At 51.7% G+C, this 69,599-nt stretch overlaps 1 protein-coding gene across 1 annotated transcript; it reads left to right on the top strand.

The window, feature by feature from the left end:
* Positions 1-4,653: 4,653 nt before the first annotated feature.
* On the top strand, positions 4,654-54,836 carry KDR (kinase insert domain receptor). Its single transcript, XM_054163406.1, has 30 exons — positions 4,654-4,780; positions 6,040-6,130; positions 7,043-7,239; positions 9,451-9,575; positions 10,429-10,597; positions 12,001-12,140; positions 12,826-12,994; positions 15,988-16,099; positions 16,209-16,372; positions 17,596-17,752; positions 20,048-20,168; positions 21,656-21,764; positions 24,346-24,690; positions 25,562-25,708; positions 26,604-26,735; positions 29,430-29,536; positions 30,008-30,143; positions 31,898-32,002; positions 33,965-34,078; positions 35,623-35,711; positions 39,171-39,327; positions 41,175-41,275; positions 43,650-43,772; positions 43,922-44,033; positions 45,274-45,373; positions 45,477-45,582; positions 46,533-46,684; positions 51,336-51,432; positions 52,103-52,191; positions 54,536-54,836. The coding sequence occupies exons 1-30, from the start codon at positions 4,729-4,731 to the stop codon at positions 54,756-54,758; spliced, it is 4,041 nt and encodes a 1,346-aa protein (XP_054019381.1). The 5' UTR covers positions 4,654-4,728; the 3' UTR covers positions 54,759-54,836.
* The last annotated feature ends 14,763 nt before the right edge of the window (positions 54,837-69,599 follow it).

The raw sequence follows: 69,599 nt of genomic DNA on the forward strand, positions 1-69,599 counted from the left end.
AGAAACTCTTCCCAGGGACCATCCATGGACACAGAGCTTGCCCTGTGTGGAGGCTGCAAGTGAAAGAGGCTGCAGGGAAGGACAAAAATAGCCCCAGGGGCTGGGAACACACTGATTTCAGGATAGGAGCTACTCTCCAAGGGGCTCTGGGAGATGCTGGGTGCAGAGGATGTCAATCAAGTGATGCACATGGGCTGATTGCAGCCTGTCTGTTGGCTCTCCTGCAGATCTCCAGCACAGGTCCTGCACTGGTCTGAGGTCTACTGAGTGTAGCAGGAGGGCTGAACATTTATGGGTTGTCTTCCAGCCTCTCATTTCTTTACTGGTATTGCCTGGGCAAGGCAGGGACAGACTTTTCTGAACTGACCCAGAACTGCAATGTCTTGATGGGATTGCCTTCTTTAAGGCGAGTGAGGCTGCTGATACAGAGGATGGGGGAGCTTCAGAAGCCACTGCATGCTGGTTTGGGGATCCCAGGAAGTTTCCTAGATTGAAACTCTCTCTGGAGAAGGGAGAAATCCCACCCTCACTCAATAGCATGAAAATATTTGGCTTCTCTCCCTAGCTCCCCATGGTCTAGCACTCTGGTGCAAGTCTAAAGGATGACACAAAGGCTGTGCAGAGACTGCAGCCTCTGAGGCTGGGTAAGGAAGCTGCCATCACTTGAGTCACTGGGGGGGTTAGTTTTGTAACCAGATATCTGCTGTCCTACAGCTCTCATGGTAGCAGTGTCTTTAGAGAAGTCATTCACTTGAGCTTTAGGTGACTGCCTTTCTTCTGTGCCCAAGCTGATGTTCTCTCACAGGTTCCTTGTGGCATCTTCCAGTGACAACTGACTTTTAAAAGCACCATCAAAGGTCACAGGCTCACAGGATGTCAGGGGTTGGAAGAGACCTCCAAAGATCATCCAGTCCAACCCCCTGCCTGAGCAGGACCCTAGAATCCAGCACAGGTCACACAGGAACACATCCAGATGGGGCTGGAAAGGCTCCAGAGAAGGAGACTCCACAACCTCTCTGGGCAGCCTGCTCCAGGGCTCTGGGACCCTCACAGTGAAGAAGTTCCTCCTCATGTTGAGCTGGAACCTCCTGTGCTGGAGTTTCTATCCATTGCCCCTTGTCCTATCCCAGGGTGCAACTGAGCAGAGGCTGTCCCTGTCCCTCCCTCCTGACCCCCAGCCCTCAGATATTGACAGACATTGATCAGATCCTCTCTCAGTCTTCTCTCCAGACTGCACAGCCCCAGGGCTCTCAGCCTCTGCTCCCCAGGCAGTGCTGCAGTCCCTTCAGCATCCTTGTAGCCCTCCCTTGGACTCTCTCCAGCAGATCCTTGTCCTTCCTGAACTGGGGAGCCAAACCAGAGAACTCGGTGCAGCAATGCACACATGGTAGCAGACATCCTGTGCTGCTAAAGTCCCCTCACATCTTTCCTGTTACTCACTTTCTGCACTTGTCCAACACCTCTCCAGAGTATTGGTTCTTGTGTTTAAATGGCTGCAGGGTCTGGGCCACATTCAAGCATCTGAAGCTGCACACTGGTACCACAAATGTCCCCAGCACTACACCAATGGCAACTCATGCCGTGAAGCAGCAGCTCCTGCAGCATGCTTCTGCTTAACAAGATTAAACTGACAGCCAGGCAAAGCACTGAGGGATTGTGTGCCCTTTAAGAAGCAAGGTGTCAAGAGAGAGATCTCCCCAGGATAACTCAGGGAGATAAAAACCCCCAACCACTTTGTGCTTTTGAAATGTGCACTTCCCTGTGGATGCTCAACATTCACCACAGGAAAGCTCCTTGCTGCCTGCTGTTGAGTTCCATGCCTGCTCTGATGGGGTTTGTGACTTTGAGGGGTCAGCCCCACCCGTTCCTTCCTTTCCTCAGGAGACTGCAGGGCAGGGTGAGGGAGGCAAGGGGACATGGCAAATGCCAAAGTGCCTGGGGAGGGCTAGCACTCATCTCTCTTTACATAGATATGCTTGGGGCAAACAGGAGGTGTTTGTTCCCACGAAGCTCAGGCACCAAAATGATTTTCAGCCAGGAAACCAGCCAAGCCCCTCCAAACCACTCAGTCAGCAGCAAGGACTGTCCAGGGAAACAGAGCCTGAGTGGCACTGCAGTAAGAGGTAGCTGCATGCCATCTGCTTGTGTTGCAGGAGAGTCACAGATGCAGTGGCACCTTGGGGTTTTTGCAGACTGCATTTGTGGAAGCTCCTAGAGGAATGCAGAGAGCAAATTGTTCTCTTTGTAGTCACACTCCACCAAACCAGCATCAGCACCACAAACCCCATGCAGTGCTACAGGCTGGGGTTGGAGTGGCTGGAGAGTAGCCAGGCAGAAAGGGACCTGGGGAGACTGGTGGACAGCAGCTGAACAGGAGCTAGCAGTGTGCCCAGGTGGACAAGAAGGCATCCTGGCCTGCATCAGGAACAGTGTGGCCAGAAGGAGCAGGGAAGTCATTCTGCCCTGTGCTCAGCACTGGTTAAGTCACACCTTGAGTCCTGTGTCCAGTTCTGGGCTCCTCAATTTAAGAAGGACATTGAGAGACTTCAATGTGTCCAGAGAAGGGCAACAAAGCTGGGGAGGGGTCTGGAGCACAGCCCTATGAGGAGAGGCTGAGGGCCTCAGCTAGACTCAGCTGCTCAAGTCCAACTTATCACCCAACACCATCTCACCAACTCAACCGTGGCACCAAGGCACTCATCCAGGCTCTTCCTAAACACCTCCAGGGATGGTGACTCCACCACCTCCCTGGGCAGCACATTCCAAAGGCCAATCTCTCTTTCTGGGAAGAACGTCTTCCTAACATCCAGCCTAAACCTCCCCTGGCACAGCTTGGGACTGTGTCCTCTAAGTTCATCAAGCCCAGCCGTCAGCCTGACACCACCATGTGCATTAAACCATTTCCCCAGCTGACATGTCTGCATGGTTTTTGAACCCCTCCAGGGATGGTGACTCCACCACCTCCCTGGGCACCTGTTCCAATCTCTGACCACTCTTTCCACAAAGAAATGTTTCCTAATCTCCAATTTAAACCTCTCCCAGTGCAATTCCAGGCCCTTCCCTCAAACCCAGTTGGATGAAGTCACTGTCAGAGGAAGATGGCTGTGTCCCACTGCATGTGCCCAGTGGGGCTGCTCTTTGGGGTCATTTCATAGAATAGAATTGGTTGGGTTGGGAAGGACCTTATAGATCACCCAGATCCAACCCACTGCCATGGGCAGGGACACCTCCCACCAGCCCAGGTTCATAGTATCAGTCAGGGTTGGAAGGGACCACAAGGATCAGCTAGTTCCAACCCCCCTGCCATGGGCAGGGACACCCCACACTAGATCAGGCTGGCCAGAGCCTCATCCAGCCTGGGCTTAAACACCTCCAGGGATGGGGCCCCAAACACCTCCCTGGACAACCCATTCCAGAGCTTCACCACTCTCATGGGGAAGAACTTCCTCCTCACCTCCAGCCTGAATCTCCCCACCTCCAGCTTCATTCCATTCCCCCTAGTCCTATCACTACCTGAGATGCTGAGAAGTCCCTCCCCAGCCTTCTTCTAGCCCTCTTCAGATACTGGAAGGCCACAATTAGGTCACCTGGGAGCCTTCTCTTCTCCAGACTGAACAGCCCCAACTCCTTCAGTCTGTCCTCATAGGAGAGGTGCTCCAGCCCTCTGCTCATCCTTGTGGCCCTTCTCTGGACACCTTCCAGCACCTCCAGATCCCTCTTGTAATAGGGGCTCCAGAACTGGAGGCAGTACTCCAGGTGTGGTCTCAGCAGAGCCGAGCAGAGGGGGAGAATCACCTCCCTTGACCTGCTGGCCACACTTCTCTTGATGCAGCCCAGGATCTGATTGGCTTTCCAGGCTTCAAGTGCACACTGAGAGCTCCTGTTGAGCTTCTCGGCTTCTCTCAGGCTGCTCAAGGCCTCATCCAGCCTGGCCTTAAACACCTCCAGGGAGGGGACATCCCCAACCTCCCCGGGGCAACCTGTTCCAGTGTCTCCCCATCCTCACTGCAGAGAATTTCTTCCTCACCTCCAGTCTCAATTCCCTCTTCCAGCTCAAAGCCATTGCCCCTTGTCCCATCCAAATTGCACAGGACACAACCCCAAGGGAGCATACACGTGGCACCAGCCCCTGGCTGGTTCTGCCAGCGTGGGGTTTTGTAGTGGGGCATCACCATGCCATGGGGATGCAGGCAGTTGTGGGGTGCGGGAGTTCACTGCTTGCTGAAAGAGGACCAAGGCAGCTCTGCTGTGGGTTTCCAGCCCAGTCGGGGGGGGATTTTAAGAAACCCCAAAGGCACGGGGTGAAGCCCAGCTGACGCTGAGTTTCAGCACTGATGGTCACTGCACCTGGGGACCCCCGCCGGCTGGGCAGGGAGGAGAGCTGCCGGAGGTGCTCCCCACGAGCAGCGCTCTGCCGAGGGCTCAGCCGCCGGACCCTGGGGCGGGGCCGCGGGACAAGCCCCGCCTGGGGGCACTCTCGGGGCGGTGCCGCCCGCCGGGGTCCCGCATCCCTGCCGGGCGGTGCGGCGCGGCTCGCTTCAGCTCGGCTGGGCTCAGTACGACTTAGCTCGGCTCGGTTCAGCTCGGCTTGGCTCGCTTCAGCTCGGCTCGGTTCAGCTCGGCTCGGTTCAGCTCGGCTTGGCTCGCTTCAGCTCGGCTCGGCTGCCGGCCTGCCGGCACCGTCAGGCAGCGTCTGGTTCGCGCCCCGCAGAGCCGGGAGGCGGTGGGATGGAGCTCGGTGCGGCGCGGCTGCTGGCGGTCCTGCTGTGCCTGGCTCCCGGTAAGCCCTCGGGGAACCCCAGGTGCCCTGCGTCCGGCCCGTCGGGGAGCTGCCGGGACTCGGCAGCCTCACGGGGCCCCGGGGAGAAGGGGCGCGGGGATGAGCGGGTGCCGTGAACGGCGCGGGCGTGGGGTCGCCTTGGGGTCGTCCGGGCTGGTAGAGAGGGTGGGACGGGGCAAGCCCCGCCGTGGAACGGGACGCCTAGCGCTGCGGGTTTGCTGTCCGCTCCTCTCCTGTCCTGTCCTCTTCTCCTCTGCTGCCCGGGCGGCTGGTGCTGGCCGTCGGAAAGGGCTGCCTGCCGTGACACAGCGTCCTGCTCGCTTGGCTCTAGCATCAGCTGTCGTTTCCGAGAGCAGAATGTCCCTGGAGCCAAATGCGGGAAAGCCGTCATCAGCGGAGAACCTGCTCGGGATGCCAGCTACGAAGGGATGGGGAAATACCGGGGAAACAGGGAAGGTCCCGGTCTCGCCGCACTTTCTTCTTGCCCGCCCTAGCTGGCCGAGCTGTCTCGGCTGGGGCTGCTGGCTCGCCCCGGTGAGGTAGCAGGATTCCTGGTGGAGATGGGAGCAGCTAGGGCGGGCAGAAACTCTGTGGTACTTGCAAATGTTGTGCAGCGAACAGTTGCCTCAGGCCAAGCACTGGCATCGCTGCCCAGACCACAAGAGTGGGTGGCTCAGGGTGGGCACAACGCAAGCCCTCGCAGGAGTAAAGCTTGGTAGTGATAGTGTTTAGCCTAACTGCTTAGGAGGAAAGAGATAACCTCAGAAAAGCCATGCTTTAGATCAAATGAATTCGTGGGATCCTGAATTCCTGACAAAGTGTACAATGGTTTCCTCGTGCAACCCATTGATCAGCAGCAGATTCAGTTTATTATAAGAAAAGCTGGCAATCCCTTCCCCCAGGGAGTGAGATCATCAGATGGAGGTTCACTCCGTTTCAATGTCCCACATCCTCTTGTTAGACCTTGAAGTTGGCAAGGCAAGAAAACAGGAACTCCACCCTGGCTGGCTGAATTGTAGTGCTCTGCAGCTAGCTCCTGACCATCTGCCTTTGCTTCCTGTTATGACAGAGTTTCTGAACTTTCTGGGATGTGTGAAAAGTCATCATTTACCCTGAGCTGCTAAGTGGCTGATGTGAAATAAGCCTCCTTAAAAACTTCTTCATGTGCTTCCACAGAATGTTTCGCTTTTCCAACTGAGTAGCACTTTACTGTGGGTTTTTGGATTGATTGCAAGGGGGGGTTATCTGTGTTTCCACAGGTTTATTTATGTCTCTGGATCAGCCAACCCTTAGCATCCAAAAAGATGTCCTCACAATAACTGCCAATGACACTCTAAACATTACTTGCAGGTAAGGGCAAATGTGTCCAGCATGATTTGGATGGCATTCACTCATGTACTGATTGATTTATTTCCATCACCACTCCTCTATCTCCCTGCTCCTTTTGTGCTCCCCACCTTGCTTTTCCATGGCAGACTTCAGAAGCTATCTTAGGAGGGTTACAGCAAAGGGAGGCTGGGGACAGCAGGGTGGCTGGGAGGAGGAATTGTCAGCCAGATTCTCATGGAGCCCAGTGCTGAGCTCTTTTTTGGGTGCTGTGTTACTTAGAAGCTACCTATGGTTTATGTTCTGGTGCATCTTTCTAAGTGGATTCCTGTGGATGTATCCCAAGCAGCTTCTGTCTTAGTGGATTTCTGTGGATGTATCCCAAGCAGCTTCTGTCTTAGTGGATTTCTGTGGATGTATCCCAAGTAGCTTCTTCCTAAGTGGATTTCTGTGGATGTATCCCAAGTAGCTTCTGTCTTAGTGGATTCCTGTGGATGTATCCCAAGTAGCTCCTTCCTAAGTGGATTTCTGTGGATGTATCCCAAGTAGCTTCTGTCTTAGTGGATTCCTGTGGATGTATCCCAAGTAGCTCCTTCCTAAGTGGATTTCTGTGGATGTATCCCAAGTAGCTTCTGTCTTAGTGGATTTCTGTGGATGTATCCCAAGTAGCTTCTTCCTAAGTGGATTCCTGTGGATGTATCCCAAGTAGCTTCTTTCTTAGTGGATTTCTGTGGATGTATCCCAGGCAGCTTCTTTCCAGGTGGATTTCTGTGAGTTTATCCTACATGGATTGATGCTCCATGGAATGGGAGGAAGCCCATTCCTTTCTGCAGCCATAGGGAGTGGTGGCACTGGGGTTTACCACCTTGGCATCACCCCAGCTGCTCCTCCCCTGCTCCTTACCTGCTCATGCCTCTCTAATGTTTTCTTCCCCAGTGGTCAGAGGCCAGTGGAGTGGTACTGGCCCAGCAACCAGAGCAGTGCTGAGAAGCGTGTCTCTGTGACAGCCTGCAGCGAAGGCCCCTACTGCAAGACACTCACCCTCCTCAGAGTCATTGGCAATGACACAGGGGACTACAGGTGCCTCTACAGGGACAGCCAGGCAGCTACCACCATTTATGTCTATGTTCAAGGTAAGTGCTTGCATAGCTCTTCTCCTAGCCTCAAGAGAGAGGAAGACAAAAAAAAGGGATATCAAGTTATCTCAAACCAGATTTGACATTAGGATATATTAATCCTAGGATTTTTTGATCCTGTGAAGCTACAAACTCTTCTTTTTCTTGTTGTCACATTGGGTGTTTACATGCCAGGATGCTAACTGCCACCAGCAGAGAAACTTTGGGACCTGCAATTCTGAAGTGACTTGCTGCATGCAGTACTTGGTCTGCTGTTCTCCTCTGCCCAGAACTTGCCATACATAGCTTGGCTGTGCTCTCAGCCTGCCCTCATGCATGCAGAGCCATCACTGACCTCAGCAGGAGTCTGAGTTTGGTATGAGGGAGGATCACAGAGGTTGTTTATTTTTTACAAACCACAGATCTCATCCCTTTTACAGTTTCATAGAATCCTGGAACAGCTCAGGTTGGAAGGGAGCTCAGAGCTCATCTCCTCCAAGCTCCCCACCATGCCCAGGGACACCTCCCAGCTAGACTCAGCTGCTGAAGGCCTCATCCAGCCTGGCCTTCAGCACCCCCAGGGAGGAGGTAGCCACAGCCTCCCTGGGCAGCCTGTGCCAGAGTCTCACCACCCTCCTGCTGAGGAACTTCTTCCTCAGCTCCACTCTAACCCTGCTCTGCCTCAGCTCCAAACCATTCCCCCTTGGCCTGCCTCCAGACACCCTGATGCAAAGTCCCTCTGCAGCCTTCCTGCAGGATCCCTTCAGGTCCTGGCAGGCAGCTCTGAGGTCCCCCTGGAGCTTTCTCTTCTCCAGGCTGGACAACTCCAGCTCCCTCAGCCTGTGCTCATGACAGAGGTACTATCTGATACCATTAAAAAGTCACCAAACCAAAAACCCCCAAAACTTCCTTACATTTGCTGATCATGATGGTAAAATCTGTTCAGGCAGGAAGAGATTTCAAAGGTTGGTAGCCACACAGCTGAGTGCTGAAGACAGAGGAAAGCCTCCAGTCCTATGCTCAGCTCACACTCACTGAGGCATCTGCCTTTTTGCACTGGTGGCTTCATGCTCATTTTCTTGTGCTCCCTTATGTTTCCTTTTTGTTGTGGACTTATAGCTACCAGTTTGAAACCTGAGTTGTTGTTGTTGTGCGCAGGAGTTAGCTTGTTTTACTTTACTTTGAGAAGGATGCTGCCACTGGGGGAACCAAGGTAGGATGTCACTGCTTTTAACTGCTGCTTCCTGTAGTACTCATGCAAAGGAAAGTCACACTAGGGGAAATCAGGCTTTGGTCAGCACAAAGACTGCAGGGGCAGGAAGCTCTTCTCCAAAGGGTACTCTGCTGCTGGTAACTGTATGGAGAATAATAGCATTGCAAGTCTGGGGGGAAGTGCCTCTGGAAATATGTGCCCCCCTGTTTAGTCTCATCACTTCAGTGTTGTACCACACAGAAAAGAGTAAAACTGATCTGAGAAGAAAAAGACAGGGGAGGAACAATGCTGGAAACTTTTCCTCTGTAATCACAGAGTCACAGAATTGTTTTGGTTGGAGAACACCTCCAGGGTCAGGAAGGACCTCAGGGAACTGCTTGCAAGAGTTCAGCGCAGAGCCACAAAAATGATGAAGGCAGTGGAACATCTTCCCTATGAGGAGAGCCTGAGGGAGCTGAGGGCTCTGGAGCTTGGAGATGAAGAGCCTGAGGGTGACCTCATTGCTGTTGATAAAGCTGTGCAGGGTGATGCCCAGAGGCTGGAGCCAGGCTCTGCTGGGTGATGCCCAATGCCAGCACAAGGGGCAGTGGTGGAAGATGAGGCACAGGAAGTTCCATGGAAACAGAAGAAAGAATTATTTCTCTATGAGGGTGACAGAGCCCTGGATCAGGCTGCCCAGGGGGGGTTGTGGAGTCTCCCTCTCTGGAGATATTCAAACCCCACCTGGATGTGTTCCTGTGTGATCTGCTCTGGGTGGTCCTGCTCTGGCAGAGGCATTGGACTGGATGATCTCTGGAGGTCCCTCCCAGCCCCTCACATTCTGTGATTGTGTGACTTCACCCATCAACCCAACACCACCATGGCCATTAACCCACATCCCAGACTGCCATGCCCACTCATTTTTTGAACACCTCCAGGGACGGTGACTCTGCCACCTCCTTGGGTAACCTCTTCCAATGCCTGACCACTCTTGCAGGAAAGACTTTTTTTTCTCCTAATGTCCAATCTTCTTCTAGATTACAGATCTCCATTTGTGACTTCAGTTAGTGACCAGCTTGGCATTGTGTACATCACTAAGAACAAAACCGTGGTGGTGCCGTGCCTGGGAACTGTGTCCAACCTCAACGTGTCCCTCCACGCGGTAAGGAAAGAGCTCACTCTTATTTGCTGAGATCACTGTCACAGAAACACTTTGCTTGAAGCATCAGTACCTTCTCCTTAAGGCTTTCCCCATCCTTGGGAGTTTTACAGCCTGTGATGGAGTGCTGTGTGCAGGTCTGGAGCCCTCAATACAGGAAGGACATGGACCTGATGGAACAGGTCCAGAGGAGAGCCATGAAAATGATCAGGGGTTGGAGCACCTCTGGCACAGGACAGGCTGAGGGAGCTGGGGGTGTTCAGCCTGGAAAAGAGAAGGCTCCAGGGAGACCTAATAGCAGCCTGCCAGTACCTGAAGGGGGCTACAGGAAGGATGGAGAGAGACTGTTTGCAAAGGCCTGCAGTGACAGGACCAGAGACAATGGCTTCAAAGTAGAGCAGAGCAGATTTAGATTGGATGTGAGGAACAAGTTCTGCACCATGAGGGTGGTGGAACACTGGAACAGGTTGCCCAGGGAGGTGGTTGAGGCTCCATCCCTGGAAATATTCAAGTTGAGGCTGGTCAGGGCTCTGGGCAGCCTGATCTAGTTGAGGATATCTCTGCTGACTGCAGAGGGGCTTGGACTGGATGACCTTTGGAGGTCCCTTCCAGCCTGGACCATTCTATGATTCTAAGATTCCATAACAAGTTGAGTGCTGTAGCTGCACTCATCCTATGCTTTCAGGAGAGGGAGACTGCTTGAGCTGGCATGCTCAAAGTGGGACCCTGCAGTTGTGGGAAATGTTGGGCTTGAAAAGTCAATGTTCCTTGATTTATTTTTTATCTATCTATCTTTCTATCTATCTATTTATTTATGTTTAAATCTGGCCCTGTCTTTTACCAATGTTTCAAACAGAAATATCCGGAGAAGATCTTTGTTCCCGACGGGAAATCCATTTCCTGGGATAATAAAAAGGGCTTCACTATACCCAGCCATTTAATCAACTATGCAGGCATGGTCTTCTGTGAAGCTAAAATAGATGCTGAAAGCTACCAGTCTGTGATATACATCGTGGCAGTTGTAGGTAAGCCAAAGAGAGGTTGGTTGCTTCTTCCCTCTGTGGTCAAATGCTCTTTTGCTTGCTGCGACATACTGAACCAATTACCTGTGCCTGGGCTCTGGGCTGTGCAGGGCTGACAGTGCAGCTAATGCCCAATGGATGTTGTGGTATGGATTACTCTTCTCTTAAATGTGATGTATTGTGTGCTTTCTGGTTCATCACAGGGATAAGTGCTTCTATTTTTAGGCTTTTACACAGAGAGCAGGGATTTTGACTCGGTTTTATTCCCTGACAAGGCAAGCCTTTTGCCTCAAATCACTCCAGTCTGCACTTTATTCACTTATTCAGGATCCAAATCAGAGTTGAAGGCAACTAGAGGCAGGCATCCAGCAGCAGCAGATGGAGAGGAATTGCTCTGAGGGGCTACCAAGGGAATAGGGATCTCAAGCTCACAATAAGAGGTTGTCTTGTTTCCTTCAGAGTTCTATCCTGAGCCTCTCACAGGGGTTTATGCTCCTTCAGACCTCTATCCTGAGCCTCTCACAGGGGTTTATGCTCCTTCAGACCTCTATCCTGAGCCTCTCACAGGGGTTTATGCTCCTTCAGACCTCTATCCTGAGCCTCTCACAGGGGTTTATGCTCCTTCAGACCTCTATCCTGAGCCTCTCACAGGGGTTTATGCTCCTTCAGACCTCTATCCTGAGCCTCTCACAGGGGTTTACACTGTCCTGGCAAGTTTTGCCAATTGTTCATCCAATCCCAGAGCTAAACATGATGATGCTGTGGAAGCTCCTTTGGCTGAGGACACAGTGATCACTTCAGGTGACCACTTCAAGTGGCCAGATGGCACCAAGGCAGTCTCTCCTTGCTTGGCTGGAAGGTGTGGAAGCCTTCCACCCTTTCCTCTGTGCAGCAGAGCCTTGCTTCTCCACCAGATGAATGAGTCTTCATTGTGGTGATGTGGAGCAGAATGTCTGCATTCAGAACATTCCAGTTTGGGATATGTTTTAGTGTTTTGTTGCACAAAGTAAACTTAGAGTCATTTTGCCAGTGCCAAGCTGTTATTAACAAAGTTCCTGCTTGCTGCTGGGGAGGTGGTGGGGTTGTATCTCTCCCCTTTGGTTTCAGGTCTCACAAGGGTAAGAAGAAAGTGTCTAAGGCAGAGGAACTGTGTGGCTCACTACCTCCTGCCTAGTCCCACTGACCTGGGGGCCTCTGAGCAAGTCTGATGTGGCTCTCAGATGGGGAACACTCAGGGTAGGGACATCCCTTCCCTCCAAGCTTCCTTGTATGCCCATCATCATGCTGCACTGGGGCACTGAGGGACCTCTTTGTCGCTGGGGTTACTGTGAGTTCACCTGGGAAACTTGGCACTGAACCCTCTTCTTATTCCCCTGTTTGGTGTCTGCCTTTTGTCCCTCCTCCAGGATACCGAATTTACGACCTGACAATGAACCCACACTACCAAGTAGAGCTGGCAGTGGGAGAAAAACTTGTCCTCAATTGCACTGTAAGGACAGAGCTGAATGTAGGAATTGATTTTAAATGGGACTACCCTTCCATCAAGGTAAATCCATAAGGAATTCAAGGTGCCAGCATCACCAGGAAATTTGATTTTTGGTATAATGTTGCTCCCCTTTTCATGATCTAGTCAGAGCAAGTGATGACACATCTGTGTGTTATCAGGTGTGCAAAGAGGGAAAACCACAGGGGGTTCTCCTCCTCCTCTACTCTGCCCTGGGGAGGCTACACCTGGAATATTGCATTCAGTTCTGGGCTCCCCAGTTCAAGAGGGACAGGGATCTGCTGGAGAGAGTCCAAGGGAGGGCTACAAGGATGCTGAAGGGTCTGCAGCACTGTCTGGGAAGGAGAGCCTGAGAGGGATCTGATCAATGTCTATCAATATGTGAGGGGTAGGCATCAGGAAGGAAGGGACAGGGACAGCCTCTGCTCAGTTGCGTTGAGAGCACAAGGAGCAATGGATAGAAACGCCAGCACAGGAGGTTCCACCTCAACATGAGGAGGAACTTCTTCACTGTGAGGGTCACAGAGAACTGGAACAGGCTGCCCAGAGAGGTTGTGGAGTCTCCTTCTCTGGATCCTTTCCAGCCCTGTCTGGATGTGTTCCTGTGTGACCTGTGCTGGATTCTATGGTGCTGCTGTGGCAGAGGGATTGGACTAGATGATCTCTGGAGGTCCCCTCCAACCCCTAACATGATCCTGTGGTCATCTCCTCTCTCTATCTACTCCAGGAAAAACGTGCCACCATAAGGGATTTAAAGACCACTGCAGGAGAAGTGAAGAAGTTTGTGAGCACTCTGACCATCGAGAGCGTGGCCTTGAGCGACAGGGGTCGGTACACCTGCGCGGCATCCAGCGGCCGCATGAACATGAAGAACAGCAGCTACTTCGTTATCCATGGTATGCCACCTTCCCCTGCACTATGCCCAGCTGCTGCAGCCTTGGGAATGAGTCCTGGGATGCAGAAAGCATCTTGGCCAGCAGTAGAATGACAGAAGTGAACCAAACTGCAGCTTGCAGCTGCTCTTGGATTGGTTTTATACCACACGTTCAGCTAATGATGAGGTTTTAACAGGCTCACAGGATGTTAGGGGTTGAAAGGGACCTCTGGAGGTCTTTCAGTCCAACCCCCCTGCCACAGCAAGACCACAGAATCCAGCACAGGTCCAGATGGGGCTGGAAAGTCTCCAGAGAAGGAGATTCCACTCTCTGGGCAGCCTGGTCCAGGGCTCTGTGACACTTACAGTAAAGAAGTTCCTCCTCATGTTGAGATGGAACCTCCTGTGCTGGAGTTTCTATCCATTGTCCCTTGTCCTATCCCAGGGTGCAACTGAGCAGAGCCTGTCCCTGTCCCTCCCTCCTGACCCCCAGCCCTCAAATATTGATAGACATTGATCAGATCCTCTCTCAGTCTTCTCCTCTCCAGACTGCACAGCCCCAGGGCTCTCAGTCTCTGCTCCCCAGGCAGTGCTGCAGTCCCTTCAACATCCTTATAGCCCTCCCTTGGACTCTCTCCAGCAGATCCTTGTCCTTCCTGAACTGGGAAGCCAAACCACTTACATCCCTTGCCCCTTGTCCTATCCCAGGGTGCTGGAAGTCAATGGAAGCTGTAGAACCCCACAGCAAAATGGGCTGAAGCAAACCTCACTCTGCAGAAGAGAAGGCTATGAGGAGACCTAATTGTGGCCTTCCAGTATCTGAAGGGGGCTACAAGAAAGCTGGGGAGGGACTTCTGAGGATGTCAGGGAGTGATAGGACTGGGGGGATGGAGCAAAACTAGAAATGGGGAGATTCAGATTGGATGTTAGGAAGAAGTTGTTCCCCATGAAGGTGGTGAGAGACTGGCACAGGTTGCCCAGGGAGGTGGTGGCAGCCTCACACCTGGAGGTTTTTGCAGCCAGGCTGGATGTGGCTGTGAGCAACCTGCTGTAGTGTGAGGTGTCCCTGCCCATGGCAGGGGGGTTGGAACTGGCTGATCCTTGAGGTCCCTTCCAACCCTGACAATTCTATGATTGTATGATCCTCTCCTGTGCTGAGTTCTTTGAGGTCCTGTCAAGCTGCCTGTGTGGAGCTGACTTTGTGTAAGGGCTGCCTGCTCTTGGTCCAGGTGAACTCAGGCTGGGTTCTGGTGGTTCTGCTGGCCTTGAGTCTGGATCATGATGAATGAAGCTAAGAAGAGAAAACTTCTTAGTGTTTACTTTAGTGCCAGATGAATCAGTTGGAGTTTTGGTTGGAAGGAAATGATCCAAAGGAAACAACTCTGGCTAAGTGCACAGATAAGTAGGAGGCTACATCCTCCAGCCTGTTCTCAAGCCCCTCTTGGGCCCAGCCCCAGTGGCTCCACTGCCTTACGACCAGAACAAAAACTTGCCAGCATGAGAATGTCCCACTTTTAACAGCTGAGGCAGACAAAGGGGTTTGTATTTTGCAGGAGCCTGGTTTTCCTCAGGTCTCATTTCAGGGGCCAGAATATCAATGGCTTTTTGTTGGGGTTTTTTTGTGGTCTTCCTTATTTTAACATTCAAAATTATTTATGTGGCACATTGACTCAGGAGAGACTCAGTTTTCTCCTGGGTTCTTTCTGTGTCTCTTCAGAAGGCAAACCAAGATGATCTGCTATAGATAGTGAGGGTAACAGATACTAAGTCCATATCATCCTAAATCATACTGAAAAGTCTTAGTCTTTGCAATGTATAACTGATAGCAAGTAAATCATTTAGGAGTATCTGTGGCTGTAGTGGTTCAGATACACACTTGAGTGGTGGTGTAGTCTTGGCCCTTGTGGCCAAGAGAGCCAATGGGATCCTGGGGTGCATCAAGGATAGTGTGGTCAGCAGGGGTAGGGAGGTTCTGCTCCCACTCTGTTCTGCCTTGCTGAGACCACAGCTGCAATCCTGTGTCCAGTTCTGGGCTCCCCAGTTCAAGAGAGACAGAGACCTGCTGGAGAGAGCCCAACAGAGAGCCAGGAGGATGCTTAGGGCACTTGAGCATTTCCCCTGTGAAGAGAGACTGAGAGCCCTGGGGCTCTTTAGTCTGGAGAAGAGAAGGCTGAGAGGGATCTGATCAATGTCTATCAATAGCTGAGGGCTGGGGGGCAAGTGGAGGGGGCCAAGCTCTTTTCAGTAGTGCACACTAATGAGACAAGGAACAACAGGTTCCAGCTTGAACATAGAAGGTTTCAGCTCAACGTGAAGAGAAACTTCTTTAGAGTGAGGGTGGCAGAGCCCTGGAGCAGGCTGCCCAGAGAGGTTGTGGAATCTCCTTCTCTGGAGCCTTTCCAACCCCACCTGGATACATTCCTGTGCAGACTGCCTGGGTGATGCTGCTCTGGCAGAGGGGTTGGACTGGATGATCTCTGGAGGTCCCTTCCACCATCTAATGTACTGTGATACCATCCTACTATTAGTTTCTGGACTAATTACAGTCAGTTTTACCTGTGTGTACATATACATTTATGTCTGACCCTAGGGCTGGCAGTTGCCACACCATCCTGAAAGCTTTCCAGAACTCCTTGGTGAGGGAGCTGGCTTGTTCCTCTGTGTGAGGGAAAGGGCTGGGATTTCATGGTGGGTTCATCACTACAGAGCCCAGCTTGGAGCCAGCTGTGCTTTACAAATGGCATCCTGCCACTCACCCCTCTTTGTCATCTGCTTATTGAGTGCTAACCCAAATGGAGAGCAGTTACACTTCTGTCCATATGGAAAGACCTTTAAATTTATCTCTCTTCTCCCTTCTGCCTCTCTTCTTCTTCTTCTTCCTTCTGCCTCTCTTCTTCTTCTTCTCCCTTCTGCCTCTCTTCTTCTTCTTCTTTCTTCTGCCTCTCTTCTTCTTCTTCTCCCTTCTGCCTCTCTTCTTCTTCTTCTTCTTTCTTCTGCCTCTCTCTTTATTTTCAGAAAGTCCTTTCATTCATCTGGAGAGAATGGAGAATGTGGTTGAGACAAGACTGGGTGATACAGTCAAAATCCCTGTCAAGTTCAAAGGATATCCTCCACCAGAGGTGAAATGGTAAGAGCTGGGACAAGTTTGGGAAGCTGAGACCTCCTTAGTCAAGGCAAACCTCTGCAGTATTCTGTGTGGATTGAAGGGATTCAAAGCAACTCTGTGTTTTCTTCAGGTACAAAAATGGGAAAGCCCTCAATGCCAATCACACAGTGAAACTTGGCTACACCTTAGTGATCTCTGAAGCAACTGAAAAAGATGCTGGGAATTACACTGCTGTCCTTACCAACCCTACTAACAAGATGCAGAAGAGACACACCTTTGCTCTGCTTGTGAATGGTAAGTGACCTACCCCAGGGGTGCCCTTCTTCCACCTGTGGGGTGCTGTGGGATTAAAGCCACCCTGTGGGGTGCTCCCATCTTTGGGATTAAATCCAGCCCAGAGTGATGTAGATTTAAGTGGGGGTGGTGGCTGTGAAGAGAATACTTGAAGCTCAGGAGAGCAGAGGTGACCTATGTCTCCTGGTTCCAGAGGCTGCAGGCTCCTGGGGTTCTTGTGACGATGCTTTGTGTGTGTTGTGGTGGGTTGGTTTTTTTTCTGTTAGTTATTACTTTGCCTCTGCACCCTGCTCTTTTCCTGCCCCCCTTGCTGGCTGAGCTGCAAGAGTCCTCCCCCACCCGCTCCACCCTAGCCCTGTCACGCCTCACCCATCCTTCCTGCCTCACGCAGGCTGTCCCTCTTCTGCCCTGCCCTGTGCAACCCTCCTTCTCCTCTTCCTCCTCCTCCTCTTCCTCCCCCTCTCAGCTCCCCAGGAAACAGCCTAGCCTCGATGCTTTGAAGACAGCAGCTCTTCCAAAGGGCAGCAAGGCCACATGCAGTGGGATCAGGGCTGGGGAGCAGTCTGCATTTAAAGGCTGGGCATGGTGCAAGGGCTGTGTTTTAAACCAGGGCTAACCAAGAGACGTTTTAGCGAAGCATTGCACCTCGAGGAGCTGGTCCTCAAGGTTCACATCCTTGGAGATGCTCTGCACTGCACTCAGATGTGGAGCACCTCTCCTATGAGGACAGGCTGAGAGACTTGGGATTGTTTGGTCTGGAGAAGGGAGAGCTCTGAGGAGACCCAGTTACGGTCTTCCAGTGTCTGTGGGAGGCCTGCAGGAAAGCTGGGGAGGGACTTTTTTAGGGTGTCAGGGAGTGATAAGAATAGGGGGAATAGATCTGGGCTAGAGGAGGGGACATTTAAGTTGGATGTTGAAGGAAGCTTCTTCCCCAGGAGGGTGGTGAGGCACTAGCACAGGTTGGCCAGGGAGGGTGGAAGCCTCATCCCTGGAGGTTTTTGCAGCCAGGCTGGATGTGGCTGTGAGCAACCTGCTGTAGTGTGAGGTGTCCCTGCCCATAGCAGGGGGGTTGGAGCTGGATGATCTTTGAGGTCCCTTCCAACCCTGACAATTCTGTCATTCTGTGCTGGGGAACTGTGTGAAGTGATTGCTGTGTCTGTGTGCAGGCAGTGCTGTGGGGGGAGCCGTTGGCAGGAGGTGTAACCTGCTGCTCTCTCTCCTAGTGCCCCCCCAGATCGGCGAGAACGCGCTGCTGGCTCCCGTGGACTCCTACAAGTATGGCTCAACACAGGCCCTCACCTGCACCATCTATGCTGTCCCACCACCCACCACCATCCTCTGGCACTGGCAGCTGGAGGAGGAGTGCACCTTCAGCCCCCAGTGAGTGCCAAGCCCTTGCCATCTTCTGTAGCTCTTGAGGCATGTTGGATTCTCGAGGGGTGTTAGATTGGGTTGGGTATTTTGGGGGGGCATCCCTTGCCCAGACTGCAAATCCCAAGGGCAGTGAAGAAAAGATTGCTGTATTTAGTGGCAGATTGTGGCAGGCAGGCTATGCCAGGGTCATTGTTGTCAGCAGAGGCAAGGGCCACCCACAGTGAGGAGCCAGCAGTGTTGCTTTCATAGAATCAACAAAGTTGGAAAAGACCTCAGAGATCATCAAGTCCAATCTGTCACCCAACACCTACTGACAACTAAATCATGGCTTCAAGTGCCACATCCAAGCCTTTTTTGAACACCTCCAGTGATGGTGACTCCACCACCTCCCTGGGCAGCACATTCCAGTGGCCAATCTCTCTTACTGGGAAGAACTTTCTCCTCACATCCAGCCCAAACATCCCCTGGTACAGCTTGAGACTGTGTCCTCTTGTTCTGGTGCTGGTTGCCTGGGAGAAGAGACCAACCCCCACCTGGATACAACCTCCCTTCAGGGAGTTGTAGACAGCAAGAAGGTCTCTCCTGAGCCTCCTCTTCTCCAGGGTTCTCCTCTTCTCCTCTTTTCATGCTTTCTTGAAGGGCATCTTGGCTTGGGTGAGGTTTCAAACCTCTGTGCCCTCCCCTCAGGTCTCCCCGTGGACAGCAAGCCCCAAGCTCTGTCCCAAACAGAGGGAATTTGCTGTTTATGCTAATTACAGGTCCTTGTGGTGGATTGTTTTCTTCCCTTACACTCCAGTGCTGAGTGTGGTGGTGCTCTTTATCTGTGTGAAAGTGTATCTTGGGGCAGGAAGTGCACTGATTGATGTTGGGGAATGATAGAGAGAGTGCCTGACTGAGATTCACGCAGCTTCCCTTATCTGGGACTGCCATATGCCCAGATTTCCTTTAAAGAAAGAAACAACAACAACAACAAAAAGCAGCATTCTTCTTTCCTGTTGTTGTTTTTCAAATGATTTCCACTAGTTGCTTCCTTTGGTGCCTGGCTGCTTCCTACACAATGGCTACTGTCCTCAAGAAATCCTTGTAGGGAGCTCGGCGATTTCTCTGTCTCTCTGCCTTCCTTTGAACTAAATTAACTTGAATCATCCATTTATGAATGGAGGTTTGTTCCCAGAATAGCTGCTTCCCCCCAAGCATCCTGACTGAGCTGACACAGGCAGATTCATTAGGAAAGTCACCTTTAAGGCTTAGGGGGTGCCTTGCTTTCCAGAGCACAAAGTGCTCAAACGGTTATAGGGAGGGATTTAATGGCAGTGTTGCCAGAAGCACAGTTTTCCCTCCCAGATGCAGTGATGGCATCTGGCTTCCAGAGAAATATCTGCACACTATGAAGAGCAGAGTCCTGAAGGGTGGCTCTTCATCTGATCTAATGCAGAGTCCAGTCACCATCCCTGGAGTGTTTAAAAAGAGACTGGATGAGGCACTCAGTGCCATGGTTTAGTTGCTTAGCCTGGAGAAGAGGAAGCTCAGGGGAAGCCTGGAGAAGAGGAACCTCATTGTTCTCTACAACTACCTGAAGGGAGAATAGAATAGAATAGAATAGAATAGAATAGAATAGAATAGAATAGAATAGAATAGAGTAGACCAGGTTGGAAGAGACCTTCAAGATCATCACGTCCAACCCATCAACCAATCCAACCCACCTAAACAACTAACCCATGGCACCAAGCACCCCATCAAGTCTCCTTCTGAACACCTCCAATGATGGTGACTCCACCACCTCCCTGGGCAGCCCATTCCAATGGGCAATCACTCTCTCTGTATAGAACTTCTTCCTAACATCCAGCCTTCCTAACATCCAGAGGTTGTAGCCAGGTGGGGGTTGGTCTCTTCTCCCAGGCACCCAGCACCAGAACAAGGGGACACAGCCTCAAGCTGTGCCAGGGGAGGTTTAGGCTGGAGGTGAGGAAGAAACTCTTCCCAGCAAGAGAGATTTGCCATTGGCATGTGCTGCTCAGGGAGGTGATAGAGTCACTGTCCCTGGAGATCTTCAAGAAAAGCCTGGATGAGGCACTTGGTGCCATGGTCTGGTTGATTGGATAGGGCTGGGTGATAGGTTGGACTGGATGACCTTGGAGGACTCTTCCAGCCTGGTTGATTCTATTCTGATTAGATGGTGTTGGATGACAGGTTGGACTTGATGATCTCAAAGGTCCTTTCCAGCCTGGTTAATTTTGTATGGATTTTGAATTCACTTTGAATTCATTCTGTATTCATTCTGTACCTCTACTTCCATCTCAGGAAGGTTCGCTCAGGAGCCAACCCCTATGCGTGCAGGAAGTGGAAAGTGATCTCGGAGAGGAGAGGTGGCAACCAGGTTGAGATCAAGCACAGAGTTGTGACTATTGCTGGGAAAACAAAGGTGAGCAGGATTTTTCCTTTCTCTTGGCTGGGGATGATTAGCCCTGTTCAGACCCTATCTGGAGACACATCACTGTGGTGGGTTGGGATTAGGCCCCCCCAAACAAAATTGGCCAGAGCAGCTGGAAGCTAAGGAGGCTCTATTGCCAAGAACAACTACAATCTAGGAACATGGAATGCAAGGAATATGTACAAAATGTACAACATTTACATGGTTTATAATTTATAAACAACCCAAGAACCCCCCTGGACAAAACCAGGGGGCTACTGAGAGCTTCCCCCACCCTATACAAGGTAAAAGAGAAAGAGACAGAGAAGAGCAGAGGGTAACTTGTCAGTACTGGGATTGGATGTGGTACTTGAGGCCATGGTTTAGTTAGTCATGAGGTGCTGGGTGACAGGTTGGACTTGATGATCTTGGAGGTCTTTTCCAACCTTATTGATTCTATGGTTCTACTTGGCCACAACAAAGAATGCAGCCAAGGTCAGCCACAGCTAAGGAAAAGCCATCAGAAGCAAGCAGCTGGTATCTGCTAGGGAGAAAGAACCAGAATGATTAGGGTTGGAAAGGACCCCAAGGATCATCTAGTTCCAACCCCCCTGCCTCACAGTAGAAGCTGAAAAGAGAGAGAGGTAGTTTCCACAACTAACTTTATGCTAGTAATCAGGCCAAGGGGATTACTTACACCTTATCGTTTTTTCCCCTTTTTACATCCACTGGTGATTTATTTACATCCTACCCCTTTTCTACTCAAATCTGTGGAAAATTTCCTTAGGCATCAGCCTAAACCTGTGGATAGGATAGGATAGGATAGGATAGGATAGGATAGGATAGGATAGGATAGGATAGGATAGGATAAACCAGGTTGGAAAAGACCTTGGAGATCATCAAGTCCAACCTATCACCCAGCACCATCTCATCAACTAAACCATGACACCAAGTGCCTCATCCAGGCTCTTCCTAAACACCTCCAGTGATGGTGACTCCACCACCTCCCTGGGCAGCACATTCCCATGGCCCATCTCTCTTTCTGGAGTGCCACAATCACTTAGGGTGAGGCTCTTGTTCCCAGTCATTAAACCTGGGAATCTACGGAGAGCTGCACTCATCCAAGTCCCTTAGACACTGACACAAAGTGAGCCTCCCACCGAGGAGAGCAACTCGCTTAGATTTCAGTGCTTGCCTTTCAGCAGCCTGAGGTTAACCCTACCAATGAACTGCAGCGAGGAGAATCTGGAGAGGCTGAAGCACAGAAGAAGTTGTAGGTGCAGCATTTATTAACACAGACACCAAAGCCTGCCTGCTGGCAGAGCTGCTTTCTCTTCTTTGGCCTTAAAGACAGAATGTAAATGTCAGGGGTGGGGGGCGGTGGTTCTCCTGCTGTGCCAGGGATGCGGAAGGGCTTTTTGTTGTGCAGATCACTTTGCGGAGGTGTTGGGGCGGTCAGGCTCAAGCACTGACCAGGCTGTGAAATCGTTCTTTTGCAGACTGTGAGCACCCTGACGATCCAAGCAGCCAACGTGTCTGCTTTGTACAGATGTATGGCTACCAACAGAGCTGGCTCCAGCGAGAGGGTCATCTCCTTTCATGTGACCAGTAAGTGCATCCTGTTCAGTGATTGATGGTGCCTCTGGTTTGCTCTGATAGCTGCTTGAAAGCTGTTGGCTGATTCGTGCCCTTTATAAAACCCTTTAAGCCTCTAGGGTTTTAGCTTCACCTAAAGTCTTTGAAGTCACCAAGCTGACTTCAGCCAACTTCTGGAGGAGTGGGTCGAGTTAAAATGATGCAGGTGGACACCGCTGTCCCATGAGTGGCTGCTGTTGGGTTTTGCAGTCACTTAAAAGAGCCTAGTGTCACAGAATCACAGCAATACTCAGGTTGGAGCAGACCCTCAGGATCACCAGGGCCAGCCATTAACCCTACTCTACAAGGCTTACCCCTGAACCATAGCCCCAAGCACCAAATCCCACACCACCTTGAAACACAGCCAGGCTTGGGGACTCCACCACCTCCCTGGGCAGCACATTCCACAATGAGTGACAGTGTGTTGTAAAAGATGAGACTAACGTTCTTGAAACCAGTGACAAATAGCTTCTCTCTCTCCTTGAAACCCAATCCCCACATCTGCATCCTGAAATGTTATTTTTCACACAGGATCACAGAATGTTAGGGGTTGGGAGGCACCTCCAGAGGTCCTCAGGTCCAACCCTCCCCTGCCACAGCAGGATGGCATAAGGCAGGCCACACAGGAACACATCCAGTTTGGCTTTGAGGGTCTCCAGAGAAGGAGACTGAAAATGAGCTACAAGATAATTGTAACAATAATCCTCTGTTGCTGTGAGTTCCTACAGGAGGAGGAGCTGTCTTCATTACACAGGGCTGCCTTTCAGCCATTTTGCTTTTAATAAGTTGCTACTCTTTAGAGGATTGATTGAATGATTATTTTTTCCCAAGAGTTGGTTTTGTTTGGTGGTTGTTGAGTTTTTTACCTCATTTACTGCTGGATAATCACAAAATCACAGATTCACAGAGTTTGAACAGGTTGCCCAGGGAGGTGGTTGGGTTCCCATCCCTGGAGATATTCAAGGTGAGGCTCAGCGGAGCTCTGGGCAACCTGATCTAGTTGAGGATGCCCCTGCTGACTGCAGGGGGGTTGGACTGGATGAGCTTTGGAGGTCTCTTCCAAGCCAGACCATTCTGTGATTCTATGAATATATCTGTTTGGAAGAGCCCTTCGAGATCATCCAGTCCAGCCTTTGGCCCAGCACTGAAGGGTCAACCCCAAAGCATGACCACAGGTAAGACGAGGATAAGGCTGTGTTTGTAAAATGGCTTCTGCAGATGAATGCTGGCAACGGAATGTGCAACCTAATAGGAATGATTTCATGTTAGTTAGTTATTATCTAGTTATTTAATTTTTCTCTCCCCCCCTCTTTTTCCCCCCTTTTTTCTCCTCTCCCCCCCCTTTTTCTCCCCCCCCTTTTTCTCCCCCCCCTTTTTCTCCCCCCCCTTTTTCTCCCCCCCTTTTTCTCCCCCCCCTTTTTCTCCCCCCCCCTTTTTCTCCCCCCCCCTTTTTCTCCCCCCCCTTTTGCTCCCCCCCCTTTTTCTCCCCCCCCTTTTTCTCCTCCCCTTTTTCTCCTCCCCTTTTTCTCCTCCCATTTTTCTCCTCCCCTTTTTCTCCCCCCCCTTTTTCTCCCCCCCCCTTTTTCTCCCCCCCCCTTTTTCTCCCCCCCCTTTTTTCTCCTCTCCCCCTTTTTTCTCACCCCTTTTTTCTCACCCCTCCTTTTCTCCCCCTCTTTTTTCTCCCCCTTTCCCCCTCTTTTTTCTCCCCCCTCTTTTTTCTCCCCCCTTTTTTCTCACCCCCCCTTTTCTCCCCCTCTTTTCTCTCCCCTTTCCCCCTCTTTTCTCTCCCCCTTTCCCCCTCTTTTCTCTCCCCCTTTCCCCCTCTTTTCTCTCCCCCTTTCCCCCTCTTTTCTCTCCCCCTTTCCCCCTCTTTTTTCTCCCCCCCCCTTTTTCTCCCCCCCCTTTTTCTCCCCCCCCTTTTTCTCCCCCCCCTTTTTCTCCCCCCCTTCTTTCTCCCCCCCTTCTTTCTCCCCCCCTTCTTTCTCCCCCCCTTCTTTCTACCCCCCCCCTTTTTCCCCCCCTTCTTTCTCCCCCCCTTCTTTCTCCCCCCCTTCTTTCTCCCCCCCCTTCTTTCTCCCCCCCCTTCTTTCTCCCCCCCCTTCTTTCTCCCCCCCTTCTTTCTCCCCCCCTTCTTTCCCCCCCCCCTCTTTCTCCCCCCATTCTCCCCCCCCCCCTTTTTCCCCCCCCCCCTCTTACCCCCCCCCTTCTTTCTCCCCCCCTTCTTTCTCCCCCCCCTTCTTTCTCCCCCCCCTTCTTTCTCCCCCCCCTTCTTTCTCCCCCCCCTTCTTTCTCCCCCCCCTTCTTTCTCCCCCCCCCTTTTTTCTCACCCCCCCTTCTTTCGCCCCCCCCACTTCTTTCTCCCCCCCCTTCTTTCTCCACCCCTTCTTTCTCCCCCCCCCTTCTTTCTCCCCCCCTTTTTTCTCACCCCACCTTCTTTCTCCCCCCCTCTTTTTTCTCCCCCCCTCTTTTTTCTCCCCCCCCCCTCTTTCCCCCTCCTCCCCCCCCCCCCTTTTTTCTCTCTCTCCCCCCTCTCTTTCCTTATTGAAACTTGCAGGGGGTCTTGAAATCAATCTACAGCCTCGAAGTCAGCTGACAGAGAAGGACAACATGTCCCTGCAGTGCACCGCAGACAAATTCACCTTTGAGAAGCTGTCGTGGTACAAACTGAGCGCCCAGGCCTCCCAGACTCCCTTTGGAGGGCTGCCCATGCCCGTCTGCAAGAACCTCAACGCTCTGCAGAAGCTGAACGCCACAGCCTCCAACACCAACGGGGAAAACGTCACCTTGGAGCTCATCCTGCGCAACATCTCCCTGCAGGACAGTGGGGACTACGTCTGCATTGCTCAGGACAAGAAGGCTAAAACACAGCACTGCCTGGTGAAGCACCTCACTGTGCAAGGTACAGAGCGCTTACTGGTGACCAAAAGGGGCGGGCTGTGTGTGCCATCCTGGCCTGCATCAGGAGCGGTGTGGCCAGCAGGAGCAGGGAGGTCATTGTGCCCTGTGCTCAGCACTGGTTAGGCCACACCTGGAGTCCTCTGTCCAGTTCTGGGCTCCTCAGTTTAGGAAAGATGTTGAATCACAGAATAGCCTGGACTGGAAGGGACCTCCAAATATCATCCAGTCCAACCCTCTCTGCGGTAAGCAGGGGCATCCTCAACTAGATCAGGTTGTGCAGAGGCTGGGCAGGGGCCTCAACTACCTCCCTGGGCAACCTGTTTCAGTGTTCCACTACCCTCATGGTTGAGATGCTGGAAGGTGTCCAGAGAAGGGCAACAAAGCTGGGGAGGGGTCTGCAACACAGCCCTGTGAGGAGAGGCTGAGGGAGCTGGGGTTGCTTAGCCTGCAGAAGAGGAGGCTCAGGGGAGACCTTCTTGCTGTCTCCAATTCCCTGAAGGGAGGTTGTAGCCAGGTGGGGGTTGGTCTCTTCTCCCAGGCAAGCAACACCAGAACAAGAGGACATAGTCTCAAGCTGTGCCAGGGGAGGTTTAGGCTGGAGGTGAGGATGAAGTTCTTCCCAGCAAGAGAGATTGGCCATTGGAATGTGCTGGGCAGGGAGGTGGTGGAGTCCCCAAGCCTGGCTGTGTTTGAAGGTGGTTTGGATGTGGTGCTTGGGGCTATGGTTTAGGGGTGACCCTTGCAGAGTAGGGTTAATAGGTAGACTTGGTGCTCCTGAGGGTCTGTTCCAACCTGAGTGTTTCTGTGATTACTGCAAAAATGGATGTTTTTGTTTAGTGGGCAGTAATTTTGCTGTCTTTTTGGCCCAACAGAGCCCATGGCACCCACTCTGGCAGGAAATCTGGAAAATCAGACAACAAATGTTGGTGAAACCATAGAAGTGTCCTGCACAGCCCATGGCATTCCCCCTCCACACATCATGTGGTTTAAAAACAATGAAACCCTGGTGGAAGACTCAGGTGAGCTATGAGGTTTCATTGCTCCTTTGCTATGCATTTCCTGTGACTTCAGGGCTGCCTTTCTTGGGACTAACTGCAGCTTTGCACCACAAAACAAAATTGCATTCTGAAATTTGGACACAAAATGGCAAAACCTGGGCAGGAAGAATAAACTGCAGCAGGACAGGTTGGGAGGTGGTCTGCTGGAGAGCAGCCCCAAGGAGAAGGACCTGGGAGTGCTGCTGGGCAGCAAGTTGTGCATGGGACAGCAATGTGCCCCTGGTGGCCAAGAAGGACAATGGGATCCTGGGGTGCATTCAGAGGAGTGTGTCCAGCAGAGCCAGGGAGGTTCTCCTCCCCCTCTGCTCTGCCCTGCTGAGACCTCACCTGGAATATTGCATCCAGTTCTGGGCTCCCCAGTTCAGGAGGGACAGGGATCTGCTGGAGAGGGTCCAAGGGAGGGCTACAAGGATGCTGAAGGGACTGCAGCACTGCCTGGGGAGGAGAGGCTGAGAGCCCTGGGGCTGTTCAGAGGGATCTGATCAATGTCTATCAATACCTGAGGTCTGGGGGTCAGGAGGGAGGGGACAGGCTCTGCTCACTTGCACCCTGGGATAGGATAAGGGGCAGTGGATGGAAATTCCAACACAGGAGGTTCCACCTCAACAGGAAGAGGAACTTCTTCCCTGTGAGGGTCACAGAACCTTGGAACATGCTGCCCAGAGAGGTTGTGGAGTCTCCTTCTCTGGAACCTTGCCATCCATGTCTGGATGTGTTCCTGTGTGACCTGCCCTAGGTGATCCTGCTCTGGCAGGGGGGTTGGACTGGGTGATCTCCAGAGGCCACTTCCAACCTCTCCAATCCTGTGAGCCTGTGACAAAGCCAGCAGGACTAAGAGCCATGGTTTGTATTGCAGGGATTGTTTTGAAAGACGGAAACAAAACTCTGACCATCCGCCGCGTGAGGAAAGAAGATGGAGGGCTCTACACCTGCCTGGCCTGCAATGCCCTGGGCTGCACAACAGCAGTGGCTCATTTTTCAGTGGAAGGTTGGTGTCAGCTTCCTTCCAGGCTGTTCATGAAATCTTTGTCACCCCTGAAATCCACAGGGTATCCTCAGGGGAGATCTGAGAATGCACTGGGAGATGTGCTGCGAGTCCTGGCACTTCCCAGCAGGCTCACCCTGGGTAGTCTCAAAGCCACCCTGGCTGTTGGGATGGACTCTTCCCTCCCCACACTGCTTGGGTAGTGCTTTGCAGCAAGAGCTGACCCTGTCTTACTTGTGGTTGCAAAGGAAACTCTTCCAGTCTACATGACATGCAAAACTCTACAGCAGAGCCCAACTAAACGCCCAGGCATCAGGGGCCACCTCTCTTATCTTGGCCACTTACTTTCCATGCTGTGTTCTGGAACTTGCTGAGCTGTGTCATCACTGTAACAGCATCCAAGAAAAAGCAGAGTGAAGGCTTTGTGCAGTCTGTTGTGATTGCTGTGCTGTTTCCAGGTCTGGTGTCCCCAGCAGAAGGAGGACACAGAGCTGCTGAATTGAGCCCACAGGAGGCCACAAAGATGATCCAAGGGCTGGAGCAGCTCTGCTGTGAGGACAGGCTGAGGGAGCTGGGGGTGTTCAGCCTGGAGAAGACTCTGGGGGGACCTCAGAGCTGCCTTCCAGTACCTGAAGGGATTCTGCAGGAAGGCTGCAGAGGGACTTCTCATCAGGGTGTCTGGAGACAGGCCAAGGGGGAATGGTTTGAAGCTGAGGCAGAGCAGGGTTAGAATGGAGCTGAGGAAGAAGTTCTTCAGTAGGAGGGTGCTGAGACTCTGGCACAGGCTGCCCAGGGAGGCTGTGGCTGCCTCCTGCCTGGGGGTGTTTCAGGTCAGGTTGGATGAGGCCTTGAGCAGCTGAGTGTAGTTGAGAGGTGTCCCTGGGCATGGTGGGGAGGTTGGAGGAGCTCTGAGCTCCCTTCCAACCTGAGCCAGTCCAGGATTCTATGAACAGGTAGTGGGTTTAGATTAGGATACTCCAGACATAGCCCAGCTAGCTCTGAAAGAAGCACTTTTGAGCCCTCTCATTGCTCCAGTCCTGTTGTGACACATTGCAATGAAATTCACACTGATAGACAAGAAATCCTTGCCAGAGGTCAGCCTGCAGTCTGAGTAGCTGGAACCATGATGGACTTTCCACCAGGAGCTGCAATGAGAATCCTCAAACTAACAGCTCCTTGCCCTGGGCATGAGCGCATTTGCACAGTGCAGGCACTGAATCCTTTACAAACCTCTGTCTTGCAGGTCAGGGTGATGGTCCCATGTGTTCTGTGATGATGATGAAGGCAGCATCCTGTTATTCTTATAGGTCCCCTTAGGAATTTAAGGTGTTGAGCAGTATTTTCACATGGGGTGAAAATGATCTGCAGCTGACAAGGCAGGTTTCAGCTGCTGCTGGAAACGTGGCTGGGGTATAGCTGCAGAAGTTGGAAACCTGGGTAGGAGATAAAGCTTCACTCCCCAGAAATGCAGTGTGCAGCTGGCTGGGGTCCTGCAATGGAGTGTGTGTGTGGGGGTGGAAAATCTGTGTGCTGCAAGGGATGAACCACAGGAGTGTGGTGTGGGGAATGAGAGCTGAAAAAGAAAGCTGCTCCTGTGTAGGTCACAGACTCCCAGAATGTTAGGGGTTGGAAGGGACCTCCAGAGATCACCCAGTCCAACCCCCTGCCAGAGCAGCATCACCCAGGGCAGGGCACACAGAACACATCCAGGTGGGGTTGGAAAGGCTCCAGAGCAGGAGATTCCACAACCTCTCTGAGCAGCCTGCTCCAGGGCTCTGTCATCCTCACAAGGACAAAGTTTTCCCTTCTGTTCCCCTGGCACCTCCTCTGCTCCAGCTTGCCCCCAATGCCCCTTGTGCTGTGCTTGGACATCCCTGAGCAGAGCCTGGCTCCAGCCCTGCACATCTTTATCCCCAGCACTGAGGGCAGCCCTCAGGCTCCTCTGCTCCAAGCCCCAGCTCCCTCAGCCTGTGCTCACAGGGAGATGTTCCACTGCCTGCAGCAGCTCTGTGCCTCTGGGATGGACTGTCTCAAGCAGTTCCCTGAGGTCCTTCTTGAGCTGAGGGGCCCAGAACTGGACACAACATTCCAGATGTGGCCTCAGCAGGGCCAGGTTCAAGTGGCATCTGCTGGATGCTGTTTTCCTGGCAGGGGAAGGTTGTAAGCAGGGTTTTGTTTTCCTGTGTTCCAGCAGGACCACGTTTGCCATGCCCCAGTTGAAGCATGCAGAGAGACAAGAGAGAGATTGTTCTCAGAGTCATTCTCACAGCTCTTTATTTACTATCTAATGAGGTTGGTTTGTTTTCTGGGGAGACACAGAGAGAGTCTTTCAGTTTGAGCTTTCTAAAGCAATGTTTTCCTTTCCTTCTTGTTGTTGTTTTCATGTCAAATGTGAGATTTTACTATTTTTTTCCCCTTTGATGAAGGTCCAGATACTGTTCTTGGAACAAGACTGAAGCTAAGAAATGGGCTGGGGTGTAAACCAGCACGAAATCTAAGCATCATATTCCAACACAAACCAACCCCCCCACACCCACCCCCAAGCTTTTGGCTTCGTTTTGCTTTCGTTTCCTTCACTCCGTGTTGCACTTTTAAAACGAACCTTCCCAACCAGCGCCTCCATTCTCCGCTCTTAATGAACGAACAGCACCGATGTGCTCCCAACTATCACTCAGAGATTCATTCATTTCTTCCCAGGCGCTGAAGAGAAAACAAACCTGGAGCTCATTATCCTGGTTGGCACGGCGGTGATTGCCATGTTCTTCTGGCTGCTGCTGGTAATCATCCTCCGGACCGTTAAAAGGGTAAACGAAACAACCTCTCCTCCTGTCCTATCGGCCCTGCTCTTGCATGACAAATGAGAGCTGACTCGAGGCCCTTTTGTGTTGTTTCTTTCCATTGTTCTTAAATCAACAGGCAATTCCCCCCCTTTCCCCCCCCCACCTTCCTCCTCACCATGCCACAACATTCTTGCCTGGAACCCAGGGCACAGAAATTTGTTCTTAATTGAGCAGGCCCTTGATAAAAAAAAGACCAAAAAAACCCACCCCAAACCAAACAAGTGTCCCAACTGTTGGTTGGGGTATTTTAATTATTCTTATTAAACAATAATAAAACCCAATGCAAGTAATTAACGATGCTCACACTCGTGGCGCCACGGTGCAGGGAAGTGGTAGCCTGGCCTCTCTGGGGCCCGGGGGGCACGCTGCAGAGTGAGAAAATGGCACTTGGCCTGCAGAAAAACCCGTGCAACTACAGCTCATCCCGTTTTCCAGGCCAATGGAGGGGACATGAAGACTGGCTACCTGTCAATCATCATGGATCCTGATGAAGTCCCCCTAGATGAGCACTGCGAACGGCTCCCCTACGATGCCAGCAAGTGGGAATTTCCCAGGGACCGCCTAAAGCTGGGTAGGTGTGCAGGGCAGAGGTGCTGCTGGCTGGGGAGGTGCTGCAGGGCAGAGGTGCTTCAGGGCAGAGGTGCTACTGGGCAGAGGTGATGCTGGCTAAGGGGTGTGCAGGACAGAGATGCTTCAGGGCAGAGGTGCTACTGGGCAGAGGTGCTGCTGGCTGGGTAGGTGTTGCAGGGCAGAGGTGCTGCTGGCTGGGGGTGTACAGGGCAGAGGTGCTGCTGGCTGGGGGTGTGCAGGGCAGAGGTGCTGCTGGACAGAGGTGCTGCTGGCTGGGGGTGTGCAGGGCAGAGGTGCTGCTGCACAGAGGTGCTGCAGGGCAGAGGTGCTGCTGGCTGGGGGTGTGCAGGGCAGAGGTGCTGCAGGGCAGAGGTGCTGCTGGCTGGGGGTGTGCAGGGCAGAGGTGCTGCTGGACAGAGGTGCTGCAGGGCAGAGGTGCTGCTGGACAGAGGTGCTGCTGGCTGGGGGTGTGCAGGGCAGGGGCCATGTAGAGATGCTGCTGGGAATGCCTGCAGCTGGTGAAGGGCCTGGAGAGTAAATCGTAGGAGGTTTGACTGAAGGAGCTGGGGATGGTTAGTGTGAAACAGAGGAGGCTGAGGGGAGACCTGGCTGTCTACAGCTCCCTGAAAGGAGGTTGTGGAGAGGCTGCTGCTGGTCTCTTCTCACAGGTAATTAGTGACAGAAGAAGAGGGAATGGCCTCAAGCTGTGAGTGGGTAGGTTTGGACTGGACAGCAGGAAACATTTTTCCCAGCAAGAGTGGTCAGGGATTGGAATGTGCTGGGCAGGGAGGTGGTAGAGTCCCCAAGCCTGGATGTGTTTGAAGGTAGTTTGGATGTGGTGCTTGTGGCTATGGTTTAGGAGTGACCCTTGTAGAGTAGGGTTGATGGTGGGACTTGGTGCTCCTGAGGGTCTTTTCCAACCTGAATGTTTCTGGGATTCAATGCAGGAGTCATTCAGAGATGCTGTTGGGTATGTCTGAAGTGCATGAGCCATTCAGTAATGCTGCAGCCAGCCCAGTGCTGAGAGATGGTTCAGGTCCTCATTTGCCATGGATGTGCCTTGGGGCATCATCTCCAGATGTGCCCTGTGGTCCCATGGGATATACTGCCCATGGAGGGCCTGGAGCACATAGCTTGTGAAGATTCTCTGAGGGAGCTGGGAGTGTTCAGGCTGGAGAAGAGGAGGCTGAGGGGAGACCTCATTGCAGCTCCTCTGTAGGGAGGTTGGAGTGAGCAGGGGGCAGCCTCTTCTAGGTGGCAAGATGCAGGACCAGAGGAAGTGGTTCCAAGCTGCCCCAGGGGAGGTTCAGGATGCTAGGAGATTATTCTCAGCCATTGGAAAGTTCTGCCCAGGGCAGTGCTGGAGTCACCATCCCTGGGGGGGTTCAAGCAGAGTGTGGAGCTGGTGCTTAGGGACATGGTTTGGTGTTGAGCCTGCAGTGCTGAGATGAGGGTTGGACTGGATGAGCTTGGAGGTCCCTTCCAACCAGAGGCATTCTGTGAGTCAGTCTCAGTTCCTTGCAGGGTTTATCATGAGGCCAGCAGCCAGGAGTGCTTAAGGTGCTGGTGCTGATGTGCTCTCCTCTCCCTCACTGCACTCTGGAATTCTGCCTTTTAAGTTTCATCCTCTCCCCATTATCCACTTGTTGTGAATTTCTGCTGCACAAGCCCAGTGCAGAGCTGCTGTTTGTCCTGCACCTTTTGCCCACTGTGCCAGGCAGCTAAAGCAGTGTGTGTTCATCTTCTCCCTTGCAGGCAAACCCCTTGGGCGTGGAGCGTTCGGCCAGGTCATAGAGGCAGACGCCTTCGGGATCGACAAAACTGCCACCTGCAAAACAGTGGCAGTCAAAATGCTGAAAGGTAAAGATGCTGACTGAAACTCCACCTGGCATGCACAACACAGGGATGGCATAAGGATAACGCTGCAACCAGGAGAGAGGAAAAAGCCAACTGCCTGTACCGGTGGTGCACACCCCCTCCCGTGCCCTGTGCTGCCCAGAGCCGCTGAGGAAGGATCACTGTTAGAATAGGATAGAAGTAACCAGGTTGGAAAAGACCTCAGAGCTCAGTGAGTCCAACCTACCACCCAGCACCATCTAATCAACTAAACCATGGCACCAAGTGCCTCATCCAGGCTCTTCCTAAACACCTCCAGTGATGGTGACTCCACCAACTCCCTGGGCAGCACATTCCAATGGCCAATCTCTCTTGCTGGGAAGAACTTCCTAACATCCAGCCTAAACCTCCCCTGGCACAGCTTGAGACTGTGTCCTCTTGTTCTGGTGCTGCTTGCCTGGGAGAAGAGACCAACCCCCACCTGGCTACAACCTCCCTTCAGGGAGTTGTAGAGGGCAATAAGGTCTCCCCTGAGCCTCCTCTTCTGCAGGCTAAGCAACCCCAGCTCCCTCAGCCTCTCCTCACAGGGCTGTGCTCCAGACCCCTCCCCAGCTTTGTTGCCCCTCTCTGGACACCTTCCAGCATCTCAACATCTTTCCTAAACTGAAGGGCCCAGAACTGGACACAGGACTCAAGGTGTGGCCTAACCAGTGCTGAGTACAGGGCAGAATGACCTCCCTGCTCCTGCTGGCCACACTGCTCCTGATGCAGGCCAGGATGCCATTGGACACACTGCTGGCTCATGCTCAGCCTACTATGAACCAGTATCCCCAGGTCCCTTTCTGCCTGGCTGCTCTCCAGCCGCTCTGACCCCAGCCTGTAGCACTGCACAGGGTTGGTCTGGCCAATGTGTTGGTGTCTGACACCTCTGAGGGCTGTCTCTGTCTCAGGAGGGAAGGGAGCTTGTTTGTCCTGCTGCTGAAGGAAGCGCTGGGGTCATGCCTGCCTTGGGATCACAGCGTGAGCTCTGTGAGAGTCAGAGCAAAGCTGCCCAAGCCCGCTGACAGGCAGATGAAGGCATCTGATGGGATCAGAGCTTCTGCAAAGCCAGCTGAGCTGGAAGGGGCAGGCAGCTGTGGGAGGCTGTACCAGCATCCCAATGCAGATACTCCTTTCTTGGTGTCATCTGTGCCTCTCTTGACAGTTTTTTCTACTCTCTCTGAAGCTAATGGGCAGCAAAGCATCTGCTTTGTACAGGGCCAAGCAGAGGACATCTGCTCTCCCTTCTTGCCTAGTCACCCTTCCTTGGTTGAAGGTGCCCTGGGGCTTTCCAAGTTACTATTTTAGCAGTGTGCTTCTCTCCATGCGTTTGCTAGATGTAGAGCAAATGCATCTTGCCTGTGTCTGCACTGCACTTTTTAAATGCACTCCTAGTTTTGCTCCATTCCCCCCAGTCCTATCCCTCCCTGACACCCTCAAAAGTCCCTCCCCAGCTTTCTTGTAGCTCCCTTCAGATACAGGAAGGCCACAATGAGGCTTCCTTGGAGCCTTCTCTTCTCTAGACTGAACAACGCCAGCTCTCTCAGTCTGTCCTCACAGCAGAGGAGCTGCAGCCCTCTGATCTCTGGACACACTCCAGCGCATCCAGCAGGTTTCAAGTTATTCTGGCCTGTAAGAGCCAAAAGACAGAGTACAAACTGCTCAAAAGCTCTGTAGGGAGAAAAAAATAAAGCTGTTTGCTAACCTGGAATGGCTGTGTCCCTGTTCTGAGGTACTGCCCTGGAAAAGCTTTAAAGGCAGAGCAGAACCCACCCTGTCAAGCACCTACCTAGCTTCTAACAGTGTCCTGCAGCACAGCTGAGCCAGGCTACCAACCAACAAGGCTTCTCATTAGGTGGACTGGAAAAATAAGAGAAGAGAATACAGAAACAGGGAAAACCTTTCTGCCTATGATGCTCCTGATCCTGTGCTGTTTTTCCTCTGCAGAGGGTGCAACCCATAGTGAGCACAGAGCACTGATGTCAGAGCTGAAGATCCTCATTCACATCGGTCACCACCTTAACGTCGTCAATTTGCTTGGAGCCTGCACCAAGCCAGGAGGTGAGGAGCTGCTCAGTGGGTGGGGAGGTGCTGGTGAAAACCCTGTTTGTGCCACTTCTGCTTGCAGAGGAAACTGAGTTTCAGAATTAAGGGTCGAAAGGAATAGTCAATTTCATCCGAAAAGTAAAATCTGGCCAGAGGGAGCAGGTCCAGAGGTGGAAGAAGGGTTCAGAAGCCCTGACTGCTACATCCAGCTCCATCCCCTAGTTGTGCTACCACTTCATTTGGCTGTGCCTCAGCTCTGCTTTCATAGTGGGCAGCCTATGTCGGACAAATCCTGGGTCTGAGTCCAGCACCTGGTTTAACAAGTTGCTCTTAGCCTTTTCACCAGCTGGAGCGTGACTACAAGTTGTGACTTCCCCTCAGTGGCTCTGGATGGGCTCTGGGTGCCTCTTTGTGTGTGTGTATGTAGGAGGGGAGGTTGCAGTTTGGATGAACCCATTCTGCTCTATAATCAGGGACAGATGTTTTGTTTTACAATCCCAGCCCTGCAAGCTAATTTGGAACAAATTCAGTGTAAAGCAACTCAGTAATAACTCTTCAGGGGAGCTGGCTTGCTGGCTCCCTCTGGGATCAGAATTTCAGTGGTGGAAGTTCCATGGCAGAAGTGCAGTAGCTGAGGGGAAGCATCATACAGAAATAGTTCTTTCCTCAGTTCTTTCCTCAGTAAATAGAGATGGAAGCTAGGATGGGAATCCATCATTGTGGCATGAGCATGAACCACCACATTTGGACTGGACAGTCAGGCATCTAGGCTTGAAGCAGAGTCCTGGGCTAAGTGTTCAGGGCCTGAAGTGCCTGCACAAACTTCATGGATGTTCACCCTGTGAACTTCATTGCAGTGAAGGTCACTCTAGGCTGCATGTTGCATCCTTGCAATGTCAGTGAGCACAGTGCTGCTTTAAGCACATCACTATATGTTCTCCCATGTGGAATTAGGACTTTTAAGTCTGGAGATGAGAAGACTGAGAGGGGGGTTAATAAGTGTCTATCAATATCTGAGGGCTGGGGGTCAGGAGGGAGGAGACAGGCTCTGCTCAGCTGCACCCTGGGATAGGACAAGGAGCAATGGATGGAAACTGCAGCACAGAAGGTTCCACCTCAACATGAGGAGGAACTTCTTCCCTGTGATGGTCACAGAGCACTGGAACAGGCTGCCCAGAGAGGTTGTGGAGTCTCCTTCTGTGGAGCCTTTCCAACCCCATCTGGATGTGTTCCTGTGTGACCTGTACTGGATTCTCTGGTCCTGCTCTGGCAGGGGGGTTGGACTGGATGATCCCCTGAGGTCCCTTACAACCCCTAACATCCTGTGAGCCTGTGCTTCCTTTTCCTTCCTTGCACAGCAGAAAAGGAAGCATTTCCTCCTTGAGTTAGATTTATATGAATGTATTTATTTAATTAATTAATTACTGGCATTAAACCCCAAAATTTCTGGGTAGCAGAAGGTATTTGGAAATGCCTGCATTCCTAGCAGCAAATCCTGCAGTGAGGCCAGGTGGGACCCTGACTGTTCTCCCTAAGGAACTGCTTTGTGCTCTGCACAGGCCCACTCATGGTGATTGTGGAATACTGCAAGTTTGGCAACCTGTCAGCTTACCTCCGGAGCAAGAGGAGTGAGTTTGTGCCCTACAAGGTAAGGAGCCCAGGGGTTGGAACAGGCTCAGGTTTGCTCTTCTGGGTTTTTTCCACACACAGTGTTTCTGTTTCTGGTGCAGGCTGAAGTGCCAGCCCTTGGGGACACTGAAGATCTCACCCTTCTCATGGGAATGAGAGATGGCAAAGACATCAGAGGTCATCTAGTTTCCCCCCCTGGCCCCTGCAGTGGAGCTCTTTTGTTATTGTTAGCTTAAAATGTGCAAAGGAACTGGGCTTCCACTATTTCCCTTGGCAGATTGTTCTCCACTTGGCCCTATCTGCCAGGAAGTTTTCTCTGATTATCAGCCTGAATTTTTTCCTTTCTTAGTTAAGCTCCAGACCACCTTAAATAGCTGCAGTGCCTGTTTAGGGTATCCATCAGATACCCTGGGGATCTTCCAGCACCTGATGATCTTTCTTTCTCCTGTTGCCTTGGTTCATTGCTGACCAGGCTAGACATCTCTTTTTTGCTGTTAGTCATCTTACAGAACTTATGTGTCCCAGGAGTTCACAGTCAGTGTTTCACCTCCCAAGCCCTTAGCAAAGGGGAGCTCCATCACATCACCCACTCTTTGCATCCCAGTTTGAAAGGAGGATGAGGAGGAGGCTGGAGGCTGGAATTTTGCTTAGCCTGGAGAAGAGGAGGCTCAGGGGAGACCTTCTTGCTCTCTACAACTACCTGAAGGGAGTTTGTAGCCAGGTGGGGGTTGGTCTCTTCTCCCAGGCAATCACCACCAGGACAAGAGGACACAGTCTCAAGCTGTGCCAGGGAAGGTTTGGGCTGGATGTTAGGAGGAAATTCTTCCCAGAAAGAGGGGTTGGCCATTGGAATATGCTGCCCAGGGAGGTGGTGGAGTCACCATCACTGGAGGTGTTTAAGAAGAGACTGGATGGGGTGCTTGGTGCCATGGTTTAGTTGATTAGATGGTGTTGGGTGGTAGGTTGGATTTGATGATCTCCAAGGTCTTTTCCAACCTGTTCTGTTCTGTTCTGTTCTGTTCTGTTCTATTCTATTCTATTCTATTCTATTCTATTCTATTCTATTCTATTCTATTCTATTCTATTCTTTTCTCAAACTTGTTTCTAGATGCCCTTGAGAGGGGCTCTGATTTCTGGAGAGGGTTGGGAGGATCCATCCTGTCCAAGGTTCAGACTGCTGTGTGTACCCAGTGCTGAGCATCCTGCTTGGGACCCTTGTTTTATTTTGGTTCCACCCACAGCCTTTGGGCTGTGCTCTGCCATGCTGGCAGAGCTGAGCCTTCCTGCAGTGCCTGTGTTCAGATCAGAACTTCTTCAGACTGCTTCTTGGTTCTCCAGGGGGGTTTATTTTTTTCTGTCCTTGTTTACTATTTTATATTGGCAAAGGCAACTGGCTGCATCCTCTTGTGAGGTAAAAAGGATAAACAAACATCTGAGAGGCCTTGAGAGAAGAGGCACAAAGGTGCTGACCCTTGCTTACATAAGTGATGGGGATGGGAATTGACAAGAGAAAAAGAACAGCCCTGCCAGGGCAGAAAAGTCACCAAGCTGAAGCAGGAGAAAGTGGAAATGTGGTGGAGGAAGCCTGTGTGACTGGCACCCTCCCTAGGGGCGCTCAGTGGCTCAGGAGAAGAAAGGAAGAAATGAGATTTTTGAGGGCTGGTGGAATTTTGGCCAGGGGAGAGGTTAAGCAGAAGGCCCTTTGCAGCAGCAGGAGGTAAAGCTGTAGTGGATGAGAGGGGGGCTGGCAGCATCCACACTTGCCCCCTGGGCAGCTCCAAAGGGGGCATTTATTCCCCAGCACGTGGAGGTGTGCTGGGTGGAAAATTCCTCCCAACATTAAATTTCAGCCCAGCTGGAAGCAGAGGAAGCTGTATTTCCAAGCACAACCACAATCTGCAATGGAATGCCAGGAATAGGGACAAAATAGACAATATTTACAATTGATAAACAACACAAGAACCCCCCTGGCCAAAAACCAGGGGAGCTAACAGCTTCCCCTTCCCTGCCCTCTTCCCTCTACCCCCCTGGACTCAAAGGGACAAGAGGAAGAGCAGAGTATTGTTTGTTAGACTTAGCCAAACAGCCAAGGCCAGCAAAGAGCCAAGCAGAGGCAGCAGCCAGTGAGGAGGCTGAAAAGAGAGGATTTTAGCGAACACATCTAACTTGATGTCTATTATCTGTCCAAAGGGGTTGTTCAGACCCTCTGATCATCTTCCTTTTTACACCCAGTGGTGATTCATTTACATTCTACTGCTTTCTGTTCAAGACCTGTGGAAAACTTTCAAAGCATAGCCTGAAACTACCCCAGGAGGTGGCTGCGGGGATGTGGGAGTAGACTGATGCCATGCTGTGGAGTGGAAGAGTGTGCTTGAGCTTGTGAGCCTGTGTGCTCATGGCTGGGGGCTTGCTGGTGCTGTCACCCTGCAGGCCTGGCATGTCCCTACCAGAACTGCCTCCGATGAGTGCAGCACTGGGCTGCCCTCCCTGCCCTTCAGTGGTGCCCCCACCATAGTGTGTGAGGACCATCAAGAAGCAGTCTGAAGAAGTTCTGCTCTGAACACAGGCACTGCAGGAAGGCTCAGCTCTGCCAGCATGGCAGAGCACAGCCCAAAGGCTGTGGGTGGAAACAAAATAAGACAAGTGTCCCAAGCAGGATGCTCAGCACTGGGTACACACAGCAGTCTGAGCCTTGGACAGGATGGATCCTCCCAACCCTCTCCAGAAATCAGAGCCCCTCTCAGGGGAATCCAGAAACGAGTTTGAAAATCATAGAATCAATAAGGTTGGAAAAGACCTCAGAGATCATCAAATCCAACTTATTACCTAGCACCCAGCACCTCCTGACAATTGAACCATCGCTCCAAGTGCCATATCCAAGGGCACATCTCCAGGGACGGTGACTCCACCACCTCCCTGGGCAGCACATCCCAATGGCCAGTCTCTCTTGCTGGAAAGAACTTTCTCCTCACCTCCGGCCTGAACTTCACCTGGTGCAGCTTGAGACTGTGTCCTCTTGTTCTGGTGATGCTTGCCTGGGAGAAGAGACCAACCCCCTCCTGGCTACAGCCTCCTTTCAGGGAGTTGTAGACAGCAAGAAGGTCTCCCCTGAGCCTTCTCTTCTCCAGGCTAAGCAACCCCAGCTCCCTCAGCCTCTCCTCACAGGGCTGTGCTCCAGACCCCTCCCCAGCCTCATTGCCCTTCTCTGGACATGTTCAAGAGTCTCAGTGTCCTTAAATTGAGTAGCCCAGAACTGGAGACAGGACTCAGGGAGTGGCCTCACCAGTGCTGAGTCCAGCCAGCCAGCCTCCATCCTCCTCCTTTCAAACTGGGATGCAAAGATTGGGTGCTGTGATGGATTCCCCCTTTGCAAAGGGCTTGAAAGGGAGGTGAAACACTGACTATAAACTCCTGGGACACATCAGTTCTGGTAGGCTTTCTGCTTCTGATTTCTCCCACTCTCCCTTCACCTTTCCAGACCAAAAGCACCAGGCTCCGGCAGGGGAAGGAGAACTACGTGGGCGAGGTCTCTGCAGACCTGAAGCGGCGGCTGGACAGCATCACGAGCAGCCAGAGCTCAGCAAGCTCTGGCTTCGTGGAGGAGCGCTCCCTGAGCGATGTGGAAGAGGAGGATGGTAGGATGTGTCTGCTTCTGCCATTGGTGGGGTCTGATGTGATTCTCAAAGCTCTCTTGGGACCCATGTGGTTTCCAAAGCTCCCTCGACACTGTGCGCAGAACCAGCCCCCTCAGCCCAATCCACTGAACGCCTCCAGAGCACAAACTCCCCAGGCAGGGCAGAGAGAGATGTGCCAGGATGCTAAAGGGTCCTTAGAGGGTTCCCTGAGAAGCATGGGATTTGTATGCTGTGAAGACAGCAGAAGTCTGTGGTGTCTCACAGTGCTCAGAAAGCTCTCAGCAGAGAGAGGCAGAGTGGGGAAGGACGAACAGAAAACCATTCCCCTGCTCATCACGGCAGTATGCCTTGGTCAGACGACAGGAAATGGCCTGGAATTGTGACAGGAGAGGTTTAGGTTGGATACTAGGAAAATTTTCTGTCCTGACAGAGTGGTCAGGGGTTGGAACAGGCTGCCCAGGGAGGTGGTAGAGTCACCATCCCTGCAGGTGCTCAAGAAATGTGTGGCCAGGGCACCTGGGAACACGGTGGTGTTGGGTGATGGTTGGACTCCGTGGTCTTAAAGGGCTTTTCCAACCCAAACAGCTCTCTGATTCTGAGATCCTAAGGCTCTAGCTGCGTGTCCTCAATGTTTACCCAGAAGTCAAAGATCATGCAACACCCTCTGCTTCACTGCTTGTTTGCAGAGAGACTGATTTGCCTTCCCACTGTGCAGGTGGTCACTCAGGAACAGGAAACCTGAATTATTCTCTCATTGAAAGCCTCTCCTGGGTATACACACCCTCTGATGTGCTTCCACTGATGCCTTTGCCATGATCTCCTTTGGCAGAGGCAACACAAAGTGCTCAGTGCTACCAATGTCTATCAGGGATCACTGATTTCAGCAAAGGTTGGGATCAGACTGGTCCAGAGGGCGGCCAGAGTTCACAGAGGATCACTCAGGATGTCAAGGGTTGGAAGGGACCCAAAGAGATTATTGAGTCCAACCGCCCTGCCAGAGCAGAACCATAGAATCTAGCTCAGGTCACAGAGGAATGCATTCAGATGGGCTTTGGAAGTCTCCAGAGAAGGAGACTCCACAACCTCTCTGGGCAGCCTGCTCCAGGGCTCTGGCACCCTCACTCTAAAGAAGTTTCTCCTCATGGTGAGCTGAAACTTTCTATGTTCAAGCTGGAACCTGTTGTTCCTTGTCTTATTGCTGTGCACCACTGAAAAGAGCTTGGCCCCCTCCACTTGCTCCCAACCCCTCAGCTATTGATAGACATTGATCAGATCCCTCTCAGCCTTCTCTTCTCCAGGCTAAACAGCTCCAGGGCTCTCAGTCTCTCTTCACAGGGGAGATGCTCAAGTCCTGGCTCTCCCTTGGACTCTCTCCAGCAGGTCTCTGTCTTTCTTGAACTGGGGAGCCCAGAACTGGACACAGGATTGCAGCTGTGGTCAGCAGGGCAGAGCAGAGGGGGAGAGGAACCTCCCCAGCCCTGCTGGCCACACTTGTTGCACACTTTTCTTGAACCTCCTGAGATGACAAGCAAGCCTTTGCTGTCCCAGGAACTTGGGAGCTGAGCTTTGGTTGTTTTTCCTTGGGGTTTGTTTGGCACATCATTCCAGTGACAGGAACTCTGGGGACAAGTGAGGAACTCTGGAGTTTGTAAGCTATCCTCTCAAATTTCATGAAGCTGTGGTGTGCAATGGGTTGTTAGTGCTAACTACCCGGCCAAAAAGAGAGGTGCTTTGCTCTTCCACCTCGACATGGCAGAAAGTTAGGAGGGTTAGGAGGGACTTTCACCTAAGGAGCAGTTATGGGTGACAAAGGGTGACATGTCTTGCTGTCATCTGATTCCTTGCAGCTGGGCCTGAAGACCTTTGCAAGAACCCTTTGACCATGGAGGACCTCATCTGTTACAGCTTCCAGGTGGCCAGAGGGATGGAGTTCCTGGCTTCACGCAAAGTAAGGAAGCCCTCAGGAAGAGTGGCATGGTATTTATTTGACTGGAGGAAAGGCTGCTGGAGGGCTGGAGGGGGAAACCACACCTTCAGCATTTTCTTTTTGCCCTAAGATATAGCCAAGCCATCAAGGCTTGAAAAGGAAACAAGCCATGCACTGATTGACACAAATGTTAAGAGTCAGCTCTGCAAGGCTTATGGGTCACAGAGCCACAGAAGATTGATTAAGCAGTTGGAAGAGGGCAGCTGACTTACAGGGGTGGCTAAAGGAATTAGGGACAAATCCCTGGGTAACTGAATCACAGAAACATTCAGGTTGGAACAGATCCTCAGGATCACCAAGTCCAACCCAGAACCCTACTCTACAAGGCTCACCCCTAAGCCGTGTCCCCAAGCACCACATCCAAACCACTTTGAAATGCATCCAGGCTTGGGGACTCCACCACCTCCCTGGGCAGCACATTCCAATCCCTGACCACTCTTGCTGGGTTTAAAAAATGAAGGTAAACTAAAGGAGTTTGCTCTGAGGAGGCTGCCTGTAACTTGTGCAGTGGGATTGAAAGGGCACTGTGAGAAGACAGAATCTTCATGGGTGACTCCTTGGAGAGCCAGAGGCACCCTGGCAGTCAATAGCATCTCACTCGCCTGCGTTTTGTCCTTCTAGAAGTGCTTTTCTGTGCTGTGATCCTAGATACATGTTTCAAAGGCTGTAAATTCCAGCAAGAGTGGGGAACTGCCTGCAGCTGTATGCAAACAAACAATAATATACTTAGAGATGGGGAAAGGAAATAGAAGTAGGGAGTGCAACTGCTCTAGAGTGAGGCCGGGTGTTCAAGAGCAGACTTCAGAGGCTTTCCTACAAACATGCATTTCTCTGACCTTCATACATCCTGGCTGGTGTTTGCCCAAGTGCCAGGTCCTGCATATGGGGCACAACAACCCCAGGCAATGCTGCAGGCTTGGGGCAGTGTGGCTGGAAAGCTGTCTGGCTGAAAGGGACCTGGGGGTGCTGATGGACAAGCAGCTGATGAGCAGCCAGCAGTTTGCCCAGGTGGCCAAGAAAGCCAAAGGCATCCTGGCTGGGATCAGCAATGCTGTGGCCAGCAGCAGCAGGGAGGGGATTGTCCCCTGGCACTCAGCTATGCTCAGGCCACACCTTGAGAGCTGTGTCCATTTCTGGGCACCTCAACACAAGAGAGATGTGGAGGTGCTGGAGCCAGGGCAGAGGAGGGCAAAGGAAGCTGGGAAGGGCCTGGAGAAGAAGTCTGATGAAAAGCAAGTGAAGGAGCTGGGGATGGTTAGTGTGAAACAGAGGAGGCTGAGGGGAGACCTCCTGGCTGTCTACAGCTCCCTGAAAGGACTTTGTGGAGAGGATGCTGCTGGTCTCTTCTCACAGGTAATTAGTGACAGAAGAAGAGGGAATGGCCTCAAGCAAAATGGTAGGTTTAGACTGGAGAGTAGGAAGAAGTTTTTCCCAGCAAGAGTGGTCAGGGATTGGAATGTGCTGGGCAGGGAGGTGGTGGAGTCCCCAAGCCTGGCTGCGTTTCAAGGTGGTTTGGATGTGGTGCTTGGGGCTATGGTTTAGGGGTGAGCCTTGTAGAGTAGGGGTCATGGTTGGACTTGGTGATCCTGAGGGGCTTTTCCAACCTGAGTATTTCTGTGGTTACTGTGAAGTATGGCTTTCCAGCCTCTGCAGTTGGCTTTCCAGCCTCTGCAGTTGTAGTCCATACTGGAAGCAAATCTGCAGTCACTTTAAAAGTCTGGGGTTTGCTTGTTTGTTTGTTTGTTTTGTGGGGTTTTTTGTTTGTTTGGGTTTTTTGGTTTGGTTTGATTTTTTTACTTCAAGCTACTGAGGCTCGAGCTTAGAAGCCTTTGGGTTGTTGGCTAAGCTGTTCTACGTAGGCAAAGAGATGGACTTTCCTCTCTGCAGTCAAGATTAGTTTGTGGTGGAATCAAATCAGCATCTCACTGTGGTTGTGTTTTTCAGAAAGAGAGTGGGGGGACCCAGATTTGAGTAAATCACCCTTAGTGAATCCAGTGGTAATCAGATCTGAAGCTGCTTTCTGTCAGCTCCCTACGATAATGAATTAGGTAACTTCAAAGGCCCTCTCTGCATGGTGGGTAAACAGATCCGTGTTTGGCCTGGGGAGCACAAGCCCCCCTCGAGCCAAATCAGTTGTGACCATCAAAAAGGCACTTAAAAATAATAATAATAATGACAAGAATAAAATCTCTAACTGCTGCTGCTGCTGAAGTTTCTGTTTCTCAGAAGGTTCTGAGCCTTTGAGGGTTGGACAGCGCAGATGTGAAAGAGATCAGTGCCGCGGGCAGGGCTGCGCCGGCAGCCAGTGTGTGATGTTGTTTACTTCTCTTGGCAGTGCATCCACAGGGACCTGGCTGCTCGTAACATCCTCCTGTCAGACAATAATGTGGTCAAAATCTGTGACTTTGGCTTGGCTAGGGACATCTACAAGGACCCAGACTACGTCAGGAAAGGAGATGTGAGTTTCAGATTCTCTGCCGGAAAGAGATTTAATATTGGAGGGAGGATGAACGTGAAGGGAGGACTCCTTGTTTGTTCCCTTTTAAATGGCTTTGTGGTGGGGACTCAGTGTTTTGCTAAACCTTTTTGTTATGGAAACACTTTCAGGCCAGACTGCCCCTCAAATGGATGGCACCAGAAACCATCTTTGATCGAGTCTACACCATCCAGAGTGATGTGTGGTCCTTCGGAGTTCTGCTGTGGGAGATATTTTCGTTAGGTGAGTTGCTTTCATTTCATGTAAGCTGCTTTCCATCTTCAATTCAAACCATAGTGTCTGAAGAAAACAGTCAAAGTGTTCACAGGATGTTAGGGGTTGGAAGGGACCTCCTGAGATCATCCAGTCCAACCCCCCAGCCTGAGCAGGACCATAGAACCCAGCACAGGTCACACAGGAACACATCCAGATGGGACTGGAAAGGCTCCAGAGAAGGAGACTCCACAACCTCTCTGGGCAGCCTGTTCCAGGACTCTGTGACCCTCACAGTGAAGAAGTTTCTCCTCATGTTGAGGTGGAACCTCCTGTGCTGGAGTTTCCATCCATTGCTCCTTGTCCTATCCCAAGGTGCAGCTGAGCAGAGCCTGTCCCCTCCCTCTTGACCCCCAGCCCTCAGATATTGATAGACATTGATCAGATCCCTCTCAGTCTTCTCCTCTCCAGACTGAACAGCCCCAGGGCTCTCAGCCTCTCCTCCCCAGACAATGCTGCAGTCCCTTCAGCATCCTTGTAGCCCTCCCTTGGACTCTCTCCAGCAGATCCCTGTCCCTCCTGAACTGGGGAGCCCAGAACTGGATGCAATATTCCAGGTGAGGTCTCACTAGGGCAGGGTAGAGGGAGAGGAGAACCTCCCTGGCTCTGCTGGCCACACTCCTCTGAATGCACCCCAGGACCCCATTGTCCTTCTTGGCCCCCAGGGCACATTGCTGTCCCATGCAGAACTTGCTGCCCACCAGCACTCCCAGGTCCTTGTTCTAGGGGCTGCTCTCCAGCTGGCCACCACTCAGCCTGTCCTGCTGCAGTTTATTCTTTCTTCCCAGATGCAGGATTCTGCACTCATCCTTGGTAAACCTCATCAGGTTCCTCTCTGCCCAGCTCTCAGCCTGTCCAGGTCTCACTGAATGGCCACACAGCCATCAGGTGTCTCAGCCAAGCCTCCCATGCCTGCATCTTCTTTAGGATTATGTTTTGCCTCTTGATAATCTCCTGTTTATTTTCTCCATCAAAATAAAAGACTCCAATCTCCTTAAAAATGCAAATATTGGATCATGGATTTGAAATGCTTCTTCATACAGGATCAGTATGTGATGATGTGCCTCATTTACTCATTCCCATCATAGACAGAAACTGTTTGCACAGCTAAATACACTGAATTGCCTTATTAACTCCAATGGTTTGCCTGGAAATGAACCCCAGGGCATATGAATCTCATGCACTGAGGTTCCTGTTGCTCCCATTTTAGGTGCCTCACCCTACCCAGGAGTGAAAATTGATGAAGAGTTTTGCAGGAGGCTGAAGGAAGGCACCAGAATGAGGGCACCAGACTACACAACACCAGAAATGTGAGAAACTCTTCTTCCACCTGCCCTCATTTGCCTGACAATGACAGCAGGTGCTGGAGCACGCAGCAGGTGCTGACTATGTCACTGGGCTTTGTCCTTCCAGGTACCAAACGATGCTGGATTGCTGGCATGGAGATCCCAAGCAGAGACCAACTTTCTCAGAGCTGGTGGAGCACCTGGGCAACTTGCTGCAAGCCAGTGTCCGTCAGGTACATGAAATGTGCTCCCTGCTTGCTCAAGCCACCAGCTGGGGGACAAAACTCTGCAAGGGGCTGCCCAGAGACCTCAGGGAGCCTCCGTCTCTGGAGGCATCCCAAACCTGCCTGGATGCATTCCTGTGTGACCTGCCCTGGGTGATGCTGCTCTGGCAGCGGGGTTGGACTGGGTGATCTGATTCTGAACATGAGCCAGCAGTGTGCCCAGGTGACCAAGAAGGCCAATGGCATCCTGGCCTGCATCAGGAGCAGTGTGGCCATCAGGAACAGGGAATTAATTCTGCCCTGTACTCAGCACTGGTTAGGCCACACCTTGAGTCCTGTGTCTAGTTCTGGGCTCCTCAGTTTAGGAGAGATGTTGAGATGCTGGAAGGTGTCCAGAGAAGGGCAACAAAGATGGGGAGGGGTCTGGAGCACAGCCCTGTGAGGAGAGGCTGAGGGAGCTGGGGTTGCTTAGCCTGCAGAAGAGGAGGCTCAGGGGAGACCTTACTGCTGTCTACAACTCCCTGAAGGGAGGTTGTAGCCAGGTGGGGGTTGGTCTCTTCTCCCAGGCAAGCAGCACCAGAACAAGAGGACACAGTCTCAAGCTGTGCCAGGAGAGGTTTAGGCTGGATGTTAGGAAGAAATTCTTCCCAGCAAGAGAGATTGGCCATTGGAATGTGCTGCCCAGGGAGGTGGTGGAGTCCCCATCACTGGAGGTGTTCAAGAAAGGCTTGGATTTGACACTTGGAGCCATGGTTTAGTTGTTAGGAGGGGTTTGGTATTAGATGATAGGTTGGACTTGATGATCTCTGAAGTCTTTTCCAACCTGGGTGACTCTGTGATTCTATGAAAACCACCAAGTCAGCAGTGCAGGACTGATGCATCCTCTGTGTGTAGCTGGTCCTGTCTGTCTGTCTCTGTGACCTAGTTAATGTTTGCTTTTGTTTCACTGCATTCCACAGGATGGCAAAGACTACGTTGTCCTTCCTCTGTCAGTGTCGCTCAACATGGAAGAGGATTCAGGCCTCTCTCTCCCCACTTCACCTGCTTCCTGTAGGGAGGAAGAGGAAGTCTGTGATCCCAAATTTCATTATGACAACACAGCAGGAATTAGGTATTTTATATGGCTGACATCCTACTGGGGCCCCTGAGCAGGTTTTGTTCATGAAAAGGAAAAGGCTTCAGCTGCCTGGTCCATATTTAACCTACTCCATAGAGATAAGAAGGTGTCTGTAGAATCTGTAGGCAATAGCTAAGGGATTTCCCCTCCCCCCCCCTATTATATTTTCATTAAAAAATCCCCAAAACTTCCACAGTATTTATTTAAATTTAAGTATTTAAGTTGTTATTTAATGTTTAAGAAGCAGAGCAAATACAAAGTGTTCCAAATCCAGTTCCAGGAAGAGACTTTTTCATGAGGGCTTACAGTGATGGGATGGGAGCAGATGGAGTGAAGCTCGAGGAGGGCAGATTTAGACTGGAGATGAGGAAGAGTGAGGGTGGGGGAGACACTGGAACAGGTTTCCCAGGGCATTGTGGCTGCCCCCTCCCTGGAGGTGTTCAAAGCCAGGCTGGATGAGGCCTTGAGCAACCTGGGCCGGTGAAAGGTGTCTCTGCCCATGCCCAGGGAGCTGGAACTGGATGACCTTCAAGGTGCATTCCACCCCAAACCATTCTCAGTTGTGTTCACTCCCTTGTATTTCAGATCCCTACAATATTAATGGTAACAGACCTATTATTAAAAACCTCTGTGCCATTTCCCTTCCTGAAGTGCAATGTTGGTAAATAGGTCATGAATTGATAGCCAAGGGGAATGGGACCTAATTAGTCTTGTCCCTGGTTTATGTCCACTCCTTGCTTCCAGTGGGCTGCTGCGGCATCCACAATGGACCACTAGTGGTAGGTCCTGTAGGATCTTGTGGCAGTAAGGAGTTTGTGCTGAGGCATCTAAGCAGGGCTTATGTTGGACCTTGTGAGGACCTCAGGCACTGGATGTAAGGGTAAAAGTCTTTTCTCAGCCAAATGCTGCCTAAGCTCAAACTCAGCCACATAGATGCTGGGAGCCTTGGGCCACTTGCTGCAATCCCAGAAGGAGGAGATGGATCCAGATGGGTCAGGGCAGAGAGAAACTGTGGCAGGGGACGTTTAGGCTGGATGTTAGGAGAGAATTCTTCACAGAAAGAGTGTTTGCACATTGGAATGGGCTGCCAGGCAGGTGGTGGAGTCACTATCCCTGGAGGTGCTTAAAAACAGACTGGATGAGGCACTTGGTGCCATGGTTTAGTTGAGTAGATGGTGTTGGGTGATAGGTTGGACTTGATGATGTCTGAGGTATTTTCCAACCTGGTTGATTCTGTGAACTCTGTTTCATGTTGGGGTTGGTCTCTTCTCCCAGGCAACCAGCATGAGAACAAGAGGACACAGTCTCAAGCTATGCCGGGGGAGGTTTAGACTGGATGTTAGGAAGAAGTTCTTCATAGAAAGACACATTGGCTATTGGAATGTGCTGCCCAGGGAGGTGGTGGAGTCACCATCACTGGAGGTGTTTAGGAAGAGTCTGGATGAAGCATTTGGTGTCATGGTTCAGTTGATTAGATGGTGTTGGGTGATAGGTTGGACTTGATCTCAAAGGTGTCTTCCAACCTGGTTAATTCTATTCTGTTCTATGTGGTTTCCACCAAGTGGAGCCCTCTCCCTCACTGCTTGAGTTACATCCAACCAAAGACAAAGTTTCTGATTATTTTGGGGGCTGTAGGAGGACATTTTCATGTGGCCCTGGGAAAGAGCAGGTAGACAGGATGCATTTCACTCTTTGGTTGAAGTTATGGTCCTGGAGCTGAGCTCTCAACCTGATGTTTTCAGTAGCGGGGCAGTCCAAACTATAGTATTTCCAAGACAAAAAAAGAACAATTTAACACTGAAAACATCATACTTATTTTCCACTTCTGATATTTCCTGTGTGGCTTTTCCTGGCCCCCCACTTCCTGTTATGAACAGAGGTCAGATCTGTCAACCTTTTAAAGAGACTTTGAATCTCCTCTCACATCTTCCAGTGTGACAGGCTTGTGAAAGGACTTGTGGAAACCATTCTAGGAGAGGCAAAGTGGGGAGCTGAAGACATCCCTTAGAGGCTTTCTTCTGTTCTGGTAGCTGAAAATTATTTAGGAGGCATGGATCTTACTATACAGATGGTGGGAAAGATTGATCTGCTCAGTGATGTCTTTTTCTGCCTTCACAAGGGTGCTAACTGTGAGGAGAGCCTGATCAACTCTATCTCTAAACTGGAGGAGGAAAAGCAAACACAGGCAAAACAGAGGGTGTGAAAGAATATTTGGGTTGCTGAGGTAGATTAAAAGCAGCAGGACCTCCCTACACCTGCTTCATTTGGCTGAGCAAACAGAACCTCCAGTAAATGGCACTGAGAACAGTCAGGGGAGGTAAAGAAGATGTGAGGAGGTGTAAAGACAGTGCTTGTTTTTAGAAAGAGCAGCAAAGGAGTAGCCCTTCAATTACTTGAACCCTAGGAGCAATCAAACAAATGATACTAAATGCCTACGAGAAGATGAAGTAGCTGCAAATGGCCAGCATGGAGTTGTCAGGAGCAAGTCAAGAGAAACCAATCTAAGTTTCATCTTTAGGCAGAGTTGGTGGTGTGATGGATGGCAGGGAAGATCTGTTTGGATTTCCTGCAGGGCCTTTTTGGTCTTTTTTTTTACTGGGACAGTAGATGACAAAATGCAAACACGTGGCAGGAAATACTCTCAGGACACCAGCTGAGGCCTCACCGCCACCAGGCAGGAGTCACACTCTGCATGTGGCCTCTCTCTCTGCCTCCATACTGTTCCAGGTCCAGTTTGCACAATAGCTTGGCTTAACCAGGAGGATCTCATTCATTGCAGGCCATGTAGGCTCTCTTGTTGAGCAGGGGCAGGAGACTCTTCAGAGCAGCAGGCTGGGATTCCCACGCCTCACCACACTCTAACTGCAGTTCTGTGCTGTGTGGACAATTGAATACAAGCACCTGGGGAGCTTTCACACTCAGAAGGCAAGCTGTGGCCTGAACCAAATCAGTCAAGGTCAGCTAATCAAAGAGGACAGGTTGATTTGGTTGTCCCTTAGATGATTTTGGTCCTTCCAGGGTTGGATGGGAAGTGGATTAGATACCATTGCAAAGTCACAGAAGCAGAAGTCATGGTCAGTGCTAAGGTCTTGAAAGAACAGGTTTTAAGTCTGGGAGGAGAATATGGAGAGGGAGCACAGTCACAGTTTTCAGTACAGGAGAAGCTGCTCAAAAGAGGATGCTAATTAACTAATGATTCTGTGGCCCCAGCAAAAGGTTGAATTTTATTGGCAGCAAATACTTGACTTTCAAACGTTAAAGCCATTCTAAAGTGTAATTGAGCACCTGGGCAAGCTACACAGGGAACCTGTGAAAGCCCCCAACCAGCTTAGATTCATGTCTGCTGGATACAGGCAGGGCTCAGCATAGCTAGCCTCAAAGCTGGGAAATGGGGTGAGTGATCTGGAGGTGCTGGAAGGTGTCCAGAGGAGGGCCTGGAGGATGAGGAGAGGGCTGGAGCTGCTCTCGTATGAGGACAGACTGAGGGAGTTGGGGTTGTGCAGTCTGGAGAAGAGAAGGCTCCCAAGAGACCTAAATGTGGCCTTCCAGTATCTGAAGGAGGCTCCAAGAAAGCTGGGGAGGGACTTTTGAGGGTGTCAGGGAGTGATAGGACTGGGGGGGATGGAGCAAAACTAGAAGTGGGGAGATTCCAGATTGGATGTCAGGAAGAAGTTGTTGCCCATGAGGGTGGTGAGAGACTGGCACAGGTTGCCCAGGGAGGTGGTGGCAGCCTCATCCCTGGAGGTTTTTGTATCCAGGCTGGATGTGGCTGTGAGCAACCTGCTGTAGTGTGAGGTGTCCCAGCAGGGCATGGAGGAAGCTCTCTCTTTGCCTCTTGGATCCTTGAGGTCCCTTCCAACCCTAACAATTCTGTGATGATTCGATGTGATTCTCTTAGCTGCCTCCAGCTTTGTGCTTCAACTGGCTGCAGGTTTTGCTTCTGACAACAGGAATTTTTCTTTCACTAGAGTTAGGAACGTAAATTTGTCCTGTGTAACTGGGACAACATCTGTTTTACTCCATAACCCCTCGGACAGAAAGCTGGGGGTGGCTGTTTTGTTTGTACCTCCATGAAAGGCAATTTCATTTCATTTTATTTTTTATTTTTTTTTTGTCCTATTTTATTTCATTGTTATGGCTGTCATCCTGGCCAGAGGGCTTCTTTTGGAGAAGAGCCTGCAAGAGAGATGCAGCACTCCCTGTCCTGGTCCCCACAGTTTCAGGGCGTCAGGCTGCTGAGTCTGCTGTTGTTGTCCTAGGTCCAGCCAGGGGTCTCAGAAGTGTGGTCCAAAGGAAGAGACTCTTGTCTGTGCTCCAGGCTCCTCTGTTTATTACACTTCTGAGAGAAGCTTGCAGGAAGTGAAGCCCTCCAGTGGAACTGAGGAGAGGAGCTGTGTTCTCCAAGTTCTTAGAATTTCAGCTCAGGGATGAAGGTTGCCAGGAGCAGGAGGTCAGGGACATGCCACGCTCTCGGCCCTTGGTCCTTTTCTCTAGGTGGATGTTTTGAGGTTTGTACAACGTGTTTTGACAAAAGGCTTGAACTTCTCTGTGGGGAGACAAAAGGGATTCTGCTGTGTCTGTGCTGTTTGCAGCCAAGCTGTGGGCAGTGGACATGAACCATTGGTGTGTTCTGTTTGCTTTTCAGTCAGTACCGACAAGGTAGCAAAAGGAAAAGCCGCCCTGTGAGCGTGAAAACCTTTGAGGATGTCCCACTGGTAACCACTGTAAAAGTTGTTCAGGAGGTAAGTTTGTCTCTTCTTGCCGTGGTTTTCCCTCCTGGAGATGTTTGTTGGGTTGGTTTGGGGATTTGTGCTGTTTGGTTTGGTTTTGGTTTGTTTTGTTTTTAATAGAAAGGTTTGGGTTGGAAGGGACCTCCATAGCTCACCCAGTCCAACCCCCTCTGCACTCAGCAGGGACATCCTCTACTAGGTCAGGTTGGCCAGAGCCCTGTCCGGCCTCACCTTGAATATCTCCACAGATGGAGCCTCAACCACCTGCCTGGGCAACCTGTTCCAGTGTTCCACTACCCTCGTGGTGCAGAACTTGTTCCTAACATCCACTCTAAATCTGTTCTGCTCTAGTTTGAAGCCATTGCCTTCCTGTAGCCCTCTTCAGGCACTGGAAGGCTGCTATTAGGTCTTCCTGGAGCCTTCTGTTTTCCAGGCTGAACATCCCCAGCTCCCTCAGCCTGTGCTCACAGCTGAGCTGCTCTAACCCCCTGATTATTTTCATGGCCCTCCTCTGGACCCTCTCCACCAGGTCCATGTCCTTTCTGTGTTGAGGGCTGAAGAGTGGTGTAGTAGTAGTTGTAGTATTACTGTTATTATTAGTAGTAGTACCATTAGTAGTAGCAGTACTGTTGTTATTGTTGTTGTTATTAATGCTTTCCATTTAATTCTGACACCTCTGCAGGAGAACCAGACAGATAGTGGGATGGTTCTTGCCTCAGAAGAGCTGAAGACCTTGGAAGAGAGTGACAAACAAGTGAAAATCCCCTTCAGGTAAGGCTTGGGCTGCACACAAACTTGATCATGACCTTGTAAAGCCCTGCAGTATGTCACAAGACTGATTGGTCTGTAAAATCTTTGTAGGTGACCAGATCTTGTCCTACTTTAGTTTTGAAAACTCAAAGGAAAACTGTGCACTGTATAGCTGCTCATCCATGCTGGTACCAGGAGAGGAGAGGTGATGCAGCTGCTGGATGCATCAGCCAGCCAGCAGACAGGACTCACACTGGGCAGCTAGAAAAGCATCCAGCACCCCTTGAATCGTAGAATTGTCAGGGTTGGAAGGGACCTCAAGGACCATCCAGTTCCAACCCCCCTGCCATGGGCAGGGACACCTCACACTACAGCAGGCTGCTCACAGCCACATCCAGCCTGGCCTTCAAAACCTCCAGGGATGAGGCTGCCACCACCTCCCTGGGCAACCTGTGCCAGTCTCTCACCACTTTCATATTGAAGAACTTCTTCCTGACATCTAATCTCAGTCTCCCTTCCTCTAGCTTGGATCCATTCCCCCTAGTCCCCCTTGAAGGAACTGAGCTGGTGTGCACGATTGAGCTTAGTTGTGAGGATCTGTGATGGCAAAGAACACTACACTTTGCTTTCCCCCTCCCCTCCTTGGTGTGTGTCCCCCCACTTCTTCTACTCCCCTCTCCTCTCCTCTCTTTTGCTCCCCTCTCCTCTCTTTTGCTCCCCTCTCCTCTCTTTTGCTCCCCTCTCCTCTCTTTTGCTCCCCACTCCTCCCTTTTGCTCCCCTCTCCTCTCTTTTGCTCCCCACTCCTCCCTTTTGCTCCCCTCTCCTCTTTCTTATTTTCTCCTCCCTTCTGGTTTATTTGTTTGATTATTTTCTTTGCCCTGAAGCTGACTCTCGAGGTTCCAGGATGTACCTGGGTTGTATTTTCAGAGCATTGTGCCGGGGTTTCATTGTGCAGCTCACAGGAAGCACAGTGCTGCTGGAAGCTCACGTATGCTCTCTCAGAGCTGCTTTTTTTTTTCACTCCCAGAACATCTTGAAGTGCAAACACAAGACCCAATGCAGTTAGGGTCGCACCACAGCTGAGATGTGTGAAACACCTCTGATTGATTTATTCTTTCCTCTCCATTTCATCTAACTCCTCGTGTCCCATGAAAGGAAATCTCTTTTTCACACATTGGTGCAATCAGGGCTGATGACAAGGTCGCTGCTTATAACCAAAAGCATGTTTCAAAAGGCTGGAAGCCAGTTTTGCTCAGTGCAGCCTTTTGCTTGGGTTGTGGCTCTGATGGTGACCCCCAGGGCTTGGTATTGAGGCCAGTTCTGTTTAATATCTTTATTGCTGATTTGGATGAGGGGATGGAGGGCACCACCAGAAAGTATGCAGACCACACTCCATTGAGCAGGAGTGTTGATCTGCTGGAGGGTAGGAGGGCACTGCAGAGAGATCTGGACAGGTTACATCAGTGGGCTGAGGCCAGTGGAACCAGGTTTCACAAGAGCAAGAGCCAGGCCCTGCACTTCGGTCACGACAACCCCAAGCAATGCTGCAGGCTTGGGGCAGAGTGGCTGGGAAGCAGCCTGGTGGAAAAGGAACTGGAGGCCAGGTGGCTGAACATGACCCAGCAGTGTGCCCAGGTGGCCAAGAAGGCCAAGGGCATCCTAGCCTGGAACAAAACAATTGTCCAGCAGGAGCAGGGCAGTGATGGTGCCCCTGTACCCAGCCCTGGAGAGGTCACAGCTTGAGTTCTGGGTTCAGTTCTTGGTGCTATAACATAGGAAAGACATTGAGGTGCTGGAGGGTATCCAGAGAAGAGCAACAAGGGTGAGGAGTTTGGAGGGCATCATATGAGGGGCAGCTGAGGGAGCTAGGGGTGTTTAGTCTAGAGAAGGCTGAGGAGAAATCTTATTGTTCTCTACAGCTACCTGAGAGCAATTGGAATGAGGCTGGGGTTGGTCTCTCCTCATGAGTACCTAGAGACAGGATGAGAGGAAATGGGTTTGAGTTGTGCCAGGGCAGGTTTAGGTTGGACCTGAGCAAAAGCTTCTTTAGTGAGAGAGTGGTGAGGGGTTGAAACAGGCTGCCCAGGGAGGTGGTGGAGTCACCATCCCAGGAGGTGTTCAAGGAGCTTCAGGACATGGTTTAGTGGCCATGGGAGTTGGGTTATGGTTGGAGTGGATGATCCTAGAGGTCTTTTCCAGCCTTAGCGATTCGATGAGTCTATGGAAAGCAGCTGCTGGTAGGAATCAACCCCCCAGCTGCCTTCCAGCAGCCATGCTCCACAGCTCCCTGTTTTCCATGATCTCTGAGGGTCCCTTCCAGCCTCTTACCTGCTGTGCTTCCTGTCTCTGCCTGGTTTATCGCAGCACGCTGGTGCCCAGCAAGAGCAACGAGTCGGTCATGTCCGAAGCCTCCATCCAGACCAGCGGGTACCAGTCGGGGTACCACTCGGACGACATGGACACCACCATCTGCTCCGGCGAGGAGACCGAACTCTTGTGCGGGCGGGAGGCCTCAACGCCGCCCTGCCGCGCCCACGACCTGCCCTACGACGGCGCCGCGCTGCCCCTCGCCTCCCCGCCGCTCTAGGCCGCAGCTGGCAGCTCTGAGTGCCCAGCAAGAGCAGGGAGTCCGTCACGTCCGAAGCCTCCAGCCAGACCAGCGGGTACCAGTTGAGGTACCGCTCACACGACACGGACACCACCGTCTGCTCCGGCGAGGAGACCGAACTCTTGTGTGCTGGGAAGCCACACCGCCCCTCTGCCGTGCTCACAGCCTGCCCTATGATGATGCAGTGCCACCGCCCCTCTGCCGTGCTCACAGCCTGCCCTATGATGATGCAGTGCCACCGCCCCTCTGCCACGCTCACAGCCTGCCCTATGATGATGCAGTGCCACCGCCCCTCTGCCACGCTCACAGCCTGCCCTATGATGATGCAGTGCCACCGCCCCTCTGCCATGCTCACAGCCTGCCCTATGATGATACAGTGCCACCACCATTCTGCCACGCCCACACAATGCCCTACGATGGCATCGTGCTGCAGCCACTCTGCCATGCTCACAGCCTACCCTACAACAGTGCCATGCTGCCACTTACCTCCCCACTGCTCTAGGCTGAAGCTGGTGGCTCTAGGTACCCAGCAAGAGCTATGAGTCCATCATGTCCAAAGCCTCCATCCACACCAGTAGGTACCAATCAGGGTACCACTCAGATGACATGGACACCACCTTCTACTACAGCGAGGAGACTGAACTCTTGTGTGCTGGGAAGCCTCATTGCCCCTCTGCCATGCTCACAGCCTGCCCTACAATGGTGCCATGTTGCTGCCACTCTGCCATGCTCACGGTCAGCCCTACGACAGCTCCACTCTGCAGCACTCATGACCTGCCCCATGATGGCACCGCACTGCTGCTCACCTCCCCACTGCTCTAAGCTGAAGCCAGCCACTCTGGGTGGCCCCCGGGATGTGCCTTCTTAGCCAGGCCTGGTGGCACTTGGGTTTGATGTATAACAGTGTCACAGTACATTAGAAGTTGGAAGGACGCTCCAGAGAGCATCCAGTCCAACCCCCCCTGTCAGAGCAGCATCACCCAGGGTAGTTTGCACAGGAATGCATCTAGGTGGGGTTGGAAAGGCTCCAGAGAAGGAGACTCCACAACCTCTCTGGGCAGCCTGCTCCAGGGCTCTGGCACCCTCACTGTCAAGAAATTTCTCCTCATGTTGAGGTGAAATCTTCTATGTTCTTGTTGTTCCTTGTCTTATTCCTGTGCACCACTGAGAACAGCTTGTTCCCCTCCACTTGACCCCCACCCCTCAGCTATTGATAGACATTGATCAGATCCCTCTCAGCCTTCTCCTCTCCAGACTAAACAGCCCCAGGGCGCTCAGTCTCTCTTCACAGAGGAGATGCTCAAGTACCCTAAGCATCCTCCTGGCTCTCCCTTGGACTCTCTGTTGGGTTGGATGTGTGGCAAGGCAGCAGCTGCATGACTGAAGCAGGACGTTTGGTTTTCCTGAAGAGGAGGCAGAGTCATTTGCTGGCAGGACTGCGCCGTGCCAGGCTCCGGGGCGCTTTCCTCCAGAGACGCTGGCACCCAAGGGTGCAAAGCCCCAGCTGTGGGGCATGGGCTGTGCTGAGCAGTTGGCAGAGGTGGTGTGGTGGCCTTTGGGATGCCGGTGGCGTGCAGAGGGTCTGCCTGGTGCAGGCAGCGGCACGGCATCCAGCTGAACTGTTCCGTGTTGTAGGAAGCTCCGGCACAGCCCTGCTCTGCTTCGGTGGTGTCAGGTTGGTTATTCTTCTGTCCCTTGTGGCTGGACTCCAGGAAGGAAGCAGCACAGCACCAGCTTCTTGTTTCTCAGAATTATCCCTTGCTTGCACCTCCACAAACAAAACAAGGAACCTCCAGCTCAAGGCTTTGGCATTCGCTGATGGCCTGAGGCTAAACATAGGCTGGGCTAAATATAGGTGGGGCTGATGGTCTCTGTCCTTGGCACAGAACAAAGCTGCTGTACCAGACCCCGTGAGCTGCACTTGCTTGCAAGGCTTGCGTGGTGAGGCTGGTTAGCAGGGAGAAGGCAGTGCACCAAGGCAAGCGACAGGACATGGGTGCCAAGGGCATGCCTCACCTCTGGGTATGACCTCCTGTCCTCTCTGGCACCTTCCAGCCATGCCTGCTTCTGAGCTGGCCTGAAAGGGCCAGAGGTAATCACCACGGGGGCAGCCTCTGCAACAGGTCGAAAAGGCCATGGAATCTACCTTTAGGACCACAGGGAGCCCTGTGGCCTTGGTGGGGCATCCTGAGGGCACCCTGCCAGCTCATCTCACCCCTCTCCCCTCAGCTGTGGCTCTGACCCTTGCCCTTTGCCGCGGCAGAGCTCTCAGGTTTAATGGCCTTGGGAATCCGTGACTGGCTTCATGGCAGCTCTGATCTTCTCCCAGTGGCAAGATTGTGCCTCAGCCTTGGCCAGCCTCTTAACCTGTGCTCTTGTAGTCCCAGAGCTCTCCTGGTAGACACAATGCAGGCTACAAGATTTTTAAACTGTAAAGCTGTTTCTACTGAGTTCTTTTGGGGTTTTGGGTTTTGGTTTTGGGGTGGGGTTTTTTTGTACTTTTATAATGTGGGATTTTTGTTGTTGTTGTTGTTGTTGTTTGGTTGGTTGGTTGGTTGGTTGTTACTTCTACCCTGATGTCAGAAGCTGGGAGCCACGGATATAAGGCATATACAGTATTTATAGCCTCTTTATGTAGAAATAAATGTAATATATTCGAATATAAATCTATATTATCTAAGGGATCTCGTACTCGTCACCTTTTGTACCAGTGGGGGCCAGGGGGCACCGTCTTTCTAACAGCCAAAAACCTCTTCACTTGGTTAAAAAAACAACCCAAGGGGTGGGGGCTCCAAGCAGACCTCTTCACTTTGCTTCCGTGTGTTTGACAGTGAAGATCATCCACTGCTAATCGTTTGCCTGCTGGGCTGTGTCAGGGCACCCCCGGCTCGTGGGGAGCTTCCCATCAACCAACACCCCCCCCAAGGTCTCTGTCTTCACAGCTGCTCTCAGCCCACTCTGCACCCAGCATGGATTTGTGCCTGGGATTGGCATCACCCAGGTGAAGGGTCTTGCAATTTGGCTCGAGGTGAGTGCATCTGGGTCAGGCAGTGCCCTCATGCAGCCCAGAAGGCAAATCCTGTGCTGGGCTGCAGCTGGAGGAGTGTGGGCAGCAGGGCAAGAGAGGGGATTCTGCCCCTTGGCTCTGCTCTGCTCAGACCTCACCTCCAGTCCTGCCTCCAGTTCTGGTGTCCCCAGCAGAAAAGGAGAGAAAGCTGATGGAGAGAGTCCAGAGGAGGCCACAAAGATGCTCCAAGGGCTGGAGCAGCTCTGCTGTGAGCACAGGCTGAGGGAGCTGGGGGTGTTCAGCCTGGAAAAGAGAAGGCTCCAGAGGGACCTCAGAGCTGCCTGCCAGGACCTGAAGGGCCAGGAAGGCTGCAGAGGGACTTCTCATCAGGGTGTCTGGAGACAGGCTAAGGGGGAATGGTTTGAAGCAGGGTTAGAGTGAAGCTTCAAACTAGAGCAGAGCAGATTTAGATTGGATGTGAGGAGCAAGTTCTGCACCGTGAGGGTGGTGAGACTCTGGCACAGGCTGCCCAGGGAGGCTGTGGCTGCCTCCTGCCTGGGGATTCTGAAGGCCAGGCTGGATGAAGCCTTGAGCAGCTGAGTCTAGCTGAGAGGTGTCCCTGCCCGTGGAGGTGGTGACCTCTGAGCTCTCTTCCAACCTGAGCCAGTGCAGGATTCTCTTTCAGGTGACATTGAATGTCTCTGGTTAGTTATGCCCTTGTACAGGTCTATAAAGATTTCTGTGAGCACCTGCAGTAGAGACACTTCGGTGCTTTTTAGCAACTGGCACTAAGTGCCCTTAGGGAAATGGTCAGAGGAATATTCAGCTTGCCCAGGCTGGCTCTCCTCTGGCAGAGTTGATTATGTTCAGCTGGGGAATGGGGAATGGCAACCTAATTGCATGGTGGCTTTTGCCTGGGGAGTAGCAGTTTCCCTTCCAGCCTTACTCATCTTTTCCCACTTGCATTTCTTCCACCTCGCTTCTCACAGCTGAGATGTTGTCCCTGCTCTTGCCTGGCAGCATCTTTCTTTATCTTATATCTATACTTACAGCTCTAAACCTTTACAATCTGCTGCCCACTTTATGTAGGTCTTTGTTGCCAGGGCCAGGCTGACCATCTTGGGAGTATCAAGACTCAAAGAATCAAAACAGCTTGGCGGGGGGAAGAAAAAAGAGGTACAAGAGAAGTTAAACCACAAACTGCAGAGTTTCTATCAGCTTCTCTTTATTGCAGTTTGTAGGCTACTGTGTGGTGAGAGCACTTGTCCAGGAAAAGGCACATCTCACTGCTAAACTCTTCTCAGGCTGACTGTGGGTCTTGTACCTTGTACACACTGCAGCATCTCAGAATGTTAGGGGTTGGAACGACCTCACCCAGACCAAACCCCCTGCCAGAGCAGGGTCAGCCAGGGCAGGTCACACAGAACACATCCAGGTGAGTTTTGGAAGTCTCCAGAGAAGGAGACTCCACAACCCCTCTGGGCAGCCTGCTCCAGGGCTCTGTGACCCTCACAGTGAAAAGGTTTTCATGTTTCCCATGCATACCCCAAGTACAAGCCAGTGCAATGTCAAGCTCCAAATGTTTCTCCATTCTTCTCCCTGCATCTAAAGCATTTTACAGACAGCAAAGCAGGAACTGGAAGGTCAGGTAGAAAAATAAGGAAGAGGCTTTCTGAATCTCTTGTAGGGGCTTTGAGGAAGGACTTAACATTTTCATGTATGTATTTGAGATTCCTGTTACTTCCCAGGCAAGAGTTTAGAATAGAATAGAATAGAATTGAATAGAATTGAATTAACTAGGTTAGAAAAGACCTCAGAGATGACCTAGTCCAACCTATCACCCAGCACCAGTTTAGTCAACTAAACCATGGCACCAAGTGCCTCATCCAGGCTCTTCTTAAACACCTCCAGGGATGGTGACTCCACTGCCTCCCTGGGCAGCACATTCCCATGGCCAATCTCTCTTTCTTTGAAGAACTTCTTCCTAACACCCATCCTAAACCTCCCCTGGCACAGCTTGAGACTGTGTCCTCTTGTTCTGGTGCTGCTTGCCTGGGAGAAGAGACCAACCCCCACCTGGCTACAATCTCCCTTCAGGGAGTTGGAGACAGCAGGAAGGTGTCCCCTGAGCCTCCTCTTTTCTCCAGGTTAAGCAACCCCAGCTCCTTCAGCCTCTCTGTCATTGATTTCCATCTGCCACACACCTGGATCTCCCCAGGGTTTGGAAAGTCTCCACTTCAGACATCCCATGCTGTAGTTTCGTTTCCTCTCCAGCCTGGTGTAACGCAGGCTATGTGCCACATCCACAGTCAGATGCTGCCCTGTGTGTTTGTGGTACCTCCAAACCAGCCTGATGGAAGCTGCAATAGGACCATTTCAGCCATCAATTCTCATTTGCAGTGCCTGTCAGCCAGTGAAACTCTCTTGTGGGTCCCAATCATTTTAAATACAACCGGGAAAGGTGGAGCCTAGCACACACCTGCTTTAGGAAAAGAAATTAGCTTCTTTAAAATCAATCGATCAATGCACCAAAACCAAATGCAACCCCCGGTATTCAAGTGATCCTTGAAGCCAAGCAGAGCCTGGGCTGCAGCAAGAGAAGCAGGGCTAGGGAGGTGATTCTCCCCCTCTGCTCCACTCTGCTGAGACCACAGCTGGAGCACTGTGTCCAGTGCTGGAGCCTCTGTTCCAGGAAGGATCTGGAGGTGCTGGAAGGTGTCCAGAGAAGGGCCACGAGGATGAGCAGAAGGCTGGAGCTGCTCTGCTGTGAGGACAGACTGAGGGAGTTGGGGTTGTTCAGTCTGGAGAAGAGAAGGCTCCCAGGAGACCTAATTGTGGCCTTCCAGTATCTGAAGGGGGCTCCAAGAAAGAAAGCTGGGGAGGGACTTCTGAGGATGTCAGGGAGTGATAGGACCTGGGGGGATGGAGCAAAACTAGAAATGGGGAGATTCAGATTGGATGTCAGGAAGAAGTTGTTGCCCATGAGGGTGGTGAGAGACTGGTGCAGGTTGCCCAGGGAGGTGGTGGCAGCCTCATGCCTGGAGGTTTTTGCAGCCAGGCTGGATGTGGCTGTGAGCAACCTGCTGTAGTGTGAGGTGTCCCTGCCCATGGCAGGGGGGTTGGAACTGGCTGATCCTTGAGGTCCCTTCCCACCCTGACAATTCTATGGTTCTAATTTCAGGAGCCAGCAAATCTCCTGTAAATGTGTTCATGTATTTGGCATCCAGTAGCATAATTCTTTTCTTAGCCCATGGGCAGTACATCCTTTCAGGCACCTGGGCTTTGTGTTGTGTTCTGAAGGCAGCACGTTCAGCTAAACCCCACTCAGGCCACATCTGTCCTGGGAGATGCTTTGAATTGCCTCAAAGGATATTGTTCAGGCAACAGCAGGCAGAGAGCAGAGATTTGCAGACACCTTGCTAACCACCCCTGCCTTTATCTCCATTCTGCAGGCATGCAGGGAAGTGTCAGCATTGGGCTCAGCACCCTTATCCATGAAACCATGGGAGATTCCAGCCTGGATCTGAGCCCAATGAGCTGCAAACAGAAGGGATGCTGGTGAGATATGGGATCCAAAGGTACCGCTGGGAGGAGTGGGGAGAAGCAGTGCTGGGGTTCACTCCTCTTGTTCAGAAGAACTGCCAGAGTGAGTTGTAATTGCTGGTGTGTTTGGACATGGGCAATCAGGCAGAGACAGGCCAGGTTCAGGGCTTGGAGATAGCTCATGTTGGCTCTTATCAGTGTAAACACAGCCTGCCTGAAGCATGCAGGGGCGGCCAGGCATGGCAGCTCGGGCTGCTCCTTGCACAAGGTGCTGAAAAACTGCCCCCCTCTTGGTGTGGAAATGCCTTGGCATGTCTGCTTCTTGCCTAGCCTGCTCTCATGGCTGCACCTCCAGTCACCAGCAGCTGCATTTCACACAAGCATGAGGAGTGTTAGAATGAGCCTCCAAGTCTCCTGACACCACTGTCCCAAGCACCATGCTTGGTGGCATCTGGGACTGAGTGCTTGCTAAATCCAAAAGAAGCAGGGGACTAAAATCAGACATCAATCAGAGAGTTATTGAAATTGAGGACAAAAATTTGCCTGCTAATTGCATCTCCTTGTTGGCTCTAAGGCTGGAGAGTGTAGCTGGGTGACGTGCTCCAGACAATTCCAGATAGAAAGCTGGAGTTTGCTATCTTTGTGGGAAACCTTCCCAAGCTGTGAATCATCTGAGGTTTCCACCTCATCACTGGTGCTTGAGCACACAGCCTGTGCCACCTCACAGCCTGGGAGCTCGCAAAGCAACAGCCAGGGCAAGGAAAACAGAGTGAACTTTTGTTCTTCCTAACTGATAGATTTATTAGGGACAGAAGTCAACCAGCGCAGACCTTTCCTTTGGGCTTCAGCCCTGGGTTTCCATCCTGCCTGGCTGAGTGCTGCATTCTGTGTCATAATATATGTTCTGAGCTCCTCAACCCCTGACACTCAGGCTGATTAAATCGCAGGAGGTCATCAGAGCACATAGCAGGAGCTGGTAACATATGGTGCTGATAAAGATCTCGGCATCCGAGATAAGGAGCTAGGCAATGTAAGCTTAGGGAGCTCAGGTTTGGTTACCATAAAACTAGACAATGTAAAGCCTAATCCCTACACAGATTTAATTAGCTGTTAAAGGTATCAGGCTGATGAGGATCAGTGTTCTGGCTACCTAGACATCATTCACTGACTGCCACCAGTCGGTTCAGAAGAGAAGTATCTCTGCCTTGCAGCTTGTTAGGGTGACATGTGGTGGTGAAGGAGGGCTGCTCTGTGAGCTTGGGGAGGAAGGAATGGATTGGAACAGAGGTTCTAACACAATGCAGTATCACAGCATCCCAGCAGTGTGGGGCTTGGAAGGGACCTCTGGAGATCACTGAGTCCACCACCCCCTAGTCCACCCCACAGCAGCTTGCCCAGGGTCACATTGGCCAGGAGGGTTTGGAATATCTTCAGAGAGGGAGACTCCACCACCTCTCTGGGCAGCCTGCTCCAGGGCTCCAACACCTTTCCTTTACAGAAATTCCTCCTCATGCTCAGATGGAGCTGCTGATGCTCCAATTTGTGTCTCCCCTTGCAAAGACTCTTCAGCAGAGCAGAAGGGCTCTGCCTGTCAGTGCTGGAACCTCCCCACTGTTGGTGTAAGGGTGAACACACATCCATAGCCCTGTTGTAGCCTTGGGCAAGCAGGGATGGGAACATGCTGACAGTCTGTCATCAGCACTAGCATCAGACATGGACTCTGGTGCCAGGAAAAATGGCAGTGCCATGTGGTATCATAGAAGGCTCACAGGATGGTAGGAGTTGGAAGGGACCTCCAAAGATCATCCAGTCCACCCCCCCTGCCAGAGCAGGAGCATGGAATCCAACACAGGTCACACAGGAATGCATCCAGGTGGGGCTGCAAAGGCTCCAGAGAAGGAGACTCCACAGCCTTGTGTCTAATGGCCTGTGATGGATTTTCTGCTTTCTCTCTGGACCCAGTCAAACTTTTAGCATCTGTGATATCCTGCAGCAAGCACTCTGGACATACTGGAAGATTTTCAGTTGACAGCTTCAGCTGCTTTCCAGGACATCAACAAAGTATTCCACACCTGGTTTCTCCGTGTTATTTAGAATCACAGAATCCTGGAATGGCTCAGGCAGGAAGGGAGCTCAGAGCTCATCTCCTCCAAGCTCCCCACCATGCCCAGGGACACCTCTCAACGACACTCAGCTGCTCAAGGCCTCATCCAGCCTGGTCTTCAGCACCCCCAGGCAGGAGGCAGCCACAGCCTCCCTGGGCAGCCTGGGCCAGAGTCTCAGCACCCTCCTGCTGAACAACTTCTTCCTTAGCTCCACTCTAACCCTGCTCTGCTTCAGCTTCAAACCATTCCCCCTTGGCCTGTCTGCAGACAACCCGATGAGAAGTTCCTCTGCAGCCTTCCTGCAGGATCCCTTCAGCTGAGGTCCCCTCAGAGCCTTCTCTTCTCCAGGCTGAACACCCCCAGCTCCCTCAGCCTGTCCTCCAGCCCTCTGCTGGATTTTACAGACAGCTATCTGGTCCTTCCCTTTCGAGCCAGGCTCTTCCTAGCCCATGGTAAGATCTATTTGCATCTTCCCCAACCTGAAAGCAGGCTCCTGGGTGAGGAGGTGACATCTGCCTGGCACAGTTCCCGGGCAGGTCCCCAGGCTTCCGTCGGGAGGAAGGACGGTGAGGGGCAGGGAGCAGAGGACAGAGCTGTGTCAACCAACTTGCTGTGAGGGATCTGCCACAGCATTGGCAAACATCAATGTCAAGACCTGACTGTGCTGGCATCATCTCAGGGTTGCTATTTCTGGCCAGGCAGGGCTGGGCTGGTGTCCTGTGTGAGCAGCCTCGCCTTCTTCCCAGGCTCTTCGCCCTGGCTCCTGGCTGGCTGAGGGGAGGGATAAGATGCGGAGAGCAGAGGCAGTGTGGCTCCGATGCAGCACAGCCAGGGCCACTACTGCCCACCAAAAAGCAGCAGAAGAGAGTGAAAGCAGGGCCTATCTTATCAGTTACTTACTGAGTTAAGGCTCACGGGTATAAAAACCCTCCTTAAACTCCAGGTGATAGCCATAAAACAGAGCCCTCAGGAGATAACTTCACAAGTGGGACTTTTGGGGTGCACTTATTGTGTGGTTTGAACTTACAATCACAAAGACATCTTTCTGCTGGCTGATAAACCTCTGAAGCTGGCAGCATCTATTTAACAGCGCTGCTTGGTTAAGTGCTAAAGCAGCAGGCAGCGTGCAGCTGAAGTGCTGCGGTTATTAATGTGTGGCTTGGTAATGCCATCAAAACAATGGCTCCAGGCATTCCCAGCCTGCTCTCAGGCTAATGTTGCTCATTTATTGATTTTTATTTCCAGGAGGATTATTAAGCTTTATTAGCAATTTGCATCTCAGTCTAATTGTGTGGGTATGAGGGAAATCAGTGTTGGCTAATGTGGAGTCCCCTGGTGGCTACACACTTTGTGGGAGCTGTTATAGGACCAGCTTTGAACTCCTCTTAAAGAGCAATCTTTCTAATTCTGCTGGAATTGAGTTGTGTCTGATGAGGCAGATGCATAAGAGAGTGAAGAAAGGACTACAAAAATCTATCCTCAGTCTGCCAGTACCTGAAGGGGGCTACAAGAAGGGTGGAGAGAGATTGTTTGCAAAGGCCTGCAGGGACAGGACCAGGGACAATGGCTTCAAACTAGAGCAGAGCAGCTTTAGATTGGATGTGAGGAACAAGTTCTGCACCATGAAGGTGGTGGAACACTGGAACAGGTTGCCCAGGGAGGTGGTTGAGGCTCCATCCCTGGAGATATTCAAGGTGATGCTCAACAGGGCTCTGGGCAACCTGATCTAGCTGGGGATGTCCCTGCTGAGTGCAGAGGGGCTTGGGCTGTATGACCTTTGGAGGTCCTTTGCAACCCAACCCACTCTATGATTCCACATGAGCTTGTGAACAAGCTGCTTCTGAGACTCTTCTTAAGAGCCTAGTTTTCAGCAGACTCTCAAACTGCTCTGTGCTGAGCACCTCACAAGTTAGTAAAAGGAATTCTCTCAAAGTTGCTCCAAGTGGTCCTGAACTCACTGGGAAATGAGTTGTGTCCCCAAAGAGGGGGTGAAGGGCCAGACTCCACACCTCACAGGTGTGCCTGTAGTCTGACTTTGGATTAGATAGGGTTGGGTGATTGGTTGGACTTGATGACCTCGGAGATCTCTTCCAACCTGGTTACTTCTGTGGTGATGCTTCAGGGCCACCACGCTGCCTGCTGCCCAGCTCTTGTCAGCAGCTCCTTGAAGAGTCCTGCAGCCTCTGGGTGAGAGGCTTCAGACCCTGGCTGTTGGCCTTTTGGCTGCAAACAAACAGCACATTCCTGACATTTCAAGCACACAGTCAGAACATCCTCAGCTCCAGTGGGCTGCTGACAAGTTGTGCAGAGGAAATCTACTACAGGCTCAGGAACTGATGGCTTCCTACTCATTCTCAGCAGATTGACTACTGCTAAATATACACATCCTGTATTTCCACACAACCTTGCTAAAGAAGTCAAACTGTTTACTGCTTTTTTTTTTTTCTTCCCCCTTAAGACTCAGAAAAACATAAGGTGGATGTGAAGTGATTATTAGGAAAGGGAAAAAACCAAACCATGGTTTTCTTGCTGCTCCATGCTTCTAGCTTAAAGTTCATTCAGCACTACACCAGCCCATGCCCAGAGAGAGAAACCTCCTGGACATCATTGGGAAGCAGGAACTTAGAATCACAGAATTGTCAGGGTTGGAAGGGACCTCAAGGCTCAGCCAGTTCCAACCCCCCTGCCATGGCCAGGGACACCTCACACTGCAGCAGGTTGCTCACAGCCACATCCAGCCTGGTTGCAAAAACCTCCAGGGATGAGGCTTCCACCACCTCCCTGGGCAACCTGTGGCAGTCTCTCACCACCCTCCTGGGGAAGAACTTTTTCCTAACATCCAATCTGAATCTACCCATTTCTGGTTTTGCTCCATTCCCCCCAGTCCTATCTCTCCCTGAGACCCTCAAAAGTCCCTCCCCAGCTTTCCTGTAGGCCCATGAATTTCCATTTTGCCCTTTTTCATGTACCTCATTACTGGGGAAAGGCTTACAATGGAGTTTGTGAGTGATCCTCAGGGTGGGAGCTGCAGCCACCTCAGCTGTGCTGGTTCCAGGCATCGAGAGCTGAATTGTCTGCTTCCCCCTTTTACCCTGATCTCAGGTAATATTGAGACCTTCTTCTAATGAGCTTTGTTTTAAAATGCCCTTGCCTAGGAAGGGCTTAGTTTGGAGAAGCCCAGCTGTAAGCTGAGTTGCCTGCATTGCTTTCCTAGCAGAGCACTAAACATTTGTTGCAGGGGCTGCTTTGACAATGCCAATCACAGCCTGACTGTGCATCTCCATCTGCCCCTAGCACCAATTCAGGAAGGAGAAGACCAAGTTTTTATGTACAGCCTTGCTTGGCAGTCATCATCACTGGAGATGTTTAAAAAGAGCTTGGATGAGGCACTTGGTGCCATGGTTTAGTTGATTAGATGGTGTTGGGTGATAGGTTGGACTTGATGATCTCAAAGGTCTTTTCCAACCTGGTTAATTCTATCCTATCCTATCCTATCCTATCCTATCCTATCCTATCCTATCCTTCTACAGTGGGGAGAATGACCAAAATGTTAAGGTTGACACAAGAAAAAACCTGTTTGGATGCTTAACACTTAAGGACTAATCTTTTCAGGTGAAGTCTTTCCAAAGAGGGAGCAAAGGAAGTTGTTCTGAGATCTCCCAGGCCTCCAATGGACTTACAACAATATTTGCAGAAGCAGCTTGTTCACATGCTCACATCATAGAATCATAGAGTGGGGTGGGTTGGAAGGGACTTCCAAAGCTCATCCAGTCCAACCCCCTCTGCAGTCAGCAGGGACATTCTCAACTAGATCAGGTTGTCCAGAGCCCTGTCCAGCCTGACCTTGAATATCTCCAGGGATGGAGCCTCAACCACCTCCCTGGGCAACCTGTTCCAATGTTCCACCACCCTCATGGGGAAGAACTTGTTCCTAACATCCAACCTCAATCTGCTCTTCTCTAATTTCAAACCATTGTCTCTTGTCCTGTCCCTGCAGGCCTTTGCAAACAGTCCCTTGCAGCCTTCCTGCAGGATCCCTTCAGCTACTGGAAGGCAGCTCTAAGGTTGCCCCCCAGAGTCTTCTCCAGGCTGAACACCCCCAGCTCCCTCAGCCTGTGCTCACAGCAGAGCTGCTCCAGCCCTTGGAGCATCTTTGTGGCCTCCTCTGGACTCTCTCCAGCAGCTCTGTGTCCTTCTCCTGCTTGGTACACCAGAACTGGAGGCAGGATTGGAGGTGAGGTCTCAGCAGAGCAGAGCCAAGGGGCAGAATCTCCTCTCTTGCCCTCAGCACACAGCTGCCTGCTGGGCTGCATGAGGGCGCTGCTGGCTGCTGGGGAGCTGCTCAGCACCCAATTTATATCTTCAGATGCTTCCTCTACTGCTCAATGTCCACTTCAGAGAAGGATTTGTCTTTGTGATGCTTTCTCCTCTTCTGCCTTGTGACCATTTCTTTAGTTCTGGCAGGGAGTAGTTGCCCACTGCCAGCTGACTTTAATTGCTTGCTGGCTCTTCAGGCTTTGTCATGAGTCACACCACAACTCTTCCTGACATCCAATCTAAATCTGCCCTTCTCTAGTTGGAAGATTTGAGCCCAGTCAAGCTTTTCCTTGCTGCTGCCTTGCTGCAAGAGCTCACAAAGTGTGCATAGAAAAAAAAGCAAATCAGCTTTCTCTGCTCTCACAGTTTCTGAAGCCCATGGGAGAGTGTCTGCAAAGGGGAAAAAAAAACACCAACCACCCAGGGCAAATTAGACAACAATAACTCTGGCTTCTCCCTACAAAACAGCAGTCCCCTCCCAGGGCAGCTAAAGGAAGCAACAAGCCAGATGAGGAAGGTAAACTTGGGCTCTGAAAGGAAAGAGCCTCTGGTATTTACAAAAGCCAGAGGTTCACACGGAAGCTTGCTCCCAGCTCTGCTCCTCTCCTGTCTATTTCAGGACACGCTGCCCCTGTCTCAGCTACAGCCCTGGGATCCTGAGTGTTTCTCCTCCTTTTAACTCTTTGAGTGGAAAAACCTTGCACTGTTTTGGAACCATGCTGATACCTGGGATGTGTGGAGCGAGAACTGGGCCCTGGAATCCATTGCCTGGGTAAGAATAGAAGGGAAAACAAAACCATGGCTTCAGCATAGGCTCTGCAGCCAACAGAGAGACATTTGACCCCACAGTGGGCTTCTGTGCTTAACAAACCCATGGCATGGAAAAAGAGAAAAGAGAAAGGAGGACTGCCTGCAGCAAGCACTGTGCTGCTGCCTGCTGCATTCCATGCATTAATATCACAGAGTCACAGCATCACAGGATGGCACTGAACAAGTCCAAGCGCCAGGTGCTGCACTTTGGCCACAGCAACCCCATGCAGTGCTACAGGCTGGGGTCAGAGTGCCTGGAAAGCAGCCAGGCAGACAGGGACCTGGGGGTGCTGATTGACAGCCACCTAAACATGAGCCAGCAGTGTGCCCAGGTGGCCAAGAAGGCCAATGGCATCCTGGCCTGCATCAGGAGCAGTGTGGCCAGCAGGAGCAGGGAAGTCATTGTGCCCTGTGCTTAGCACTGGTTAGGCCACACCTTGAGTCCTGTGTCCAGTTCTGGGCTCCTCAGCTCAGGAAGGACATTGTGACACTTGAACCTCTTCAGAGGGGGACAATGAGGCTGGAGAGGGGTTTGGAGCACAGCCCTGTGAGGAGAGGCTGAGGGAGCTGGGGTTGCTTAGCCTGGAGAAGAGGAGGCTAAGGGGAGACCTTACTGCTGTCTACAACTCCCTGAAGGGAGGTTGTAGCCAGGTGGGGGTTAGTCTCTTCTCCCAGGCAACCAGCACCAGAACAAGAGGACACAGTCTCAAGCTGTGCCAAGGGAGCTTTAGGCTGGATGTTAGGAAGAAATTCTTCCCAGCAAGAGAGATTGGCCATTGGGATGTGCTGCCTAGGGAGGTGGTGGAGTCACCATCACTGGAGGTGGTCAAGAAAGGCTTGGATGTGGCACTTGGAGCCATAGTTTAGTTGTCAGGAGGTGTTGGGTGATAGGTGATAGGTTGGACTTGATGATCTCTGAAGTCTTTTCCAACCTGGGTGACTCTGTGATTCTATGAACTGTAGCTGACAGTTTGCTGTGTGGAGGATACCCTCCCCTGCTAACTCTGCTGAGGGCATGAAAAAGGTGCAGGCTCAAAT

This window comes from Dryobates pubescens, chromosome 1 (genome assembly GCF_014839835.1).
Source record: "Dryobates pubescens isolate bDryPub1 chromosome 1, bDryPub1.pri, whole genome shotgun sequence".
In the NCBI taxonomy this organism is placed as follows: domain Eukaryota; kingdom Metazoa; phylum Chordata; class Aves; order Piciformes; family Picidae; genus Dryobates; species Dryobates pubescens.

Coding starts and splice junctions, on each gene's coding strand:
- KDR (XM_054163406.1), top strand. CDS start 4,729: ATGGAGCTCGGTGCGGCGCGGCTGCTGGCGGTCCTGCTGTGCCTGGCT. Junction 6,131..7,042: donor ACTCTAAACATTACTTGCAG/GTAAGGGCAAAT, acceptor TTTCTTCCCCAG/TGGTCAGAGGCCAGTGGAGT. Junction 16,100..16,208: donor CCTCCACCAGAGGTGAAATG/GTAAGAGCTGGG, acceptor TGTTTTCTTCAG/GTACAAAAATGGGAAAGCCC.